The sequence below is a fragment of the Larus michahellis genome, chromosome Z, assembly GCF_964199755.1.
Source record: "Larus michahellis chromosome Z, bLarMic1.1, whole genome shotgun sequence".
NCBI lineage: Eukaryota > Metazoa > Chordata > Aves > Charadriiformes > Laridae > Larus > Larus michahellis.
The window spans coordinates 65,655,689-65,727,777 of NC_133930.1; the positions used below are offsets into that span (position 1 = coordinate 65,655,689).

The 72,089-nt window shown below is 43.6% G+C and overlaps 1 protein-coding gene and 1 long non-coding RNA gene across 4 annotated transcripts; both read right to left on the minus strand.

Moving 5' to 3' along the window:
* Window positions 1-8,588: 8,588 nt before the first annotated feature.
* Window positions 8,589-9,202, minus strand: LOC141736086 (uncharacterized). Its single transcript, XR_012584893.1, has 2 exons — window positions 8,885-9,202; window positions 8,589-8,756 (listed from the first exon to the last, which is right to left on the minus strand). It is a non-coding gene; the product is annotated as an uncharacterized LOC141736086 (long non-coding RNA).
* Window positions 9,203-31,530: 22,328 nt separating this feature from the next.
* FEM1C (fem-1 homolog C) lies at window positions 31,531-50,606 on the minus strand. Of its 3 annotated transcripts, none has more exons than XM_074569814.1 (3): window positions 50,470-50,606; window positions 49,099-49,832; window positions 31,531-34,082 (listed from the first exon to the last, which is right to left on the minus strand). In XM_074569814.1, the coding sequence occupies exons 2-3, from the start codon at window positions 49,640-49,642 to the stop codon at window positions 32,773-32,775; spliced, it is 1,854 nt and encodes a 617-aa protein (XP_074425915.1). In that variant the 5' UTR covers window positions 49,643-49,832; window positions 50,470-50,606; the 3' UTR covers window positions 31,531-32,772. The 3 variants fall into 3 exon arrangements, with proteins under 3 accessions (XP_074425915.1, XP_074425916.1, XP_074425917.1); XM_074569815.1 differs by having other exon boundaries at window positions 50,511-50,604; XM_074569816.1 differs by lacking the exon at window positions 50,470-50,606 and adding an exon at window positions 50,188-50,309.
* Between the last annotated feature and the right edge of the window lie 21,483 nt (window positions 50,607-72,089).

Sequence of the window (72,089 nt, forward strand, 5' to 3'; positions counted from 1 at the left end):
AAAAACAAGATGCCCCAGAGGGAACAACACAGACACTTGCTGCCTTTATGTTTTTGCTCAGCTGGAGTGCAAAACAAGGAAGAACTGCAGCACCTTCCACAGCATCCCTTGCCACACATGCCAGCCTGAGAGGTTTCCAACACCCTGGGCAGATGCACTGCTCCAGGGGCCCCAGGAGGCACCAACAGTTGGACTGGGGTGGCTCCATGAGCTGACATGGTCATCACGTGCCAAACAGCTGCTCACACACAGCCTTGGGCATCGCAGTCCCATTTACTGAAGCATCTTGAAGGCCATCCTCTATGCTTAGAAACATATCTAGAATTTTTTATATTTGTATTCAACTTTCCAGCTGGATCAGTACCAGCCACTACCATGTCATGTGTCACCTCAGTGACGGCACCACTGATGAGGCCGCCAAGCCTTTTGCATGCATGATCCTCCCACACTGGGGAGGCTTGGCTGGAAGCTCTGGCCATCCTGGATTTAGCTGAACTGGCAGAGAGCATGGCTACCACTCCTGCATGAGTCTTCCTGGGACTTACTCTCAGGTGATCACGCTAGAGGTCCCTTTGGTGACTGCCCGGAGAGGAAGCAACTATCCAGTGTGTACTTCTGCTTTGCAATGTGGATGGGTAGGAGCTTTTGGCTGCGGGGGTCCCCAGCGCCGTGGGCACATTTGCCGTAGATGGCAGCCACCACGGCAGCACTGATTATCAACCTATCTGCAAGATGGGATTCGGCCCTGCTGAGGCGCAGATACTAAAGCTGCGGATGATCTCAGCTAAGGATTCGCAGAAAGAAGGGCAGCCTTAATCTCCCTCAGGAACACAGCCGGAGTCATGCAGTTGGAAATAGCATTGCGGATGCAGTAAACAAGCGCAGCATTAGCTGTCCTCCCTCTACATGCCAGCGCTACTTACACAGCAGAAGGGGCATCTCAGGCCCTTGATATCCACCAGTGTGAGCCCTGGGCACTTGGCTTCCACACTGAGCACTGGTTTACTCCCTGTAAAATAAATTCTGTACAAGTTCACAAAGGCTGACCCAAGGGGAGAAGAGTGAGGAAGTCCTGGATCGCTGCTGCAAACAAGGGCGCTGTGAGCTGCTGTCGTGTCTTTGCTGCGTGTTTGCTGCATTTCCATGCAGAACATGACCTCTGCTATCACAGGTAGTGAAAAGCATTGTAGCAGCATGTGCTCCAAACTGGCAGCTAGCATCTTGGGAAAGCTGAAATAATGTTCCAGGGAGAACACACTGTCCTGAATCTGACCAGGAGCTCAGCTGAGGTCTTAATGGTCAACACACTTTCACAGATGCTTCCATTGCTTACTGATTGTGCAATTTGTGCAGGGGACCTCTGTAGTGTCCACGTCAGGGTGCTACATGCATCAGCAGAAGGAAGCTGCTGTGCTAGGCACTGGTGGGAGAAACTAAAAAGTCAATCTATGCAAGTCAAAACCATGCATTGTACACAGCCAAGGAGGCACTAGCACTTAGGGCAGCTTCCATCCTGAATCACAGAATGGTTTGGGTTGGAAGAGACCTTTCAATGTCATCTAGTCTAACTCCCCTGCCATGAGTAGGGACATCTTGCACTAGATCAGGTTGCTCAAAGCCCCATCCAACCTGTCCTTGAACACTTGCAGGGATGGGACATCCATCCACAGCTTCTCTGGGCAACCTGTTGCAGGTTCTCAAGACCTTCATTGTAAAAAGTTTCTTCCTTATGTCCAATTTAAACCTACTCTCGGTTTAAAACCGTTGCCCCTTGTTCTGTCACTACAGACCCTGGTAAAAAGTCTCTCTCTGTCTTTATAAAGTCCACTTTACATATTGAAAGGCTGCAATAAGGTTTCCCCAGAGCCTTCTCTTCTCCAGGCTGAACAACCCCAACTCTCTCAGCTTTTCTTCATGGCAGATATTTTCATAGCCCTCCTCCGGACCCACTCCAACAGGTCCATGTCTTTCCTGTGCTGAGGCCTCCAGAACTGGAAACAATACTCCAGGTGGAGTCTCACCAGAGCGGAGTGACCTGCTGGCCACCCTTCTTTTGATGCAGCCCAGGATACAATTGGCTTTCTGGGCTACAAGCGCATATAGCTGGCTCATATCCAATTTTTCGTCCACCAGTATGCCCAAGTCTTTCTCCTTCTCTGCTTTCAATCCCTTCTTCCCCTCCCTCCCCTTCTTCCTCTTCCTCCTCTTCCTCCTGTATTGGTACCACAGTTGCCCTGAGCCAGGTGCAGGACCTTGCAGTTGGGCCTTGTTGAACCTCATGAGGTTCACATGGGCCCACTCCTCAGGCCTGTCAAGGTCCCTCTGGATGATACTTTCTTGTTAACATGGGTGTGAATAGAGAGCTCGTTCTGCATTTGTTTCTGCACTGGTGAGGTTTTAAACCCCAGCAGCTCACGTGAGAGAAGAGCTGGTCAGAGCCAGCTCTGCAAGCCTGGCCCTCCACGCCATCCTGGGACAAGTCGTCCCCTCTCCAGCTTCACCAGCACTCTCTGGCACCCAGCTGCTGGTGACAGCTCTGCGCAGAGCATGGCAGCCTCCCAGGTGGGGAATGGAGCCAGCTTTGTCTCCGCGCCCATCGCTGATGGGTTTGGTGGATGCCAGCCCTGCGGGACCAGCAGCTGCTGCCCTGCCACATCCATACCTGGAGGAGCCGGGCTGCCCGGCTGGGTGACTGCTCAGAAGTGGCTTGGAGAAGCAATGACAGAAACTCAACAGAGGGGACTGCGACCTCCTGCTCCATTACAGGAGGGGCAGACAGGAGCAACGATGCAGGAGGGTCAACCCCTGCTCCTCCTCTCTCTGTGCGAGTAGCATTAATGGAGACCGGCTTCGAGCCTGGGTTGGCTCGCCTCTGCTCAGTGAGCAGCATTTCTCCTGAGGCCACCAGCCACTGGTGGCAGTTTGTGACATGAAATGCAAGTGCTCCGTTGGGGCTTAAATTGACCCATCATTAAATTACCCCTCATTAGCAACTAAGTGATTTCTCTGAAGTCCCTTTGAAAGGCACAAAGCACTGAGTAACATTAATCGTAGCAGGAGTCAGATAGTGACACAGAGGTGGAACTTGTGGGCTGGCACTGGCACTGCCCCCACATCCCCTCCCCAGGCGACAGAGACATTTTGCGTTCATGCTCCTTACCGCTGCTCTTTAATATCTGTTTGCCAAGATACATTAAATAGTCCTAAAACAGCCACAGTGCAAGTTATACTGATTCAGATATGGAGCCTATTACTGAAATTGTTTTCGGGTTTGATTATTTAGGTTTTTGACACTGGCTCAGCCAAGTAAAGAGAACAGAAAAGAAGCACGTTTGATGTTAGCTTAACAATGCCAGTCCCTTTCCTTCATCCTTCTATTATTCCATTACTTTTTCCTCTAATGCCTGCACAGTTCTCTTATTTGGGAGGCATTAATTTGTGAGCAGAAATGCTACATTTCATCAGTCATGCTGTGAAGTTTTTTTATTGAAGTCTTTTACTGTTTCTTGCCATGAAAAACCTTTTGCCGTGGTATTATGTGAAACTACAGAATAAAATATGCTGCTTTTTTTTTTTTTTTTTGTCCCATTGCCTACAAACCCCTTTGTAGGAAATAAGTCTTTTCATTGAGATAAAATGCTCTGTGTGACAGTTTCACAGCAGTGTAAACAACCTTTCTGAGCTGCAGTTCCTAGCACAACTGATGTTACACACAAATTAAGTTCACTTTTTGTACATTCTGTGACTCCCCTAAAGGTAAAGGTTTTTCTTTCATATAGATAATGTGCTGAGGTACCACAGCAAATACACAAAAGTACAGCACTTTTAAGGAGAGGGGCATGACATTTCTCCAGCTGTTTTATTTTTTATCTCTGATTAGTTTAAAGCCGTTGTTTTATGAGTTTCAACAGGCTCCTGAGAGAGGGAGCAGTGGATTGGGGAGAGCTAAGTTAGTCAACAGTGCATGGCAAGGCCCCACAGTACCTGATAGAATAGCCCTACCACGCTGGTGTATTAAGTATACTTGACCACCCCTCTGCGAGAATACTCATGCTAGTCATGAAATGGTACAGGAGGCTCAACAGCAGATGCAAATCTATGCTCAGGAGTATTTTGCACACTAGATGGATTAATCTTAGCATGCTTCATTATACATGCAGGCAAAGAAAGGGTTTTTTTTTTCAATTAAGATATAATTGAGTTCTAGGTAGGAAGGGGGCATATTTTTTCCCCTTTCATTAAGAAAAGCATTTTGGACTTAGATCTGATGACGATGTTGACCTGCCATTTTGAGAAAGTTTCACTTTTGGTGAGAACTAGCCTGCTTTATGCACCATCTCCATTAAATTCCACCCCAAACTTAATCAAACGTAGATGTGCTGTTTACAAAGTAATAGTACAGTCATACCATTTAAAGTGCAGCAGTGTATCGGCATGAAGTAAATCTAAGGCAGGAAAATGCTAGTCATAAAAGGAAGCAATTAGGGAGTTCAGTGGAGCTGAGGAGGGTAGTGCAGACAGCATGCGGGGAGGCTCAGAAAAAGGCTAGGATGATTTTTACAGTTTGTCATGCGGATAGCTTCATCAGGGGCCATGTTAGAGGAGGTCTTACACAGACCACAGCTCTCTGAAAACTGCTGAAATAAAACTATGGTATGTTCCATGAGAGAGACAGGGAAAATGGAAGATTTTAGTATTCAGAAGGGTCAATGTGAATTTATTTACTTACTTATATATTTAGAGGCAACTCTATTTGTGATGTCAAGTTGAGCACTCAAGAGGCCTATCCTGGGAGCTCGCAATATGTTTACTTCGGTTATAGCTGTGAGATATTTTTAAACAGAGCAGAAGGAACTGTGCAGTGACCTTGCCTTGCACAAACACTGCGTTTGCAGAGGCTTAGGAAAGTATTTTTGCCCTTGGAAAGGTGCATGCATATTTTAGCTGTTATTTCCAATATTAGAAATCGTCTTTTCCTGTAAAAGTGCTTTGAAGTAACAGAAAGCAGATACGGTATCTTATAGTCAAGCTTGGTTTCCATAAAGAAGCTGCAGCTGACAGCAAGCTGCCTGAGACCCCAGGAGACCCCAGGCTTCCTTCCTCTCTCTGCTAAAAGTTTCCTGTGTCGTCTTGCCAGTGGACTATTTCTGTGTTCTCTGTTTCTTTGTAAAATGACAGTGCATCTCTCAGGGATGTTTTGTGATTTAAATCATTTGCTTTAAGGCCCGAGGATGAAAGGCTCCATAAAAGTCCAGTAATAAATATGGCCAAGATTGCAATTTAATTAAAGCGCTCCAATTATTTAGGGAAAGAGGAAATGTAAACCAGAAGCTGCCAGATGTTTTTTGCACTCCTTTTGAAATTTCCCTGTCAGTTACTTAGCAGGATTTCGTGCCCCTGGGAAGTTTTCTTCAGCTTTCAGTCTCTTCTCGCATTGCCCATTGGAAAGAAATCCAGACCAGCCGTACTTAACTTACCAGCTGTGTGAGTCATTTTCTTCAGACCCACGGCCTTATAAAATAGATATTGACACAAACAAACAAAAACCCCACCCTACCGATGGTTACTCTGGGGTAGACATCACCATTAACTTGTTATTCAGCACAAATCACATGGAGGAAGTATTTACATCCCCTCCTTTAAAATGCAATCCAGTCATGGAGAAGAGTGTGCACCAGAGGGACGGGAGGGAGGATTTATCTCATCCAAGTTGAAAGCATTAAAATAAATGTCCTGAATAGCTCTGCACTCAGTGTCGTATATATGCTCCTAAATGCATTGTTCTGTGTGAGTGGCTGTAGAATTATGACTCGGAAGACCGTGGTAGGGTGCAGTGCTGGTCACAGTGCAGGGCAAAGCTGTGCCCCCGTGTCCAGTGACAGACACTATTCACACCGCTCTGCCTGGCACTAACGTGGGGGCAAGGAGCTGCTTTTGGCTCATGGTGAACCCTGACTCATCTGACATTTATAAGGTTCGCCATTGTACTCGTTGAGGAACAGCTGAAAAATAAACAAAAGAGGGTCGACATCAGAAGTCAGCACTCCCAGCGCCCGACAAACAGGTGACACAGCCTGTGGGCTAACAACAGCTGCTGCTGCTCGCCCTCCGTCACCCCTCTAGAGACCCTGACGTCTGAGATCAGGGAGGAATGACCAAAAGTCCCCGTAGTGACCTCCCTTCAAAGACAGCCCTACCGAGTGCTGGCTTACATAAAACGGATGGTTGGTTATTTTCTCTGCAAAAAATGTCTTTGAAGAGAAGCAAAGGCAAGTAGCCAGGAGACAGCCGTGTTTCACTTCGAGAGGTCTTGCTAGTTCGCTTAGATGTTACAGATAATAACCAGGAGGCTGGAAGAAGACTCCTAGGGCACATGCAAACCTTTGGTTATAAATCAATCCCTGACTATTAATGACAGTTTAATTTATTTTGATGAGGGTCTTGGCTCTCTTTGGGAAGCCCTAAATATTTACAGCAAGCCACGGACTCCACAGTGCCCTGTGCAGCATGTACTGCTGGTCCGAGGCCGCGAGGATGTGTACAGAGCCAAAAGCAGGCTCTCTCCCCCCCAGAAGCTGTTGATTTCAAGCTTTGAAACAAAGATCTTAATAGTAGGAGGTTTTCCTCTTTAAATTAATTAACCTGGATCAAGGATCAGTTGATCAGACCTGCAGCTTAAAAACCCTTCATGATCATCCATGTCACCATGTTACCGTCCAGTTTTCATACTTCCATCTTGTAGTAAGGACGTTTTTACAGCAGCCAACCTTCTAGCAGCTCCAGGACCCTGCATGTTCCAGGTTTCACATGGGTAGACCCTCCCATCACTATAAATCACCTCTGGTCTGCAGGCTCCCATCACCTACATATTCACATCATCAAATGAATCAAAATCCCCATCTGCAAAGCTCTCCAGGGCTTAAGACACAGTTTACTACTTGAGGCCCAGCTCATCCCTTCACAGCAGCCCTTGCCAGCCACAGTTCAGGTACCGAACACCCACAGACAGCCAAATTTCTATTCCCAAAGGGCTGGAGGAGAAACTCTCCCCAGAACAGAATCCAAACTTTGGATTTCCTTCCAAGGAAGACCTGCTTGTGTCCCAGTGTGACTGCCATCATGTCAAAGTGAATGATCACATGCCCCTTCTGTAAGGCCAAATGATACCTGGAAAAATCCACAGAGCGGTCCATGTATGTCTTACTAAAGGGGGACACATTAAAAACCCCTCCAGTTCCTCATGAAGTCCTCCCTCAGAATTCCCAGTGGTGCTTCAGTTGGCAGAGATGGATACCTTGAAACGGGCATGGGGAGAGCTCTTTTATTGAACCAGGTGAGGATTGTTTTCCCCTGCCCTTCATCCAGCACTTTTACTGTCAGGTTTTTAAAGGCAGGCATAATCCTCGCAAGTATTGATTTGAAATTTCACACAGAAGGTTTATTTACTGTTTCAGTTATGTCAATTTCACAACCTTTCCCCATTAACAGGCTTGCTCTAGAAGGAGACAGTTGAAGGTGACCCCCCGCCAGTCACTGCAGTTTGCTTTCCTTGCTGCCTCGTAGCTCTTTACAATGAATTTCATTAGTACCTACTAACTCAATATGCACGGCCTAAGTAGGTCGTTCTGAATTTAGTTGCTGCCCTCCTTTTGTATAAACCCAACCTCGTTACGCGCCTGCAGCTACGCTGAGCTGCCCTTGCCAGGGGAGGACCGCTGTAGGACCTACGCCTTCCACCCGAGATCACCGTCAGCATGAGGACGGTGAGGTCAATCTCATTGATCTCACAGCCAGCTACAACCACTGTCACAAGGCGCTTAAAGCTGACACAAACAGCAAGTAAGAGGACGATGATCTTCATGGCCAGGACCATGAAAATGAGGCACTGAGAGAGGATGCACCCGTCCCGAGCCTGTGGCAGAGGGCGGACAGTACACTAGGTCTGCTCTGACACCACGTTAGTTTTACTACTGAGTTGTCAGTATCATTTTCTGACACAGATTTTGATCTCCCAGCCAAACCTCCAGCCGGCAGATTGGTGCTGGAAACTTGTTTGCTCTTTCTGGGCAGAACGATTACATATCTTTGCATTCAGGCTTTTGCAGGCCCCCACAGAAATTTGACAGATTAATTGGTTTAACTTCCTGCTCTGCCTGCGACGTACAACCAATTCGCCCCAGCAAAACTGGCAATTACGCCACCATTTGTACAGACCTCAGGCGGGACTGAAAACCACGTAACGGGCAGTCTCAAAGTACCCGTGTAGATGGCAATCAGGCAGACGACAGCCCCAGTGGGGCAGACTCATTCAGACCGGGTCTTCAAGGAACAGAAATTTGCAAAGTCAGCTTTCCAAGACATGTCTTAAGCCAGTCGCCTCCAATTTTTCTTTTTTTTTTTTTGATTTTGCACCCCTACCAGTAAAAAATTTTTGAGCATACACACCCAATATATGTCTATTTATTTATTTATAAATAATATACATATACTACTGTACTAGTATATTAGGTACATTGTAAAACACACACAAAACCACAAAATTAAAAAAAAAAGATGATGTAAAGATGAAATAAACACTATTTTAAAAATATAATTGTATCTTTTTTTATTAATGGTACAAGTACTATTTTTCTTTCTGCACCCCAAGGGGTTCTCTTGCACACTGCCTGGGCTGCATGCCCCCCGACTTCGGAGACCGCTGTCGTAAGCTGCCAGACCAGCGCAGGGGGAGGATCCGCACAGCGAGCTGTTGAAAGCTGGTGAGAAGGGGAAAGCGACAAAAATAGCAGCATGCAATGAACACCGTGCTCATGTACTACATGACTCTGGCTATTCTAGGGATGAGAGGAGCACAATCACTGAAACAAGAACTTCATTAACTTGCCTTCTCGGGGCTTGTTATCCACAGATGTTATCCACACCTTTCAGTGCCAACCCTGGCGGCTGCAAACTATTTTTCCAAGAGCTGCGGCAGGAAGAAATTGTTCAGGCCTGGGGAGGATGAGAAGAGGGATTTTCTTTTTTACAAAAAAAAGGAATGTAGGGGAAAAAAAAAGCCCATTCCCAGGCATTTAAGGAAGGACCATGTAGAGTGCCATGGGTCAGACCCCTGGCAGAGCCCAGCTGTCTGCAGAAGGACCCACAGGTGGTGGGTTCAGGATCCTCAGTGCAAAAGGCAGAGGTGCAGAGACGACAGCGCACTCGGCAGTACAAGGCAAAGTGACGCAAAACAGAGGAACAGCTTGCTAGCACGAGCCCTGTCTAGTCCCATGTTTCAGTCAGACATCAGCCAGCAATAAATGCTTATGGCAAGAGCATACGCACACCACGAGCATGAAGCAATCCTTTCCCCAGCACGCACACTGGAAATCAGCTGTTCAGGGGCTCTAGTGCACGCAGACCATGCAGTGTTGCCTTGAAGTGTGAATTTAACGTGCCTAATCCCTTTCTGGACCTACTGGTACTTTTAGACATCTGAACCCTGTGGCAAAGTTGCAATTAGCAGCGCAAACTGCTGGCAAAATAGCACAGGTAGCACTGACAACCAGTGCCGGTGCTGCTTACGGTGGGGTCTTACCCGCCTGTGACGGTTGCCTGTGAGGGTGCTGCTTCAGCAGGAGCTTTAGCGACCCCTCCCCTAGCCCGTGCAGGGGCTCCACTTCCCTTGATCTGAGTATCGGCAAGGAAATTCTGCTCTTCAACAAGTTATACAGCAGAAGCATGCATTTTCCTGGAGAGTTTCCAACTCTCGCCTCTTCTGAAATAGACGATACTTTCTCATACTGAAATGGTGTATTTATACAAACATCTTTCAATAGTGTAGCCCTCAGACTCGATTTAGTTCATTCATTCTGAAGACCCTGAAACACATATATCGCTTAGTTAGTTTGAGGTAATACTTTCAGTTTACAGCTTGTTGGTGTTAAATAGAAAAAAACACATAAAATCCAACTAATGGTCCTTTGCGGGGGGCTCTTGGTTTGTTTGTTTGTTTATTATTATTTTTTTCTTTTAACCAAGGTGTTAAATCAATTTCTAAAAGATGACAAAGAAGTGCCATACTTGCTAGTAGCGTGTGCTGGGCTGTTCTTGTTTCACACTGCAACGGCTGTATTCAGCAGCTTTGTTGGTAGAAGTGTAACGACACGGCTTGGAGATATTTCAACTCTTTCCAGTTGGTTTCTGTGCCTGGTCTAAAACCAAGATTGCTGCTACCAAGGCCACCTTCCTCTGGGTTAAAACAGGCCCACACCACTCATTTCCACCTGAGGACAGCGTGGAAAATTTCAACCCAAAAAGCAAACGCCTTAGTTTCTATGAGATCTCACCTTGATTAAAGTCTAAGAAATGCTTCAGTAAAGGTTTCACGATGCAATGTTTTATCCAATTAAACAAGAAATTAATCAAGCAATTCCCTAGAATACTTCTTTAGGAAAATGAATTGGACTCTTCAGAAGTGAATCTGCAAGTGGAAAATTGTCTTATTGCAGAGTTCCAGAGAAAACAGAAGGACTGACCCAAAATACGAGTTAGTTTCTTTCTGTTTTACTTTCAGCTTCCCTTCCTGCAACACCCTGGATCACACATTACGCAAGAGCAGTAGCCAGATTTCCTTCACGGTGAGACACCACACTTAAAAGAACTGGTACCTGATAGTCAGAATTATATTAATGTATCTATCTATCTCCTCTGTCTACGGGCGATCACATCTGATGAAGGGACCTCAGCTTGCCGTGGGAAGTGGCCCTGGAGCCCACACCCTGAGTGCCCCATGGCAGAGCACAGCTGCCCCTGCCCTGCCTTGCAGGGGTCTCGTGGTTTGGGCCGGCCTGGCCACTGAAATGAACAACAGATGCTCTTCGCAACCTTTGCTGGTGGCAAAGGCTTTGCAGTGTAGCCCCCAGGTGCTGCCATCCCAAAACTTGCCTCCCTCAGCACAGGCACGTCGTATGGAGGAGACACTGCTGACGTTGAGGAAGCCCAGAGCTGATTCGAGACATCCAACATACCATCAGCAGCAAGCATACCTGGAGGGGCAGAATAGTTAATTGCCTGGCTTCTCGGCTACCCCAGAGGCTGCAGCTGGGTCGTTCAAAGCTAAATCCCCGGTTGCAGCCAAGGCCCCACACTCATCCCACCACGTCCCCCAGCCCACGTGAGCTCCAGCTGCTGCCCATCGCAGAGGATGTGGTGGGGAAGCGAGGAATGGGGGAAAGACACCAAGTTTCTCACACCGGCGCTTGCTTGGCAGAAATTAGAAGAGGGACAGACCTGGGGAAAACAGCTGGGGTCTGCAGTGTCGAAGTGTTTTGTCATATTTTGCCTAGATGTACCTTATCCCTCCCCTTTGGGGAGGGGCTGTTTGCAAGGGCATGTAGTAACAGGACGAGGGGCAATGGTTTTAAACTGGAGCAGGGCAGGTTTAAATTAGACATTAGGAAGAAGTTCTTTACAACGAGGGTGGTGAGACACTGGCACAGGTCGCCCAGAGAGGTGGTGGAGGCCCCATCCTTGGAGACATTCAAGGCCAGGCTGGATGAGGCTCTGAGCAACCTGATCTAGTTGAAGGTGTCCCTGCTTGCTGCAGGGGAGTTGGACTAGACGACCTTTAGAGGTCCCTTCCAACCCAACACATTCTATGACTCTAAGATTCTGTGATTACCCCATATAGTCCAGCACCTACTACAAATAGGTGACAGCACCTCTACGTAGGCTCTTAAAGCCACACAGATACAGATGTGCTCCTGAGCCTTTGTAATATTTCACACACCGATCTTTGCTCCATCTCTACACTGAGAAGAACACCATATGCACATTAATGGCAGGATCTTTCCTTTAAGCAAAAGCCTTTAGAAGCTGAAGAAATCACATGTTTCTCATCTGGTTCTCAGCATTATTCCCTGCAAGACCATCTAACACATGCAACAGATTTGCAAGGAATTGTCAAGAAAAGATCGCGTCAAATTTAAAAGATACAAGTCCAGCACTATTTTGATTCCTTCTGCAACGAACATGGACTATATTTATTTTAAAAGTCTGCTATTTTATTTCTGTTTATGAAGAATGGCGATCTCAAGGATTATTAAGCCTTCAACACTATTAATTAAATAAAGCATAACATCAAGACTAAGCAAAATGAACCCTAGAATTCTTTTAACTGCTAATATCTTCAAGTTTTTGCAAGGCATCAACTCAGTTCATCACTCTTAGGGATCTCCTTTTTTCCTCTGCCCAGCTCGCAATGCCTGAAGCTCTATTTGCACAGCTGTTGAACAACCTGAGTTCCCACTGCCACCTCCTGCGTGCTTCGCTTTTCCAAACCGGGGACACATGAACTGAGACACTCATTTGAAATTAATGGACTTCAGTAACTTATTAGAAGTTGCTAGATCCTGGCGCTAGCAAGATAACCCACTCTGCCTTTTGGGTATTTCAGTAAAGATAATTGTAAACGTAAATGGTATTTTTAGGAGGTGGGTGGTTCCCTCCCATGGCCTCAGCACTTTGTGTTGCACTAAATCAGCAGTTCTCAGATCGCAGCCCTGTAAGAGATGGCCAGGAGGGCAGCTGGCGCCACTGGTTCCCACCTTTGCTTCTAGAGGCAGGAGACGGTGTGCTGCACAGATGCTGCAGTACCTGTACACACATTGCTCGGCCGAACCGTCCCAGCTGAGCTGCCACCACCAGGAAGGTGCCATTTCTGTTTGCATTTCTTTCTTCTCCATCACCTGGCAGTGAAGGAGCCCCAACACCTCACCAACTACTTCAGCAGGCACCGGTAGGTACTCGTGGGTGGTGGTCCTGCTGCCGCTTGGCATCTCCCACTGAAGGTCAGCTGCCAGAGGAGCACAACAGCACTTGCTTCCACCCCCATCTCCCCAAAACAAACAACTCCCCCCCAAAATATCTGGTCCACCAGACCTGTCTGCTGAGTGGGTGGCAGGCAGGAGGCAGCCAGACCGTCCACCAAGTCATTTCAGTCACTGCTGCTGCTCAGCCATAAATTCCCTTTACAGACCATCCCCCCCCACACCCCCACCCCATTACAGAGCAGGGCTGCTGAGGGTCTCCCTGGACAACACTGACTATGCACAGACACACACGGCAGCTCTGGGGCTTGTCACGCTGTCAGCAGCATGTGTCTGTCCTAGAGCAAAGGGGACACTTGTGCTTTCCCTAGCCGTGGTGTGCCCTTGCTCCTAAAGGCTTGTAAAACTCGTGAAATTTGAAAAGGAGACAGAGAAGGAAAAAGGAAGGGGACAGAGAGAAAACCTCTACGTGTTCTGTGTTTGTTGCAGCTGATTGCATTACTTTCCTCCTGAGGATTTTGTGCATCAATTCAGTTGTGACCAGACAAATGAACTGCGAGACGACCTGGAGAGATTAGAGCTGAGTGGGCTGCTGGCAGAGTGAAGATATTTGGTATTAGCAAATGTATAGACCCATAAACCAGAGAGCTGGTATAGACATCATCATGGTAGATGGGAGAGGCAAGCAGCTGCGCTGTCGGAGAAGTTTAAACTAGTTGTTGATCCCTCATACTGTCCCACAGACGTTAGTCTCTCTCACCAAGTAGTGACTGTGCTGGTGGGAAATGGGGTGAGCTGTAAGAAATACATTTTAGCAACTGGTATTAAAACAATATGGAAATGTAGTCAATGCAAGACAAACAGTTGTCTGTCTAATAAACTCACCCTTCTGGAGTTTTCTTGTGAAACTGCTGTGTCAGTTCCAATTAATATCTGATTTCAACCTCCTTTGAAACCAGTGTTCCCTGGAAATGAAACAGGCATTGCTTCCTCATAAGCTTTTGGCCAAGATTAGCATCACACTCGTTTCGCATCAGTCACACGCTTCACCGGGGGCACATGTCCTGCCGTTGCTCAGGGGGAGCCAGAGGCATCAAGTAAATCTTTCCCATTCAAATGTCTCCACACTCAAGTAACTTATATTTTAGCAAATGCAGACACGCTAAAACATGCTATGGCAACACTGAGCTTGTGACATAGAGGAAGTGAAGCAGAAAATTCAGTGTGAAGGATTACACACTGGCTGCTCTTCCTGTTACAAAAGAAAACCGCGGGGCCATGACTGGGCACACCGTCAGTCCCGACGCCCAGCCTTCCCGCTCGTGACAATTCATTTTACTACATAAGTGCTATTTTGTGGCTCCGTAATGCTTTTTCACATGGTTTCCTAGGATAATTTTCGGTGTTATGGTTTACTCCCTCCTGTTACGCATAGCTTGGGGCCGGACCATACCCGGAGGTAGCTCACTCTTATCAGCAAAGGAGAGCTAGAAATCTGTATTGTGCAGACCTCACGCTTCTCAGCTAGTTTGCTAGAAGCATTAACAAGTCTTGTATCAACAAAAGTAAGGGCATGCCCTGGTCTGGGCTATGGCATGCCAGGGCATCGTGAGGAGCTGGTTTCCCAAGGAGGTGGCTCCTTCATGGACAGCAAAGGGCAGGAGAGCACTCCTGTGTCTCCTCCCATGCTCTGCTGATTAGCTAGCTATGAGTTTTACTGATCATTAAGGTATTTGTAGCATACCGGCAAAACCATAACTACATCCTCTGTGTCCTGCCCTCATCTACAGACAGACCTTTCTAACGCCTTGGGCAGAGGTCGTGGAGATATTTATTTTCGGGGAGATGTCCCATAATGCAATACGAGACATTGAAAAAAAGCTTTATATTCTTAACGACAAATGACCCACTTGTTTGCTTCACTAAACTAAATTTCATGTGACTGATGACAACGGTTAGTTGTGACAGATGCTGAGGTTGAGCTCACTGAGGAACCACTGGGTGAGGCCACCCAGTTTGTTTGGGTTTCAGTCATAGAGGTGTGCACTGTTGTATTTCACATACACCCAGCCACTAAAAGATATTGTCCCTTTTTTCTTCTCCAACACTTTTTCAGCCTGTTTGGTTGCCTCCAATTTTTGCAACAAAAACACGCTTTCAAGCAGTGTTCAGATAAGGGTCATTTTTATGCTCAAATTACCACATTTGAATATGGACTTTTGTAACTATGAATCCATTTTGGTGCTAACTAGCAAAACCGACAATAATGTGTATGATTTAAAAACAATAACTTTACTCTAAGCCTGCGTACCTCCTTTTTAATTGATACTTGAAACCACTGACATAGCAGGGTACCTGTCTCCAGCATTTTGCTCCCATCAGTGCTAATTCACGGTACGGTGATTCAACACCAAAGACGCCGACTGTACCGAGAAGCACTGCTGAGACTGTATTTTCTCCGTGCAGTGCAGGTTGCTTAGTGACCTGTCACCAAAACAAATGTGGTCACTTGGGTATTTAAAGAGCCGTTTCTCCCAAAGGATCCAGCGTTTTGTAGGGACACCTGTTACTCGCATGCTTGAAATTTCTGTCCTGAAATGACAGGCTCGATGTCGTACTCTAGCTGGTTAACACTTTTTTATAAGGAAGTCGTGCAACATGTGTGCAATCCTCTCTGACTCATCTTGCACCAGCGTTGCTTAAATCACACTTTAATGTGCACGTTGTCACACCGATCACAGGAGCAAGAGTCAATAAAGCACTCCCCTTTCCCAGACACATGGCAGTTTATACATTTGTTTCCTACTTCTCCATCCTCGGTGGAAACAAGGTAAATGGCACGCTTCCTATCAAAATATACCATTCAGCCGTATGTGAACAAGACACAGGGCAGTGTCTGAGTGAAAGGGCTTCCGAGCAGCTTGGGCACAAGTTGTCCTGCTTGTCAGATCACCCCATGCACCCACGACAGGGCTCAGAGCTGAAGTCCCTCTCAAGCGCTGGAAGGGCTCCCCTCTGTAAAGGTCACACCTCATATTTCATGGCTGGAGGTTCAGCGACGGACTCAAGGGTTGTGTTGGGAGGCTGGAGGTGTGTGGCAGCCAGTGCAAGCTGTGGTAGAAGAAGGGTCCAGGTGTATGGGCTTGTTTCTCCTTACACTCAACTCTAAAATTAGCTGAAGTCTCAGTTAAGTACTGAGTAATAGATTTATGCAATAAGGCTTTAAGTATCCGTAACACCAGAGCGAATGACACCAAAAGGATGGCAACCTAAGAGTCACTGATATACGCGCCTGCGTCTCGTCCTTCTCAGCCCGTCACCCACAAAACCAAAAAATCCCCAAGCCTAACAAAATACATTGTATTTGTGAAGGCAGACACTTTAGAAAATTACGAACCCAAAGGTTCCACAGGGAGCTTTTCTTCAGCCCTCCTCTTTGCACGCTTGACGCTGGCACAGCTGATGACTGCCTTTGCTGCAGGACTGGGGGTGCTACAAAACCAATTAATTTCTGGTCCAGCTGTTGAAGGTGGGAGGGCAGAAAGGAGGTCCATCCCTGGGAGAGGAGTGCCTGGGGTTGCATGGCATTACCAGCTCCGGCACAAACAGCAGTCGTCTCTCCTCCTCATGGTAAAGGCACGTCTTTTGTCTGGCTCATTTCAGAGTAGTGCGTGGGGTGGTTATGCGTGCAGGATGTACAGGCTGTCAAGGACCAGTCTCATTAACAACATGCAGCATTTGCTTTCTCCAGAGGTTTGGTGCTGGCTGGGGCTGGAAGAGGCTGGAGCACCAGCACCAGCACCTCCTGCCCCGCGTGCACACCCCATCCTCCTGTAGTTAGCACAGGTAATTCCCAGACTCCCTACTTTAAACAAAGATCTTATTAATCACAATTTCCTTTTGTTCCCTTCATTCAAAGCATGGCCTTTAACGGACACCTCTAAGTCTGGATTCAGCTGTCGGAGGTGTTTCCTCCTCAGCATGTTCATGGAGCTCCCACCGTGAATGCTTCACAGGCACAAATGAATCGAGTCCTCTCAGCACACCCATCTCTCTGATTGTGGCCTTCTTTTCATTTTAGAGCTTGAGAAACATTCCTAATGCTGTCTTAAACAAGCTGTGCCTCCTTTCCTTTTAAGTTTTTGATGTCCTATTTGAAACACGAAGGAGGCAGTGTTTTAAGAATACAGAAACAGCCAGCTTTTTCATATTTCTTTATAAATTTAAACCAAATCTTTCCTATTGACTTCAGTCATGCCTGTGAAGACACAGAGTTGCCAACGTCAGGTATCAAGTGTTAAGCACCCATGAAGTGTGAAATGCCTGGTGCAACCACCTGTGAGAATTCAGGTGGAAGCCACTCGCTGTCCACCACCAAAACCCCGCGCCAGAGTTGAGTGGGATCCGACTGGCCAGGACAGCAGCGGTCAGTCCCCTTAAGCACGAGGCCACACTTTTGCTTTTCCTGCAGGTCCTTTTGCTACAGACCCTTCAGCTCCTGCAACAGCAAACAGCTTCCTTCAACACACAGCCCTGACTCACACCCAGAATCACATCCTGTCCAAGGAACGAGGAAGGATTTTGTGAATAAAATAACTTGATCATGTAATTATCAGCAGCTTGATCAGCCATGTGCGTGTGGGAATGCAAAATGAGACTGCTGGCAATCCCTACTGAATTTTTAATTGTTTGACTTTGTCATCGTATTTTCCCTCTAACTTTGCTCTTCTGCATAATTATATACACACATGTCTATCCACATGAAGAAGCTGTTCAGAGAAACTAGATGATGCCGGAAGAAGTATGGGATCAGAGAGATGAGAGCAATGGGAACCTGGAGTGCATCTGGTGGCTGAAGAGTAATCTGAGACAAAGAAGCATGAAGGGGAAAGAAGATGACTATGGACAAACAGAAAATGCTGAGGAAAGACATCTGCAGTTTGCTGATCTATTAAATTAATATTAGGGGAAGAAAAGCACAAATCCAAGTGGACAAATACATCTCAAGCAATGCATCCAACATACGGATGATATGTTTGTGGAGTGTACTCTCCAAAGGCTGGTGGATTGAGCCGCCCAGGACAAAAAGCAGAAATGTCCCACACCTTGGTCTGGCTTTGGTAAAACACGCATATAGTTCTACACTGGAGAGCATAAATGATAAATCTTTCACTCCAAAAGCAAAGAGGCTATAAGATTTTCAAGATTTTCAAGACCCAACTGGGTAAAGCCCTGAGGCAACCTGGCCTGGCTTCATAGCTGGCCAGGCTTTCAGCTGGAGGTTGGAGAAGAGACAGCCTGAGCTCCCATCAAGATTAGATCATTCTGCAAAAGACTAACTAATGGCACCAACAGCCAGAAAACATGCAGTGTCTCATGTGCACTTCGCATTTGGCTGAGAGTCATACATAAAGTATATTTCCAGTTTCCTTGACAGCAGCGGAGCTACTCACAGGAAGAAGTGGAGCAGAAGCATGTTCTTAGTTATCAGCCTGGTTTGATGGGCTGCGATACCACAAAACACACTGTTCCAGAACCACTCTGATCTGTAAGTTTCCAACAGCATAACAAGAATGAAAGTTGGCTGAAAAGCATGAGACCAATCAAAACCAGGAATTTGCCAAGGCCTGTTGCAAATACATTTTTTAAAGGTTTTTATATGTTTGAAAACACAACTACAGTTAGCTTAATCAGAAGTTCCCTGTACTCTGTGACAACCTAGATTTTATATTATTAAATGGCTTAATGTGCCTGGCAGAATTCCACTTCGCGTAGCAGGGTACACAGCGTATTCCTATCTCTGTATGAACAATTCAAGCCTATTTTAACGTATTGTGGGTTGGTGAGAAGTGAGCACACCAATAATTCAGAACCGTGCAGCTGCAAAATTCCCCCAGGAGCAGGAGGGGAGCAGGTAATCACACGGCCTCACCCCTGCACGCCTCACAAGAATGCTCTTTGGGGCTGAAGATCATGTGAGCTGCGATGGGAAGCAGCCCTCCTCAGAAGCATTTCCCCCGTTTCCCATGTCCACAGTGATGCTATTACTGGCTGTCCCCATTTTGCATGCATCCGCTTCCTCATACACAAGGTGCAGGAGTGTAATCAGGAAAAAAAAAAAAAAAAAGCGATTCAGCTGTTTCCACCCCTCTTGACTGGAGCAATTTCTTAACTTTCCAGGGCACCTTGTGTCACATTGCTGGCACAAGGGTCCCACCGTGATTTATAAAGCCTTAATCCCACTGATGGCAGGCAGGAGGATGCCCTGCTGCTGAGCTACTGCTCAGCATCTCTTTCCTCCTTCTGGCCTTCACCAGTTTGGCTGCGTCGTTACAGTCTTGGTTGCTCTCCCTACTCTAGCGGGCAAAATCTAGTGAATTCGACTCGAGTGCTCTGAAATGTTAAGAAATACCTTGAATTACTGGAAGACAGGGACAGCCCCAGCAGCCTGCCATTACTGTGCTGTATCTGCACGAGTGTTTTGGTAGCACAGACTTCCCCATGTTGGCAAGCCCTTATGCAACATAGACTTCTCTCCCAGAGTGGAGTCTTGACCTCAGAGGACAGCAAAACGGGTATTTCAGCATCTGCATCTGGACATGCCCACAGCAGCAGGTGGGAGACAGCGGGGATCAGGAAAAAAAAGGAATGTGATGGCACCCTCCTGGGCCTCACTGATTCTTGGAAGCCAGTGCAACACTATTAATAATCCTGACATTTCTCTGCCTTTCCTACAAGATTTACCTGGCATTTACATAGTTAATATTGCTGCCGTATCATTGTGAGCCTTCACGTCGTCATTCTGGAGAAATGGCTGGGAAACAGCTTGCTTCTGCATGCCAAAGCTTCGGGCTGATGGCAAACATGAGATGTCTACCACTGGTTCACTCCTGAATACTAACGTCGCAGACAGAAACACTAATGTCTTCATTTTGTTTTAAAAAAACACAAGTCTGAAACTAGGAAGCAGGCAAAGGGGATAGATGTTAGTTCTGCAACCTGCTGTCTCCATTCTTTCCTCTTGTTGATATTCGCACTTGCAGTTTGGCCCATTTCACAGGTATCTCTTACCAGTACATGTTCTGTAGCACAAACCATAGCTAGGGACATGTTTTAGTAGTAGTAATTACAAACTGAGGTGCACGCCAACTAAACCACACTCTCTCTATTGCAGCGTTTCACTGGGCATGCTGGAGAATTACTGTGCTTTGAACGCTCTCAGATAGTGGCGACATGCCAAAGAGATTTCTAGTCTTCATTTCTGTGAAGAATTAGACAAGTTCCCAGTTGAGTAGTTTTGCAAGTGAGCTATTTAAGCAAACTGCACTTCCACTTTGCAGACAGTGTGATCATTTGGAGGTTAAACCCAGTCATTTTGTTGCAGTTCTCTTTTACATATGGTTATTCCATTTGGGGGAAAAAAACCCAACCCACAAAAGCTTGTAAGAAAGAAAAACAATCCTACAGAACTTGAATCTGTAGGCGTTCCTCTTAAAAACATCTTATCTTTATCAATCTTGGAAACACTCTTCTTCCTCTTTCCATTCAATGAGCAGCCTGAACGGAGATGTTCTGTGCATACCTGCCAGATTTCACCCAAGAGATACTTGCAGGGGCAGCTGGGCAAAAGTGCATGTGGTGGCTTGTAATCGATTATAAAATGCTCGCAGCAGGAAAGGAAACAAATTCACTTTTGGGTTTGTTTTCCCTTCTACACTAGGTCTTCACACATTTTTGTAACCGTGCCAAACCAGGAAAACAGCGTGTACTTATCCATATATGCAGTCGCATCATATGCCTTTAAATACACAAAATTCAGTAATCCCTATGAAAACAAGTTTTCTGTTTGGTGAGTATCTTTGTCCAAGTGCACATTTTTCCCCATGGCCAGTATCAAGCAGCCGTGCAAGCCGTAAAACAATGATGGTTAACGCTTCTGCTTCACTTAGTGCCTCAGTTTAGCTATCTCTGCGGTTGCCTCAATGACTTTAAGTCACTCTGCTTTGCCTTTGCTACTTCAGGCAACTGAGAAGAGACATGTTAAAAGCACAGCTAATTCCTAAGGAAGGCTCACAGCTCCTGAAACAAAAGAGCTCGCTTGCCTATTTTTAAGTATATACATGCCTGTGCACACAGCATTCTGCTACACGTGCACATGCATATTTATGCCATGAGCTATAGGCACATATTTTGATGTAACACAGGCGTGTTTGCCGGGCCCTGCCTGTTTAACGGTGATGGAATATCTCGAGCCTCTTTCAAGCTGTTCAGCACCCGCACGTGCTCAACCCCAGGCGCTAAGTCCAGGAGCTTCAGGACACCTTTCAGCAGTCCGCACGGTTTAAACGCTCAGGCTGGAGACAGAGACTACAAATTCTAGGAAGGTTTTTGATTTGTAAGGATATCTTTCTGATATCCATGACTAATTAAAAATCCCACCTCTGTATGAAAGCAGATGATTTCCCTGATTTGAATAACAGCAACAGTCTCAGAACTCAGCTGTCTGACTGAACAATTACTGAATAGTCTCCCACTGTGAGCTAAGAAGTGCTTTCTTGGAAGAAGCATCATCAGCCGTCTTCCAGAGAACATATAATAAAAGATCTAGACAACACCACTTAACCTTTTTCTTGTAGATGTCTTTAGCCAATTTCTACAGATAAAGAAAATGGGTTGTTCCATCTGTCAATAGACAGATTTCCTGAATTAAGGAAAAGATGTATGTTCCTCCCCACCTTCTGAAATGTCTCCTTTGAAGAAGAACTGGGTTTCTTCAGCAACAGGACTGAGTTGCTTTTTAGTTTTCTGATACTTTTGCACAATGCCTATAACTTTTTTCTCTCTGTCCCTGAAGGAGTATTTCCTCATTTCAAGGGTGCTCTTTTATCTGAGTAGATTGCCAAAGAGTTGACTACGTAGATGAACTCTGCCTAGAAGGTACAAAGTTTGTGCTCAGAGGCCCTTTACAGAAGACACTTCGCATCAATCATGGTGGAGATTTCAGGAATTTTTAGCATCATGTCAGGGAATGATTTGATGACTACGCATAAAGTCTTAGCCGCTTAGAAAACACACAAAGCTACACTTCTACTTATGTTTCTTTTTCTGGGATCACAGCTTGCTAAAATTACTGAGGTGATATTTCAGACTTATTTTCCAGCCTGGCAGTTCACAATATGTGAGCACAGTCTGATCTATCTATAGTGTCTGCCTTGCACTGCTTTTTGCCGTTGGTACAGTAACGATACTTCGTTTTCCCACTGAGTGTTCTTCCAGCATCTTCTCACCCCACAATAAAATTTACTATTGCCTGCTAAATCAGCTTGGCTTTGCAGTTGCTGCGTGCCCTTCTTTCACTTTTCCTCTTGGCTGTTTTCTGCTGGTGTAAGACCAGTATCACACAGTTGAAGACTAAACGAAGCAGAGTTTGAGGTTTATTAGGAAAGAGTGGTTTCTCCCCGCCCCCCCTCCCCGGTTTGTCTCCATGCTGCTTGCAGTCAGAGCAGTATGTTCAGATACCTGAACTGGTATTTCATCCTAGCTCCAGATCACGGTGCAACCCAAAGTAAAGTAGGGGGCTGCCTAGATCAACCCACTGCTCTGCTGTCCCTGTTCTGGAGAACAGTGATGGCTGTTGTGTACAGGGGACAAAAGAAGGGGACTCCTAGCAGCAGCCATTGCTACCCCTGTCGCTGCTGGCCACAACAGAAAGCGCAGAAGGTTCCCTCTTCAGCCTCATCCCTTGCGCTGGCTGCCGCGGGAATGAGCTTGGACCTTTGCCCAACAGCACGAAAGATGCCAGATGGTCAGGAGTGACTGCTGTGAGGAGCTGGTGAATGCAGGGGTTGACAACAGACATCCACCTATGGCACCCCTAAGTTACTTATAGCCTATTAAAGTCCAGCTGACCATCACATTTTCCTCCTTCCATAAGCCCCTTTCTGGCCTTTCTTCCCTCTTCTGTTCCAAAAAAGCAATCCCCTGCCAGTGCAAGATTACGTTTTCTTTTGCCTACTTTGCCAAGAAGCCTTGGGCCAGCTCTGTGCAGTTAGTGTTATTTGCTCTAAGTCCACAGAGGTCTAATTATCCAGCCAGGGTAAAGTACCCATAAGTGAATTTACTTGCTTCTCCAGTCCCACAAGTAGGTGCCCGTACCTCATCCCAAGGTGCAACCACAGCATGCTCGGTGTTTCTTTTGCTAGAAGTATGACCAGCTTCCTTTTATTTTCTCCTCTTTGGATTGAAGAAAATAGCCCCACATTCAATTCAGGTTATTAAATTATGCTTCTACAGTAGTCATTTAAAATTTTTCATTATCAGCTATTTTAAAATAGAATTTTTAGCCTAGCAGAATTTATAATTTCAGGTAGGTGACCCTTGCCTTGTTAATGGCAAGACAGTCAGGCAGAACATAACAGTAAGAGACAATTTTAATGCACTTCCCACCCTTGTGGTGTCAACAAACGTCTTGAGAGGAAACACATGAAATGTCACATTCCTGATATTAGCATAAATTTCCACAGCACAGAAGGGCAAAACGGGGTCATGAAGCAGCAATCTGGTGGACAAACTAGTGGGGCTTGGAAAGACACCGTGACAATGACAGACTTTTAAGGCAGATTTTCAGAAGCCACAAACTGCAAAATCAGCAAGTTTGAAAACGTAGGACCAGGTGTTTAAACCAGGGCAAAACTTTTTAAGTATCTTGTGCATAGGATGAAATCCAGTATTACTGATTCCAGGGCGAGATTTGCTTATGGAATCGTAACAGCCCTACACCAGCAATACTTGCGCAGTGCACGTGCAACCTCACGTGAGATAAAACTACATTGTGCAGAGTGATTAATGGAGCCTGTATTTCACATTAATGAGGAGACTAAGCAGCAGTGTAGCATCGTTACCTTGATTAAGAACCAGGCAGATGAAGACAGGACAAGCAAGCTGAATCCTGTATTTCTTCCAGTCCTCGCAATCCCCAACTGACATGGTTTAGAAACAGCAGAAGGTGCTTAAGGCATGGCAAGGGCTGAATCTCCCAAGCACTTCCCATTTCAACACAGGCTTGAGTCAGCCACAACGGCAGCAGGGGAAGAGTGAGGAATGGGAAGCTCCCTGGAACAAATGGGAATGGCAAATAAAGGAGACAGAGAACACAATGAGAAACAATGAAGGCACGGCTAGAAAAGGGTCATGAAGGATGGCAGGAAATCTGAGCTTTTAGGTGTTTATTTATAATGGCCACTATTGCTCATGGTCTGCACCAGACTTCCCCAGACATCACTGACTGGTTTGGCAGCTGGCTGCCAGTAGCAAAGGGCAGCTGGGGCCAGGCACAGTGCACGGTTGCGTTCGGTGGGGTGTGGGGGCAAAGTATCGCAGCTGGAGAAATGTTGCTCCACAAAGAGAACCTGAGAGAGTTGGAAAATCAACCCTAGGCATGGACAGAGGTGGTGATCTCAGGAAAACTCGTGCTGGAGACTCAGGAGGGAGCAGACCTCACAGGGCAGATTTTCAGAAGTGCCAGATCCCTTTTCCCACGGAATTGTTTTCCACCAGATGCACATTTCCTTTTCCAGAATTCATTTCATGTCATTTTAAGCTTTTTAATACAACAGTTACCATCTGGGAGAACTGAAATGCAGGATTTTGCAAGAGGGTGATTATGGAGTCCGGTCTTGCTCATAACTTGCATGGAGGTCAACAGAAACCAGGATGCAAACAAGGTCAGAACCCTTATAGCCGCAATGAGAGTCACTGTTTCCCCCAACCCTCTTAGCAGGCACTCGTAACTTCTCAACAAAATTAACTGCAAACAATTTTGGCACGTATGCTGAAGAGGTTTAACTTAGTGCAATAGTCAGTACACAGCCATAGACGGTTCTAGAGTTTTTAATTTTGTGCAGTTTAGTCAATTGTCATTTACATTCTGTGTCATTACAGCTAACTACCACTCAGGACATCGAGTAACTAATGAGTGCGATCAGACTGTACAAACCAGGATAATCCATTGGTCAGATGCTACCACCTTGATGAGCAGGTGCAGGGACTCTATGATACACAATGTAATGAATGTAAGACGTGTCCTGACCTCTCATCAGGTGACTGGATCTGCTGCTCTCTAGTAAGGCCTGGGCTGTGATCAAAGCCTTTTCCATTGTCCTGAACGTTTTAATCCCCATGTGGATTCTCTCATGCCTAGTAAAAGTCAAGTTCATGCTGAAGCCTCTTCTTTGGGGGGAACTGTTAGCAGGGACTCTGCCTTCTGCCCCATCTGCTATTCTCAAGGAAGCTACAGACATGCATATCTTTAAGGGTGCTCTATTTCTGTTGAATTTATTAAAGTGGCCCAACGTGTTCAAAAATTAGTGAGGGAGATGAGGGAGGCATAAACACTGGTGCAATGACATCAGCCTAACTTTCCTAAAAAATTCTTGGTGACATATTTTTTTTTTTTTAGAGCGGACTCTTGTATGAAATTACTAATGTCAAACCATAGCTGGAGCAAAGAGTCTGAAAATTAAAGTCCCTGGAGCCAGATGACGTGAACCTTGTTCCTTGCTACAGCACAAGCTTCAAAAGGTCATTTTAAGAGGTCACTGAGTGTGTGCTTTAATTTCTGCATTTGTATAATGGAGCAATATTTCCTTATGCCACTTCAACAACATTTTGTAGTAAGGTCAGTCATGCTGTCAGGAGGAAGTATCAGCGACACGTACAGCATGGCTGATTCATTCTCCAACAGCTAATGATGTGGTAGATCCACCTTAGCAATCAACTACATTATCTCATTTTAATTTTCCAGCTCAAAGCATAACATGGATTATGGGATGTTACGTTGGATAGGCAGTAACCATTTACAGGCAAGAGAAAAAAAAAAAACAAAACACCCGTGTATGTGTCAGCTTATGTTTGACATCAGAAGAGAAAGAGAGAACTATGGCTACACCTATATTAGCAAGTAGAAGAACTGTAGCACAGTGGAGCTGGTGCCAAGGATCAAAAGTCTGTGATGCTTTGGGGGGATGGAGGGAAAAGGAGAGGAAAACAGGATTATTTCAGAACAACTTGCAGTCTGCTCCCATGAACTGAACACCCATTAGTGGTCAGAGCCTGTTAGGTGAGCTTTTGGAGCACATCCTTCACCCACTTTCATCCAGAAGGAATTCAGATCAGGGGCTGAGAAAACTCTGTGGTATGAACCCAAATACACAAAGTGAGGACCATCAAAAGCACGTTCCTGATCCACACTAGAACACTGGGGCGGGTACAGAGCCTTGTCACAGGACTGTCTGCTGTTTGGCTCTAAGGTCAACACAAAGTGGGATTGAAAGTAAAAAGTAAGCCACATGCACTCCTCATTTAACAACTCACTGGGCATCTCCCTCACAGAGCATATATTATTTTACAGTAGGCCCTGGTTTTTGGTTTGGTGTTGGGGCTTTTTATGGGGTTGAACTATTTATTTTTTGCAGCTCCCTTGAGTTCCCACTTCATGCGTGAGGGTAAAAAAAAAAAAAAAAAGCACAATAAAGGTGGTGACATATTTCCCAGCAAAGCCAGACAAACAGATAAAGAGCACAGACAGCTTAGAAGGACTCTGTCTTAGAGGCTAGCAAATAAAAATATAGTGCAAGCCTGGTAGCCACACATGTAAAAAGAAAGAAAAGGAGAAAAAGCAAGTTCACTATTCCAAAACTACGGGATGGAAATTAAAAAAAAAAATAAAAATCCAAGTCTGGCTCATCCACCAAGCACATTGCCTCACGTTCCATTTAGGTTAATGTTGTTCATAATTAGAATAAAATGGCATCTAATAAAAATTGGAATAGGACAGTACAAGCTAATGTATCTGAAAATAATTGACTGACTACTGTAAAAAAAACCCTCCAATTGTAACAAAGAAAGACTTGGCAAGTTAAATTGCAGGTTCAGCAGCAAAAAACATTTAGTGAATGAGTAATTCCCTTTTTTTTTTTTTGTAACATACAAGCAAGGGAGGGTAAAAAGGAAAACTGAACGATTCATCTTACTTGACTCTGGATTATTCTCTGTTTTTGCTCATCCTTACAGCTTGGTTTTTATTTGTTGAGTTGGTTTAGCCTAACCACACGAAGGTTGACAGAGGGTAACTGTTTGAAGGATGGACAAATGCTGAAACTATGAAAAGATCAAACATACAAAACCGTGAAAAAATAAATTTCTAATTATTGAAGGACTGGAGTTCCAAATAGCCTTCTAAAGAGAAATTTGGCAAGGAACTCATGACTTGATAAATCTTCAGGAGATATGACAGAAGCAACCCTTTGAACTTCAGATAGGAACCCCCATGTCTTACGATCTGCTGGGAGATGTGGTTGCCACTTACATCATAGTCTCTTTGGCTTCTGACAGGCACTTGTAGGGATGAGAAAGCCGTTCTTTTTCCCCCTTTGTGCATAATTCAACATCATTGTCCGTGAGTGTAGAAACTCTCTCCTCAGTTTTTCTGAATGCTGTAGAACAACTGCAAGGTAAGGCTTTGATTTGGCCGGAGGGGGAAGGGCTTTCTGCTTTTCACTGTGGATGGTATACAGCCCTTTGAATATTATGTGGGAAACAAACAAATGTATTGCCTTTGCCAGAGTAACCGACCATACACTCAGCCTCTTTTGCCATCTTTCTGCTGTATTTTGTACTGTGAGTTTTAGTCTTCAACTGACGGGCAGCAACTGCTACTGCCAAGAAGCACTTTTGCATGGGGATAGAGCTTAGGTAACCAGCAGACACTTCCAGACGAAAACAGCTTTCATCATCTGCAACTGCAGAGGGATGAATAATGATACAAATGATCCTTTCCGGTTCTTCCCTTTCCTAATTAACAGAATCTATATTCAATTCAGTAAAGCCACCTGTGTGACAATAATCTTACTGTGAAAGCTCTGTATCAGTTTTCCTCATCCAGTACCTCATCTTTTTTGATGCTGTTTGTTACTGATTAGGCCTAAATCTAGAATTTCAGTTCTTTGAAGTGCATGCTGCCTTTTAATAAAGGATTTTGACTATTATGCCTTACTATAAAGATCTTTTGAAATTACAATGGCAACGTTCTTCAGAGTCTTCCATTCTCTAGCTGCCTTTAATAAGGATCTCCTCATACTTCTCTCACCCTTGGAGTATTCTATGCCTCTATTTTTCAAAACTGTCCCTGCAATAGGGAAGAGACTTCAAAAGTTTTAATGAGAAAATCAATTTGTGCAACTTTTTGAAAAAGTGTCTGTTGCTTACTTCTTACAGTGTCTTAATAACTACTTTTATGCTATAAACTAAAACTACTATGTTTTCACAGAGTTAATAGCATGACTAACTGCATTTTCTAGAAAGTGGAAAAATAATGTCTCCCGTTATCCAGTTTAAACCTTTTCTGTACTATTACCTACTACTGGAATTTAAAGGCTTGGCTGGACGACCATTTCACAGGAAGAGAATGAAATATGACATTTTGGTTAAGGTACAATTCTTAATGACATGAAGATTGAAGTCTAAAGCTGCAGCATTCACATTTAACTATTTATACTCAACAGAAAAAAGCAGCTTAACAACCCATATTGCAGTAACCGTGAAGGAAACAGATATATAGACTCAGACAGGTGTTCTCCAAAACATATTTTTAATGTAATCTGCATTTGGAGGCTAAAGAGAGTAAGAGCAGAGAAATATGCTTGTTATTCCTTTTTTACATTACCGTTAAAGCTAAATTACCTCACGTAAAAAAGAAACTGCAATATTTCCATACACGGAGCTAGCCCCGCATAGAAATCTTTGTGATAGAATGGAACACAAATACAACATTAGCCAAAACCAAGCCAACAACAGCTTTTCATTCTGCCCTCACTGAGGGGTCCACAGTTACTTTCACACTCAAAGCCAAGACATATCCCCATCAATATCCCCAAAATTTCCTTGAAGCATTAAATAACAGTTGACTTCACTGTAGTCACAGAAGATAGAAATTAGTGTTTAGTGTACTTACTCACGTTTGTCAACATGTTAGAGTATAACAGGCATTCCACTCTATATTTCAAAGCATGAGGAAGCTATTTCAAGTGCGGTCATATCCTGCCACTGTCACCTAGCAGTTGATATAAAACTGAGGAGAGGCACATTTTTTCCTCATGAGGTTATTATCTTTTTAGAAATCCTCCTAAAAGGATTTTACTATAGCACTCTATTCTTTTTAAAGTAGCGTTTTGTAAAAATGGAAAGAGGTTAATTTTAACCAGTTGCAAAACAGTCGTTAAAAGAGAGCTCTTTGGGGACTTAGGAAATAACACAAAATTATTTCCTGTCCAGGGACTGTTGCAAAGTATATATGGAAAACTAACCACGCTGTTGCCTTGCATTTCAGAAAGTGTCTTTAAACTGCACTTAAACAGAACAAAGACACCACAGACAGCTGGAATCTTGTTACCAGCATAAGTGATATAAAAATAGGAATATAATTTTAGAATTTGGTAGGAAAAACATTTTTTTTTTTTTTTTTTTTTTTAATGAGAATACTCTTCATCTTCCCGGTTGAAGGATTTCAGTTGAAACCCAAGATGATTAGAAGAAAAACTGCTTTGAACATTTATCCCCTACCCCAAAAAGTACAACTTCAGGGGTGTCAACAAGCAAGGAGGTATCAGTGTCTTTGTCTCTAGGGAGCCATACCTGTAAATTGTGTAATCAATTTTAAAACCTGTTTCACCCCTGCAGGGCATACAGTTTTTTCCACAGTGTTCTCAACATTTTTCTGTGTCGGTAGCTCAGAAGCAGTACATTTCACCAGAAAAAAAGCCCAAACAGGAAGAAAAGAGAAGAACAGGAAAAGAGGGAGTAAAAATATGACAAAAATAAAGCAATTCTTTGTGTTCTGAATGCTCTTTAGTTCCTTGTCCTTACCACAGTTTGAGTCCAGTTAGGAACACTGCTGCATCAACACGTTTCACTAAAACTTATTCCCACCTCTAAATAGTAACAATAAAAAAAAAATCTGGTCCAGAAACTTGCTATATATACAGAAGTGGAGACAAAACTGGTTTGAGTCAGGGGTCAAGGGGGCAAAACTGCTACTACTCATTAGCACAGGCCTTAGTGGCACATCCATCTCAGACAGTGTCGGCTGTCTCAACCCTCGTTCCCAATCACCAAATCCTGAACTAAACCCTAACCACCCAGCACAGGCTCTGTACTAGTTTGTTTTAAAATTAAGAAAAATTAAACAGGGTAGGGTAAACATACAGGGCTAAGTGGAAAGTGGTATTAAATGCGTGAACTCAATCTGCCTGGACACCTAAGTCCAAGTATCTGGCAAGGTAAGAGTTCAACAGATGGCCTCATCACCACGAGAAATTAAATTCTGCATGAAGGTGACAGTCTTTAGGACTGATGCACATCGGTAGATATTTAGACAGAATAAGTACAATAAATCAGTACACCTTTTAAACTGGTTCGTTTTTAAAGAGTAGCTAACAGAATAAGCCTTCCTTGTAGCAACTTCTACTGGATTTATGTATACTAAATAGTGATGTGCCTTCTCTTTTGGGAATGGTTTCCATTCAAAGATTTGCTAACATTTAACAATTTTTAGATTATATTTCCTGACTAATAACATCCAACTAATTTTAAACGGGATATTTGACAGTTATAAAGACAGAAATATAAATTCAAACCACTAAAGAGCATACAGATTCCAGAGTATAAAACTTTAAAAATCCCCTACTCTGTGACCTATAGAAAAAGAATTATTTTTATAACTTGAAGTATTACGTGGGTCATTTCTAGCATGGTGTGATTTGTTGATTAGCCCTACTTAGAGAGCAGTAGAAAAGCATAAAAATAAAAATAAAATCAAAAATCAAACTACATTTTCTCACAAATAATTTGAGTAGCATGTCTTTTAATCATTACAAATCAGAGAGATTCAGCCAATTGAATAGAGTTTTACTCCCATGTATTTGCAAGAGAAACTAACAGGACTTCCTCATTCTCATAATTTCATACAATGTAGACATGGCATGGGACAAACAGGTGAAAGTTGCTTCAAAATACAGAGTCTGAAAGCGGCAATACACAAACAGCACTGCTTTCAACATACTATTGTTGAAAAAAATCCCCATATTTTTTGTAAGAATGGCTAAGCTAGTAGGCACCACGCTGTACACCAACAGGAACCCCAAAGCAGCCCAAAAGCAAGGAAGAACTATTCTTATATGCTCCCAAGACACATTCTTCCTCAACTTAATTCACAAACAAAAAAAATAAGTGTTTCAACACCATCTTGAAAATGAAACTAAACCCAGAACATTAAAGACCCTCGCAAAACCAACTTTACCTTTATCTAATTAATTTGGCTTCTAAATATCTCTATCCTGACAAAGGCCTAAATCAACTTGTTGAATTTCTGGAGCAAGAACCCCATAGGTACACTTACTGCCCACCACCGAAATGAAACACCAAGCCGAAAATATCCAATATGCTAGACCACTACACTTGCAAGTAAACTATATTCTATCCAAAAGAAATGAATTTTTAAGACATTTGCAGGGCTAATGTGCCATAATAAATTCTAATATTAATCACCAGTAAAGTGCTGAATTATATTAATTACCTGAATCGCACTCACATTTATGATCTTCATTTATAGATTTCTTATCAAGTCAAAAGAGCCCTTTCTGTTGCAAAAGCTAAGCTGTTGTGCAAGTATTATAAAAATAGGTACTTTAATTAGGAGCTATATACACAATAGAACTTCCGCTTTTTGTTAAGTACAGCTGACATAGTAGAGATGAAAAAATCCATGCAAGTACTTATAAAGATACTTAAAATGAAGAAAAAAAGGACACTGCTACAGAACTTCCAATAGCCTGGCACACAGCCACGTACTATATTAGATGATGTCTAGATCTGGACTGATAAGCATCATGCCACCAACATGCTTTAGTTTCTTTTGTAGCTAAAGTTGATTTGTAAGTTTTAAACTACAGCATACATTTGATCTATTTCTCATTAAAGTGTATCATTAAGTTTGAGGTTAAACTTTGAGCAAACTTCACATCTAGTCACATAACCAGCACAAGCAAGACATTAGTGCAAAGGGGAAGGTGTCAGTTGTACATAATGAGGACTCTTCCCCAACTGCACAATGCAATAAAACGATTTTCAGATTTAAAGTTCAAGTGGACTACGATGAGAAAAAGCGAGATTTTCTTCTCCCAAATTTAGGACAAATTTCCAGAGGATCAATAGGAAAGCAACCTCAGATACAGCAGTCAAAAAAATCAAATCCAAATTTGGAGAGCTGATAAGTAACTCCAAAATTCATCATGCTATGAAGACAGCATTCTCAAAAGAGCTCCAAACAAACTGCAAAACAAAACTGGCATTTAAGTTGAAATTGGCCAAGTGCTGCATAGAAATATGCTCACACACAACAGTCATGTTTAAGCCAGTGCATAGAGAAGATAAAAGCACTTATGGTAGTTGCAAATGTTAACAAGTCCATACAACTTGTACATTTTAGCAATGAGTCCATAGAAAAAGAACAGAGTAAGAGTAGAAATGCTCAAGCAAAATCAAAGAAAGATGACCTTCCAACTGTATAAAATCCACAGAACAGTTATAGTAAAAAGACATCGGTGGAAATACTCAACTCAGTCCCAAACACCCAACAGGCAAATAAGACCAGAATAGACAAGCCTTTGGCAGACAATTTTTAGAGTCTAAATATGGCATTACATTTCTAAATAATCCACAAAATATATTATATGGCATATTCATATTAAATACTGGGTAACCAACTCTGCAGATCTGATGCTAACAACACTTTAGCCAATGAGAGCAAGATGGAGCAAGCTAAGGGAACGCTGGTGTATCACAACAGTGCTCAAGGAATACATCATCACCAAGTCGTGCTTCAAAAACAGTACTCTGGGACTCCATACTATCATCTATGGAGCAAAACAAAGTTCTCTAGTTTTTCAGGGATGTGCCCTGTATAGGATATGTTATGATTCACTATTACACGAGCAGCAAGACACTGCAACGTAGTATGATTTATGGGCTGGATTAAATTTTTTGCTATTTCCTTCTCATCCAGCAAATCACTAGCAGTTTGTTTATGTGAGTTTGTAGCATCAAAGTGTGAACCTGACTTGATAAGAAGATTCATGATGTCTGGATGGTTGTTCAGTGCAGCAATGTGTAATGGACTGTTGTTATCAGAGTCTCTGACATTTACATCAGCACCACATTCCACCAGGATAGCAGTAACTTGTAGAGAGGGGAATTTACAAACTGGGTAGCGACCCACACATGTGGTATTATTGTCAACAGCAAGATGAAGCGGACTGAAGTTATTCTTCCCTCTTGGCTGAAGCTTAAGAAACTTGTAAATGGTCTGCTTCTTAAAATGCTCCTGTTCTGAGCTGCAAGGTACTTTCTCCAACAAGCAAATTAAATGCAAAATGATGGTAAGGGCTTTGTTCAGCTGTATTGGATCAGGAGAACACTGGGTTTGTTTCATGGCCCTTTCTATTTCAAGAACGCTTTTGCACAGTATACCCATGAGATCATCAAATGTGACAGTAGTGCCTAGCAGGCCTTTTGCCCTATCTTGCAGCATGAAAGAGAAAAGTTCAGCAAATGATAGTAAGCTGCTGGCTGTCATAGGGCTCAGTGGATCAAGATTGCTCTGCTGCATGTCCAAAGCATATTTCCATAAGTTGATGCAACGCTTGAAGTTTCCAGAGTCTGCATAGACAGCACCTCTGTATCTAATATAGTAGGATGTGTCTGGGTGAGAAGGGCCAAGAATACGCTCTCTAATTAATAGTGCTTGCATTCTCATTTCATCAGGGTCTGCAATAAGATTTTCTAGCTCTTCTGAGCTGTTTACCTCTTTAGCATAATCATACGCCATAATTAGTGTTTGTGGCACAGGTTTGCTCAGGATATTAGTCCTATCGCTGTATCTCATTTCCATAGCTCGCTTCCAGTATTTCAAAGCACCAAGCAGATCTCTCTTTTTGTCCACGAATGTTGCTCCTAGGAGTTCCAGAGCATTTATGCGCTCAGCCTTACTGGTTTGTACATGCTGGGTCAGAAAGTCAACAATATTTGTGTGGCCTGTCACACTAGCTGACAGAAGGGGAGTCATTCCATAACCATCCTTTTCCATTTTAGCACAATACTTCAGAAGCATCTTCATGATCTCCAGACTTCCAGATTCCGCACAGTCATGTAACGCGGTGTTTCCTGCAAGAGAAGAAACACAATTACACAAGTCGTAATTAAAAAAAGAGAATAATAAAAAAATAGGTAAACACACCCAAACATTACCAGCTCAAAAAACAACTGTTTTGATGCCTATGAACTATGAAAGGCTTCAATAACAAGTCAAAATATTCAAGATATGATTAAATATCAAGACTGCCAGGCGGCTATACAAATCAAAATGCTTGATATTATTGCCTGAAAGAATTAAACAGGTTTTAAGGACATTTTTGTCTCGTTATTAAAAAAAAAAAAGGCAACAGCATTAAAAGAGAATTGTCCACCACATATAAGCACAGGATGAGGCAATTCCATTGTGTCAGAAGTCAAAACAGTGGGCCAGAAGACCAGCTTGGCCGAAAAGGGAGCTCCTCATGGAGGTCAAGAGGAAAAAGAAATTGTACCATCTCTGGAAGCAAGGCCAGGCTTCTCAGGAAAATTACAGAGCTGTGGTTCATATATGCAGTGAGAAGACAAAAAAAGCCAAAGCTCAGAGTTGAAACTGGCCAGTGTTCCTAAGGTCAGTTCTGTTCAATATCAATGATGTGGATGCAGGAATTGAATGCATCATTAGCAAGTTTGCTGATGATACCAAACTGGGAGGTGCTGTTGACTCTCTCATTGGGAAATCATCAATGGCATAAAATCTAACAAGAACAAATGCCAGATTCTGCACCTGGGATTGAGTTACACTGGGCACAAGTATAAATTGTGAGAGGAGTGGCTGTGGAGCAGCCCTGCAGAAAGGGATCTGGGGGTGCAGGTCAACAGCAGACTCAGTAGGAGTCAGCAGTGTGCCCTGGCAGCCAAGAGGGCAAGCCGCATTCTGGGGTGCATCAAACACAGCATGGCCAGCTGATCAAGAAAGGCAACTACCCTGCTGTACTTAGCATTGGTGCAACCTCATCTTGAGTATTGTGTGCAGTTCTGGGCCCCACAATTTAAGAAGGATGTGAAGGTCCTTGAATTCATCCAGACGAGGGCAACAAAGCTGGTGGAAGGTCTGGAAGACATGCCCTCTGAGGACTCTGGGTGTATCTAGTTTGGAGAAAATGAGGCTGAGGGGTGACCTCACTGCTCTCTACAGCTTCCTGAGGAGGGCAAGGGGAGAGGGAAGTGCTGACCTCTTCTCACTGAGATCCAGCGACAGGATGCCTGGGAATGGTTCAAAGCTGAGGCAAGAGAGTTTCAGATTGGACATTAGGAAAGATTTCTTTACTGGGAAGGTGGTTAAACACTGGAACTGGCCTCCTACAGAAGCGGTTGGTGCCCCAGGCCTCTCAGTGTTTAAGAGGCATTTGGGCAATACCCTTAATAACATATTTTAACTTTTGGTCAGCCCTGAAGGAGTTGGGCAGTTGGTCTAGATGACAATTGTAGGTCCCTTCCAACTGAAATATCCATTCCATAAGAGATTTTGTATCTGCTTTCAAGTACAAAACAGAAACTTAAGCTTGCTATCTCCACGTTGTTTCACTTTTCCCTTCTTCTCTTGTCAGATTTCCCTTCCTCCCTATCTCCAGCAATGATTAAAAAATAATGATATCTGTATGATAATTAAAGCTGGGCTAACTCAACATCGTCTTTGTTTGCCTCTATGCTATACCTCTTCCTCTCTCCGTCTGCCAACCCTTTTGATTTACAAGTTTTGAAGCAATAATTCTACACAATGGAAAATACGATCCCTCACAACAGGCCCTTCATCTCAGCTGTGGCATTTGAGACTGCCAGTATATTCTGAGGGAGCTGGATATTTTGTCAAGCACATCTATATACCCAGACAAACTATTCTTAATGCTTTCTTAGATATTTATCCTGAAGTCCCACATTAATCCCTCTGCTCCTCTGTTTAGGATTCCCAAAGCCAAGAAGAAAATAATGCCTTCAATACACAACATGCAGCCATCTATCTTATAAGTGTATTATCATTTTCACGCAGATTATTTCTCATTAGCATGACATTGCACAGTCTTTTATTTAAAGGCACTCTGGTTCTAACAGCACGTGGGGAAATTTCTAGTAAGCACTAGTGCTATCTGCTTGAAAACCTTACTCACAGAAAGTGAGAAAGCAAGCATTGGACACCACAGTTAAATATTTAACTATTAGGCGTCAACTAGATTAAAATTTTGCTTAACTTCAAATATGAGCACTTTACTGGAAGAAAAGGAAAAAGATGGAAACAAACTCTTCTGGTTCCCTTCCAACATAACAAACTCTCTAAGTGGTTGACTGCTTTTAAAATTACACAATTTAAATCTATCTTGTTCTTTATAATATATTGCACATACTACAGATTCAGGTTCAGTAACTTTTCAGCCTCCCACTAAATTAATACGTAAATTATAAACAGAACACCCATGTAAAATCACACGCCACCCCCCCACCCCCAATTAAGATTTCTTACATTGCTAGCCCTGCAAATTCCAGTTAACTGCCCATCAGATCATCAGTGTGTGTTACACTGTCAGCAAGTTTCCACATTCACAAATGAGACCTTTTCTAAGGGTTCTCTGTCCATTCATAGTCATCAGATTTGGCTTTTAAAAGTTAAGAGAGAAGTTTCATGAAACTTCCTTATTTTCATTTTGGTAGGCTTTTTTTCTTTTTTAATGCCAACAAGACAGCCATTTACAGTGTACTTTGCTATTGTATTTCTAGTATCCAATAGAACTATGGTGGGTTAGGAAACAAAGCAGTACTCTTGAAATATCCAGCTCATGTTTGGGATAAGTGTGTACTTCTAGATATACAGTCTACTGATCTAAACAGCTTCTACTTATCTATATATATTCGAATTCTCTTTTTTCCAGGCTCTGACCTCCAGAATGTTTATACTAGAGTATAAACACAGAGGTCTCCAATCTTTAACTAGGATATTTAGCTAGTGAAACTCAAATCAAATTAAAAGCTGAACACTGTATAGAAATAAATTAAAGCTAAAATGGAGGTAAAGTCTTTCTGCTAATAACATTGTTTACACTGTCTTAAATAGGACAAATTCAAAAGCAAAACATTTGAAGTCAGTATGTGTCTATGTATATACGGAAACAAGATTCATAGTTATTAAATATGCTTCAGAAATATGAAATTTGTTCAATTTTAATTTCAATTATAAGAACCTGATATATGTCTATACAAATAATTTTGACATCATCTAGCTTTTACATATGTGACTTCATAGCACATTTAACTTCTTTCTAACAAGACATCGTAAGATGATATAAAGTCAAAGAAAAACCACAAAAGCAAAATTCAGAAATATCAGGTCATAGAATCACAGAATGCTTCAAATTAAAGATCTTCCAGTTCCAAGTCCCTGCCATAGGCAGAGACACCTCCCACTAGACCAGGTTGCTCAAAGCCCCATCCAGCCTGGCCTTGAACACTTCCAGGGACGGGACATTCACAACTTTCCTGGGCAACCTGTTCCAGCACCTCGCCACCCTCAGAGTAAAGAATTTCTTCCTAACAGCTAATCTAAATCTCCCCTCTTCCAGCTTAAAACCCTTACCCTTTGTCCTAATGCTATAGTCTCTGATAAAGAGTCCCTCCCCATCTTTTCTTTAGGCCCCTTTAAGTACTGAAAGGCTGCTATAAGGTCTCCCTGGTGCCTTTTCTCCAGGCTGAACAACCCCAACTCTCACAGCCTGTCTTCAGAGGAGAGGTGCTCCCGCCCTCTGATCATTTTCATGGCCCTCCTCTGGACTTGCTCCAATAGGTCCATATCCCTCCTATATTGAGGGCCCCAGAGCTGGATGCAGTACTCCAGGTGGGGCCTCATGAGAGCAGAGCAGAGAGGGAGAATCACCTCCTTTGATCTGCTGGCTATGCTTCTTTCGATGCAGCCCAAGATGCAGTTGGCTTTCTGGGCTGCAAGCACGCATTGATGGTCAAGCCATAACAACTGTTCTCTAAATTCAATACCCACTTGTCACCAGCAGAACCATACACCTTAGAAGTCTACAACGTAGACCTCTATTCTGTGTTTTGAACTAGCAGACTATCATGTAGTAACTTTCTTTTGTCTTCTGTTGACCATCCACGAGGCAAGAAAGGTTCATTCAATGCTTTTGTAAGTTTCGGTATGCACAAAAAGAAGTATGGAGAGACTCATAGTCTGTTTAGATAACAATTTTCTAATAGGCACCAGGCATTTGGCGTTGGCTTCCCCACTAGTACCTCAATCATCTCCTCCTCACTCTTTCTCTTCCAGCCTTTCACTTCTCAAAACTTTACACGTATTATTGGTCTGCTGGTTCTTCCTCAAACTTCTTCGTGGACCATCTGAAGAAGAACCAACAGCACATTTCACGAACTCTTTATTGCTCTCAATCCCAGCATCCAGAAGAAGAGTGGTAAGGAGCAGCAGTTATTCAGGACAAACTATGGCTCAGTCCAGGCTCATCATCAGATACCAAAATTTAGCTGACACACTAATCAAATTCATAGAAAAGATGTGTAAAAAGTTATTTTCAAAAGGATACGACTCAAGTTTAAAGTTTTTTTTGCAATTATAGCAGAGCTATGAACATATTTTGTCCCACAACTGCTATTTTAAGTGCCAGTTACAAACCTTAAAAAAAAAACCCCCAAAATACCACCACAGAAAATATCAGATTCTTTCATTAACAGACAGTGAACTTAAGGCAAAAATATTCCTTTCCTGAAACGCTTCTGAATAGTGGCCAGTGATTTTACTATAATTTGCTAGTAAGCAAGCTGAGAAAGACACCCTGACACAAAGTGTCACCTGAAATTATCTGTTAGATCAAGATTCACAAAGCTAAATCAGTTCATAAAATGGTATGTGATTTTTAATCTTTAATACCTTAAGTACTTTATCACTAATAGAGTGCAGTCAGTCTGGACACACTACAGTCTCTACCAAGACCAACAAAACTTCCAATCACAGGAATAGATTTAACCAAATATATGTGAAGTTTGGCATATTTGACATGCATAGTTTCTCAACTATAATTCCCTCTGTCCTTATCACACATCAGACCAGAAAATTGCCAATACCTCAATACTGATGAACATGAGACCTTTAAATTCCTCAGATGGGAAGGTGTCAAAAGCAGATAAATACACAAGCTTGCCAACATACATACATTGTAAGTCTTCTTGCTATGCTGGACAAAGCCTAGTAAAAATGCAACTACAGCAGTCAGTCCAGAACTAAAGGCTGTCGGGTTCCTCAGACCATCTGCACTTCTGCACTCAGTGATGAAGGCAAAACCAGATGCACAGAATCATAGGGTTGGAAGGGACCTCTGGAGATCATCTAGTCCAACTCCCCTGCCAGAGCAGGCTCACCTAGAGCAGGTTGCACAGGAATGCATCCAGGCAGGTTTTGAATATCTCCAGAGAAGGAGACTCCACCACCTCTGGGCAACCTGTTCCAGTGCTCTGCCACCCTCAAAGTAAAGAAGTTCCTCCTCATGTTTAGGTGGAACTTCCTGTGCTCAAGTTTGTGCCCATTACCTCTTGTCCTGCCGCTGGGCACCACTGAAAAGATCCTGGCCCCATCCTCCTGACACCCACCCTTTAAGTATTTATAAGTGTTGATAAGATCCCCCCCCTCAGTCTTCTTTTTTCCAGACTGAAGAGACCCAAATCCCTCAGCCCTTCCTCCTAAAGAGAGGTGTTCCAATCCCCTAATCATCTTGGTAGCCCTTTACTACACCCTCTCCGGCAGTTCCCTGTCCCTCTTGAACCGGGGAGCCCAGAACTGGACACGGTACTCCAGGTGCATCCTCACCAGGGCAGAGTAGAGGGGGAGGATGACCTCCCTCGACCTGCTGGCCACACTCTTCTTGATGCACCCCAGGGTGCCATTGGCCTTCCTGGCCACAAGGGCACATTGCTGGCTCATGGTCATCCTGTTGTCCACTAGGACTCCCCACCAAGCTGCTCTCCCGCAGGTCAGCCCCCAAACTGTACTGGTGCATGGGGTTGTTCCTCCCCAGGTACAGCACCCTACACTTGCCCTTGTTGAATTTCATAAGGTTCCTCTTTGCCCAAATCTCCAACCTGTCCAGGTCTCTCTGTATGGTGGCACAGCCTTCTGGTGTGCCAGCCACCCCCCCAGCTTTGTGTCATTAGCAAACTTGCTGAGGGTGCACTCTATCCCCTCATCCAGGTCATTGATGAATATATTGAAGAGGACTGGGTCCAGTACTGACCCCTGGGGAGCACCACTCATCACTGACCTCCAACTAGACTCTGTGCCCCTAATCACAACCCTCTGAACTCTGTCTTTCAACCAGTTTTCTATCCACCCCACTGTCCATTCATCTAACCCACACTTCCTAAGCTTCCCTATGAGGATGCTGTGGGAGACCGTGTCAAACGCCTTGCTTAAGTCAGGGTAGACCACATCTACTGCCCTTCCCTCATCTATCCATCCAGTCACGCCATCACAGAAGGCTATCAGATTGGTCAGACATGATTTCCCCTTGGTGAATCCACGTTGAGTACTTCTGATAGCTTTCTTTTCCTCCACATGCCTTGAGATGACACCCAGAATGAGCTGTTCCATCATCTTTCCAGGGATGGAGGTGAGGCTGACCGGCCTGTAGTTCCCCGGCTCCTCCTTCTTGCCTTTTTTGAAGATTGGAGTGACATTGGCTTTCCTCCAGTCCTCAGGCACCTCGCTTGTTCTCCCAGACCTTTCAAAGATGATGGAGAGCGGCCCAGCAATGACTTCTGCCAGCTCCCTCAGCACTCTCGGGGGCATCCCATAGGGGCCCATGGACTTGTGAATATCTAATTGATCCCTCACTCAATCCTCCTCAACCCAGAGGAAGTCTTCTTCTTTCCCCGTTACTTTTCCCGAAGCCTGGGACTCCTGAGGGCTGGGCCGAGCAGCAAAGTCCAAAGCAAAGAAGGCATTCAGTAACTCCACCTTCTCTGCTTCCTCCATCACCATGGCTCCTGTCTCATTCAACAGTGGGCCCACAACTTCTCTGGTCTTCCTTTTGCTTCCAATATACTTGTAGAAGGCCTTCCTGTTGAGCTTGACATCCCTAGCCAGGTTTAATTCCAAGGCAGCCTTGTCTTTCCTTGTTTCATCCCTCTGTTCCATCCCACGCATCTGCGTGTTGGCTGTGCCACCAGTAATTACAGCCACTTCTGGGTGTATTCAAGTCCATATTCTGTCCTCACAGCAGACCTCCAAAACACTGGATTTAGCACTTATTTTCTACCTTCAGGTCATTATTTTAAGATATTTAAAAAGTCGTTACACAAAAGCATATTAAAGATAAATAAACGAAAAGGTATTAGTAACACTAAAGTTATTACTATTGCTTCACAACTATTAAGATACATTTTGCTGGCCTTGACAATACGACCAATGGCAGCTATTCATATTTCACATTGTAGATCCATCACATGGATCCATCACATGAATGCTGCTTTGACGCCCTGTTATCAATTGCCAGGCATATATGCTATGACACATTAATACTGAAAAAAATCCACACAAATTAAGCTTGGCCATTGTCTCGGTAAATTCAGGTCCAATCCAACAGTCTGTATGTCATTAATTTACAATGCAGCTATGCAGAAGATGTGGAAATGCACTAAGACTCCAAGGAATTTCACTACTCCGTCCAAATGGTTATCATCCTTTTTTAAAAAATTATGTTTTTTATTTGTATTACTATTACTGACTTAGGCTTAAACAGCTGTTACTGACAGCATATCAAAAGTAGTGTAATTTTTTAGCTACTTATATTGTGGTAGCCCTTAGAGTTAAAATAACCATGGTTACTTTAAGCCATGTACAAACTAACAAAGGAAGGCCATCACCACTAATTTTTAGTGGCTGCACCTCACTTCAGAGTTTGACTGGATAGTACAGGTACAGCAGTGGGAAGGATACATGGTAAAAAAACAAGTTTCCATAGACTAAAAGTGGGCATGGGGAGACAGATAGTTGAGAGCTGCCAACTTCAAAAACCATAAACCCTAACCTTAAGAATTAACAAAATTAACAGCCACCTACACCTACTAAGAATCAAGTGTTAAATTTCAGGAAAAACTTGTAAGAAAACATGGCAATGGCCTTAATACCTAATTCAAAGTTTATGTTCCACATATTGGCCAGGAATTGAAGAGTTCAAATATGTATAGCAGATAAACTGTTATTCTGTGAACTAACTCATCCATTTCAAAAACACTATATCGTCTACAGTGACAGGAATAAACAATGGCTGAACATAATTCAGCAGTTAATTCAATTTCTATAACATCATTTATTCAGTAACAAACTGTGAGTCAACATTGTATCTACTGCTGTATTAAAAAGGAAAAAGGCTAAAAATAAGCAAAAGTAATTTGAAAATCATTCACTTTGATAGGCAGTTTTCCAAGGGATACATACAAAGATGCTGGTCAAATCAAAGTATTTTTTTTAAAGGCACAAACAATTATTTCAAAATAGGTTTCATTAAACTTTCTTAATCCACTTTTAATTCCAAAATGATCTGCAGGAATTTCATCAAATATAGAAGTTAGCTAATATTACAATTTATTGATGAAATAATATGAAACCAATAATGAAAGGTTTGCTATTCTTGCACAGAAACAAAATTGGACTGGAAGTGTTTTGGTAGTCACAGTACTTCTCTGCTAGAAAGCGAGTGCCACTACACTGTATTGCTAACACCGCTTACAAACCATTTCTATCTGTATAAAACTTTACTAGTGACACTACCTAATAACTTCCTCTACTTTAAAAAAAAAAAAATAACAAAGAAATGGAATAACCCCACCTCCAGTACTTCTAAGTCTTGCAAAAACAAATTAAGGAAAAAGACATGGTCAGTTGACACCATAGCTTCGTGTTTTATTCTTTTGTTACAGTCCTCCGTTAGCAGTAGTATGAATGTTACACAAACACTTCACATACCACAGAACTAATTCTCTAACTATGTAGTGTCACCAAAAGCTTATTGGAGTGGGGGGTGGGCATTCAAATTCATAATCAGGCCATGTCTTTCTATGTCAGAAGCAAATAACTCCCAAAATAGACTGTCAGCTTGTGACATCGCTATGAAAGAAAAAGCAGCAGTGACACAGAAAGTGATCTGACTTGATTTAAAACCAATTAAGTACATCCACTTCCTAATACTTACAAAATACTTGATCAAATTTCTGGGTAGTAAAACTTGCATTAAAATCTAGTATCAATCTGATTTCATATCCAAGATATTCAAAAATAAGAGAAAAAAGATTTAATTTAAATGGCTGACCAGTGTATAAAATTAACTGCATGTATTTATTTTTGCAGCCTTACAGATGAAATCAATCACATTTAAAGTGACATTGTTCACCTAACATTGACTCTAACAGAGCACTTGAAGTAATGAAGTCTTCCAAGAGCTTTACTGATTTAAAAAAAAAAACAAACAGTATTGCTACATACATCCAAACAAGAATAGTGCATAAGAAAAGTGCAGAAAAGCACATCCCTACACTTAGTATGCATGACAAACAAAAACTAAAGGTATGTCTTCCCTTTAAGAAGAGATTAAGTAAAAATTGCAAAGAACTGCTAATCTCAACAAATTATTTTAATCTAGCTTCCATATTCTGTAATGGAACAATTGCTCTCTTGCTCTCCAGAGTACCTCATGAGAGTTTGTATTATCAAGATTACCAATAAAAAGCATGCTGTTAATCATTTAAGTTCAACATAAACTCCTTTGTAGTTGAAATTCAAGAATTTATTCCTTTAAACTGCACCTTCCCTATTTACAGACATTCCTACTGAAGTTCAGTTTCCACACAGCATCACACACAAAGTATCTACAAAATGCAGTGCACTGTGCCATGTAATACCAACCGAAAAAGCAAAAAAAAAAAACCACAAACAAAACAAAAAAGACACAAAACACTTTTAGAGCACGGGTTTATTCACAAAGTGAAAAAAAAAAAAGAGGAAAAAAAGGGAGCTTTGTTTTGGCTTTTTGTTCAGTGTTTTCCCCCCCACCCCAATGAATCTTGGCAAGCAGACAAGACACAAAACCTCAGAAGAGAACAAACCTGTCAGACTCCTTAATGTTTACTGCAAGAGAAAATTAATAATTTTTAGCGCATACTAAACCACACCGATCATAGAGCAAAGAGCATGAATCTCTCTAATCCCCCTATTTTTGGGCCCGACAAGTCTGTAAAAGATTTTTTTTATCCCCTTACCAGCAGATTTGAGTGTTACACTTTGCAGTATCTCACATAAATGACAATACTGAAATAGCTCTAGCTCTGATATAGTACTACTATACCTGTAACCTTGATACAGCACCCATAGAGACTGAGGTCTGTATGCTTCTATACTTTCTAAAATGAGGAAGTAAAGTCAACAGGCCTTATCCTCCGTATTATTTTACAACGCTATTTTAATCAAATACTGTGCCAGTGGAATCTAAGAACAACAAGATTCTGAATCATAGTGTTATTTCACATTTTCAAAGTACATGAGTCCCTCCGACTGCTACAGTAGTATGGAGGACCCTAAACAATAAAGAATCACAGCTCGCAAATAAACATTCCTGCGGAGATCTCAAAAGACACCTAAACACACACCTAACTCCAGTAGTTCTTATGAAATCTTCTAATGATACTCAATAGGAAGAAAATTAGGCTTTTGGCTAGCAGATGAGTCTGCTAACAACAGAAGAGGGACAGAGTTAGTGAAGACCACTAGTAAAAACCAGAAGTGAAGAGAAAGAGACCACATACCAAGTAGCTGAGCAATGGAAACACCAAGAAGCTGAGCAATGGAAACACTTACAAGCCATGTTCTGGAAAAATATCTGCCTTTCAAGTAGGTGTTTTGGAAGAGAGTCCTTACTCCCTGCACCATTACATTCAGACCATCCTGGCTATTAGCACCTGTGTACTTCATCTATAATTTAACTCGTTAATTGCAGAAAGGAAAGGAAATCTCCATTATTGCAGCAAGTCTGGTGGAGGAAGATAAAGCATGACACAAGTTATCAAAACGCGCGTTGCTAATTTTCAGAACACAAGATCTAAGTATCTGTCTTGAGTTAGAACAGAAGTATAAGTTCCCTTTAAAATTGTTTGCATGCAAAATAATTTTATTGGGCCAATGATGTGAAATATTTTATTTTAAATACAAAATCCAACAAACACAGCCCCAGGAATATCCCCAAGAGAGACCAAATCTATAATCTGAAGGCCCAAAGACTGCTACCACCTGAACTACAAGAGTAATTATTTCCCTCCCCACACACAGCAGCCAAATGAAGACTGTGCATAGAAGGCCACCAGTGAAACACTGTTCAAGATTCCAGAGGTCTATTCTGAACATGGTAAGGGAGCACCACTCTAATGACAGATCATTGGCAGACTTTGCAATGCAGCAGAACAGAAAACTGCCTGCAGCCGACACACAGAACATCCTCCTCATCCAGCACAACGGTAGGTCTGTGCTTCACTTCAGGTTTAGTTCCAGGGTTCTACCTCCTCCTGAAAACTCAGGTTTCTGCTACTCTAGCATTATCCACACTGTTCCTCCTTTAAGAGCAGCATAAAAGCTTTAAGATCTTTAAGTCTTAAGAGGGTTTTTTTGTTTTGTTTTTGGAAATAACATTTGAGATAGTATTTTATACCAGTGAAAACTTTGTCATTTTTAATATGCAGCTTCTTAAACCAGGAGGAACAGACTGGAGAAGATTCTGAATTAGGAATACAGTGGTGAATTAACTCACTTTGGCTGCTTTTTGCTTTTCTACCAAAAAAAAAAAAAAAAGAAAAAGAGATATCTACAGATACATTCGCTGTTTTCCACAATTCTCAGAGAAAAAATTCCACCCTTCTTAGCCCAGGTATCAATTTTTCCCCCTCACTAACACCGTTCATGTAACATAAAATGTTTTTTAAAAAAATCCTTTGTTTACATCTGTGTTGCCTATGTGCTTCATAAAAGTCTCAGGAAATTGTGAAAGTTTGGATCTGTAAAACAGGCTTGTACTTTAAATTCAGAACCTTTAGCCATCTTTCACAGTATAGCCCTCACCTACCCAAAACTTCTTGTTACCTCTTCCTTCACCACCATCTCCTGTGAGACAGTGTCAGACCTACACTTTACCTGGGTGTAGCATCTTATCTGACTCAGACTCTGAAGTCTTTATGAACGTCTTAATCATCTCCTAGCTGTACTTTTGCCCTTACACAGCTGTCTTTCAAGAACCTCTGCATTCTGAATTTCTGTAATCCAAATCGGAGTGTGGGATTCTGTCTGTATTTTAGAAGCAGAATTTTAGCACGTTTTCACCTGCTCTTTCATACTCTGCCTCAGTTGCCACCCTGACTTTTAGATGCCTGTGAACTTAGCTATTTTCTCATCTCAAAGTATTTGTATTTTTCCCTGAAACTTTTAACACTTCCAAACTCTTTTGTATTATTCCCAGCTTTAGATTTTCCTGGTTTTTAAAATATGAATAAAGTTCTACTTTGCAATAGGAAAATCCAGTGGAAAACCACAAGGAATAGTTCAAGTAATTCTGCCCCCATGGTTTTAAGAATAATATCTGGAAAAGAATCTATGGTAATCTCCCACAATAGCACCACTACTGAAGTTAGGTACTTTTGTTCTTACAAGGACCACTGTAATTCTAAATGCAGCAAAATTTACAGTAACTAAAGCTTTTACATCTTACACAGAACAATAGGCTTCTCCATACACGGCCCAGGAAGGGGCCTATCTAAAAAGAGTTCAGATACAAGGACAGCAACAACTTTTACTACTCAAGAGCAAAGCACTCAGGTTCTCTGTATCTTCCTAGTACAAGCGTAGATACATTCTATCAGCCATTCAGTACACAGCAGGGAGGAGTAGAAACTGAAAATAAAAGGCTTTGAGGTGGAATGTGACAATGTAGAATGAATGCTGTTGGAAATACTAATTTTGAAGTTAATAGCTACTGAGTATTCTTGCAAAACAAAGCTCAAAAGGTTAGTCGTTGAGCCTCAGCCACTGCAATACCCATGCTACTGCAATACTTAGGGCTACCAGTTTTGCTCGGGTCTTCTGCCCTTCCACAACTGACTTTCACTTTCAGGGTTTATAGTACTTTCTCTTCTTGTACCTCACCACTGCTTATTAAATAACTTCAGAGGTCAAACTGTTTTAAGATGTCAAAAAGAAAAAGTATGCTTGTGTCATATCAGAGCAGACTTCCACATACAAAAAGGCACGCCGTACTTGACCGATAACTGAGAAATATTATGTACACACATCCACCTGTACACATGGCAGTTCAAAGAAAAAAATGAATTTTTATGAGCTAAAATGTATCCAATCTGACTTTTTTTTAATTTTAATAAGGATCAGTTATGCTCATGTGCCTAGTTGCGAGTTACACAGAAACTAAAGGAAGCAGAGAGAAGAAGGAATTAAGATAATAGAGAAACTGAGAGCACTGAGAAAATCCTCAGGAGCATGTGGCTGCCACCTAGTCATTTAAACGAAGGCAAATAACACTAATGCACAAGTGAATTATAGGGACCAATAAAGTAAAGCCTACTCCACTAACAGAAAATGAGGGGAAAGAGAGCTGCAGAGATATATCTTCTCCTCTGTTACATCAGACATTTAACAGCACTGCTCTGTTCATACCCATCATATCAAGTGATTGGTTTAAAACTAAAAAACAATACACACTTTATATTTAGCTTGTTATTCCAAGAACCCTCTCTAGAAAAATGACATTTTTATCCTATCACAAGTCCATGATGATTCATAAGCAACCTTAAATCCTTACAAAGGAAGATTTATTTTGGTCTACCCACCTCTATGACAAATCTGTAGTTTAGCTTTCTTTACATTAAACCCACATATCTGCATGATTTGCTGAAAAATGGCATATTTAACTGAACAGCTTTTCCAAAAATTACTCTCATATTTGTCATTTACCAGTATCGTACAATAATCTAGATACAAAATATACTTTAAGAAGAAATAACTGTAAAGTACAGTATCCTGTTACAAATGTAATTAGCTAGAAGCAGGCAGTGGAAGTATTACACTACAAAAGGCTTATTAGCAGATTAGTAATATATATACATATTTAAAAATAAGCCGCTGAAACACAATCCTGGTTCAGTGTGATAAACATTAACTGTAACGTGAAATAATTGGTATGCTTTTCAGGCAAATATCAGACTCCGCATACAAATTTGAGATGTAATAAAAACACCCCAATGGTTAAACCAAGAGGTCCACATAATTACAATCACAACAAAACTGACAGAAATCTTCACTTCGAATGGTAACACCAGGTTAACTGCAAACCGGGGTGAAGAGATGCCCTTTGCTATCTGTGCATCACTGAAGTCCTTCTGTTGGGATCACTGTCACCCGCAGCTTCATTTCTTTAATCCTAATACATGTTTTTTGTTTACTAACACTGAAAAAAGGTCCAAAATTATTCAAGAATTTGGGAGGAGAGGAGGGTGAAATGCAAAGTGGTTATTAATTTCTAATGTAGAAAAGCATTTTTCACCTTTATGCATCTTTCCTTGGACTAGCCTTATTGTCATAGGTCAGTTTTATGTGCAGCATATTGGGTTCGTTAAGAAACAGTATGAAAAACAAGAATATATGCTCGTATATTTGAATATGTTGCTACACCAACCTACTATAAAGAGTTCTCAGCAAGTTCATTACCTTTTCACGCATGCATGAATGTGATGTTTCATATGATCATGCTTTTTTAAGAATTAGGGCTTTATGATTAAAATATATCCATTTGGGATGAAATTACACAGCCCATATTAACAAAGGAGTATGTTGGAAAAAAAAAAAAACAACACAGTAAAAACAACTAAATTCACTTCATGTCCTACTTATCCACTTTATGAGACCAGAAGAATATTTTTTGACATCAGCCTCCTTAAGACCAGCAAATGATCAATTTTACCCCTACTTACCCCAAGAAAAGTGAAAAAATTCACCTACCTTTAACACTTTTTCTGTTAACATCAGCTCCTTTTTCAAGTAAATACTGAGCAATTTCTTTGTGGCCTTTGTAACATGAGATCATCAAGCACGTATGCCCATGACGGTTTGATACTTCCAGGTCTGCTTTGTGCTCCACAAGATATTTTACTATTTCCAAGTGACCATCAAAACAGGCAGCTCTAAGTGGTGTTGAATTTGTCAGAGTTGTATTGTTGACAGACGCACCATGATCTAACAGACACTGAACCACCTTCAAGTGGCCAGCAGCTGATGCTGCCCATAACGGCGGAGCCCCCTCAATGGTCTCGCCATCAAAATTCACCGAACCACCAACTTCTATTGACGCAGAGCAATGGTCCAACAAGTATTCCACCATGTCAAGGTGGCCATAACGGGCTGCCATCAGAAGTGGTGTGGCACCATTGGTTTTCTCTGACATCAGTAGGGCTACCTCTTCTCTTGTTTTGCTTGCCAGTAACTTGGAAAGGAGCCGCAGCTTGCCATCACGAGCTGCGTTGAACACTGCTGTCTTTAGATCCATTTAGTCTGTACCTCTCTGCTTCTTGAAGGATACACGCCTGCCTTTTTCCAGAGTCGAAAGCTTACTGGAAACGCACAGCCCAAACACAATGTCCCCAGCTTCTTCTCAGATCACTTTTTTTGTCTAGACGGGACAACATGGAGATTCTGAACAGTGTCCTGACAAAGCACAGGCTGTGCTTGCTATAAATCTGCAAGAGAAAGAATTCTGGATGTTTTCACCTCCTACTTGGCAAACGAGTAGCTGCAACTGTGTTTTTCTACAGCTATACCCAAACAACTCGCTGCTGCGGTGCACTGACGCCCAGCTGCCTTCCTTGGGACTCCCCGGGCTGCGCGGTACCCCCTGAGGAAAGCTGTTGCGGGGGGGGGAAGGGGGGGCAGAGGGGCCTCATCCTACCAGCGTGTTATCCATACCAGCCGCAGAAAATTCCTCTCCTCCCTTAAAACGTTACGAGCGGTACCCCCGGTTGCCTTTGAGGCGCAGTCTAAGGAAAGAACTCCCCTCCAATCCCCCCCGCCCCGCTCCCCCAAGGAGACACGCACCCCACGGGGCAAAGCCAGGCGGGGAAGGCGACGCAGGACCCGGCCGCCGCGCTTCGTCCGAGTCTCAGGCTTTCAGGAGAGCCTGAGCCTGCCCGCTACCTCACGGCCACCCTCAGTCCGCCCTGAGGCCTGCCGCCCCTCCTCAGAGCCAGCCCCTTCCCCTCCGCCCTCCCACCTCCAGGGCCCCAAACCCGCTCCCGGCTCCCTCGCGGCCCGCCCCGGCCTCCCCGCCCGCCCGCCCGCCCGCAGCCGGCCAGAAAGGGCCACCGGGCTACGGGTTACCTTCCCGGGGCGCTATCGGCCCCCTTCCCGCCGCAGCTGACCTCACAGGGAAGAGCCTACCGCCGCCGCCTCCCGCGCCCGGTTCAGCTCCTCCATGACAGCCAGCCCCCGCCACCCAGAACCGGCCCGGGGCGCGGCGTGACGTAGCCTCCTGGGCGCGGCCGGGACCAATCAGAGAAGGGCGCGGGCGCCCTCCAGCCACTCGCAGAGGGGGTTGGGGGCGGGACTACGCCGCCGCTCAAAGGCGAAGTTTAAGGCGGCAGGCGGCCGCTAGGGGGCGGCCCAGGGCTCTCCCGCCCGCCCCGCGCCGCACCCCGCTATAGCGCGGGGCGGGGGGAGGAGGGGAGGGATCGGGGCTTATTCCGAGTCTTCGGAGCTGGTTGTGCTGGCCCCCCCCGACTCGAGGAACCCATGAGACAACACATACCTAATATATATGCCTCGTTAGTTCATAAATTTTGGGTAAAATGCCCGATTTTTTGCAAGGGAATGAAGCTTCTCTCACAATCAGGTGTGTTACCAGCAAACCTGGGAAAGGAGGGGCGCCATATGCAGAAACAAACTTGGGAGAAGATCCGCGGGCAGTAATTTGGACATCAGTTTGCAACGCAATCGAGTAGCCTCCCACCCGCCCCCACAAAAAAAAAAAAAAAACAAACAACCAAAAAAATAATAGAGAAAACAGTTAAATTCGCAGTTTTATGCACAGAAGCAATATATCATAGCCTGGGTTGCTGTTTGTCCCCTTGCAAGACGGTCCATAGGCAGATGATTGTTTTGCCTGCAAACCTCAGAATGAGAAAGATGAAAACAAACTCATGGGGATTTAGAGAAAAGCAGTCAAAATTATTGACTGGTGGTATTATTTATGGAGACATATTAAAAGATGCAAATGTGTGTAAATGCTAAATTAGAAGTAAGGTGGAGGTAAGAAGAACAGGCAACTTTTTCTAGAGATGTGAGTGGAACAGAGGAATTATTTGAAGAGTTTTACAAGCTTTAGTCAACAGCAGTTGGGAAGAAAATGAAAGGAGGAAAGCACATACTTAGCATCAAAAATAATATCCTGGTAGGGAGGCTCCTTCAAGCCAGAAAAATCATTTAGAAGTTGTGGGAGCTCATTGATTGGGTCATTTGCGACAAAGCTGTGCAAATCATATCTCATGTAAATAAGGCACTGCGGGGAAGAGCTCTGTGCTGGAGGGGACAGGGAGATGATAACCTGAGAGAGCTTTCTCCCCAGAGCTTTCGGGGCAGGCGGTATGCAGCGCAGTCGGTGTTGATGGACCTGCAAAATACCGGGCTTTACAGCTGGTTGTAAAGTAGGGGATGTGGCGGTGCTTCTGCAGATGTCAAACACCGGCACGTCCCTGCTCCCTCCCAGCCCTGAGTTAGGCCGAGGTCCCAGGAGAGGGTCCATGGGAGGAAAATTGGGCAGGCAGGCCACAGGGGAACATGAACGGCTTCTGCAGAGACCTCCCACCTGGACCACAGCAGGAGACGGACCCCGGCAGGCAGCTGCGAGACACAACAACGGGGAGTTTAGACACAGCCTGTTGGACCACCAGGCTTCCTCGTCAAATAAAAATCTCTGTCTGATGTGGCAAATAATAAATCTGCCTTGACATTTCAAAAATCTACCTTAGAGTCACTAGGTGTAGGCATCTATTAATTACGCAGAGAAATAAATTATTGAACAAAATTTTACAGGAGCTATACTCCACTTGCTTGGCAGTGCTTGGCTCCACAGGGACACGGAGGGAGGGACACCAAGAGCCTGACTCTGCAGGGACACCAAGAGCCATGGGTCCAGGTACAGCCCCAGCCAGTGCTTCCCTGCCACAGTTATTTTCTGACCCCCAGAGCAGACCTAAGCCCTGCTTCGCAGAGGCAAAAAGCAAGTATTTTTACCCATCGTACCTGAAGCATTGTGGAAAAAAAAAAAGAGATACCTATTCTTTCTTTAAGGTTTCAACTTTAATCATTGGCAGCCAGTCAATCTGGCATGGGGATGCAGTGCCAGGGACAATCTGATCTGGTTTTCCTCCCCCTCTCTTGTGGCTCTGGATGCACGAATAAAGGCACCATGCCCATGGGGAAGAGGAGTGTTGTCAGACTGGGATTTTTGGTGCTGCCCCAAACACAGCCCATGCCATTGAAAAGACCAGTTAGCCTCGGTGCGTGATCAGTTTTGCAGTTTCCTTCCCCAAAATATACTCTGATTTTGAAAGCTGTGAATGGTGTTAAAAGGCACGTGTTACGATGGCTTAGTTTTCACCTCAGGGTATTCTTGTCCTCACGGCTATTCACAGGAGACAGCTGAAGGGATCTGTCACATACACAAGGGACTGATGTGCTCCCCACTTTGCAGTTACCTATGGTTTGGTGTGGAGCAGACCTCTTCTCCGTGCCTGGGTCACCCGCTGTGGCACTGCCTCTCACAGACCAGTGTTCTACTGTTCCATCCACGGCCTTAGCTCCAGATTGAGGGGGAGATGTTCATTTTGTGTACAAGTAGTAATACCATAACGAAAAAACTCACAGGTCACCAGACGATGCTTTATGGTATGCTTGGTCTGAACCAGTGGGAGGGTTTTCAGAACTGCCATTGATAACATTTTGGGAGCCAAATTCTGTTTTCAGCAAGAGATCTGGTTGTAAAGTGCTGTATTATTAAGTTTCAACTCTTCACTTCTTTATTCCTATGTCCCAAAGGACAAAAGAGGATAGTGCAGAGCTTGTTTTCATCTCGAGGCAGGCTATGCATAGCAATACAGCAAAGAGAAACCTCAGCCGCATCTCAGTTGTTAGCTTTGGCACGAGAAGCAATGTGTCTACATTAACAATGGTGATTTCCTCAAATTTTTTATCCTGCTTTTCAGCATGCATCAGGCGGTATCCCCAGCATGGCTATACTTCTGCTGGGCCCTGAGCTAACTCACCAAACTCTGTGTTGGGGTTTGCAAGGGGGATGTGCCCTCCAGCTGCTCTGTGTAGTGCGTGTAGCACGTGTCTATCCTGAACTGGCACCTAATCCCCTACACAGGACTGGCTCAGAGGTAGGTCAGGAAGGGAATACAGGGTATAAGGTCAGGAAGGCTCCCAGGAAGGGGAGCTGGATGAGAGGGCGAGCTGAGCAGAGAGGCGCCTAAGGCATCTGGAGTGAATGCCAGTATGTGTGCTGAGGCCAAATTATTCAATAAACTGAAATACCCTGTTGAAGCACAGCCTGAATCCTAGGTCTTCCTTGAGACGCACTGACGACCGTGTGAAGAGGTGGTGGTGGCATCTGCTGCCAAACTTACCTTAGTGAAACCCCTTGCTGGCTGCCCACACCTCTGGCAGACCCAGTGGTGGCACAGATGCTGGTAGTGATGCTGCATGCTGTTGCTGTCACTCGCTCTTTCTTGCACATGAATATTTATGCATTTTCACATGAAGCAGAAGAGCTTCACAAGGACTGACAGAGACACCCACCCTGGAAACATCTGTGCCCAGGGGCTGCGACACCTTCTGAGGCAGTGGGAGACCCCTGCACCACCTGAGCTGTCCAGGGGATGCAAAGATGGCCACCTGTGCCCCAGGGCTGGGGCGAGAACTCAAGGCATTGGCAGCACCTCCTCACCCTGCCTGAACCTCAGCATCACTAAACATCCCTCTCTCCCTCAGTACAGCAAAAACCACCTGTTGGACACACATTTGGCTTGGGGAGGTTGCACACATGAGGTAGTGGCATATTTAGGCTGTCTCCTAAAATGTGATTGCTCACTTTAGGTGACCTCAGCGATCCAGGTGTTCACCCTTTGGTCTAAAACCCCAGCCCTTTGCATGCAAGTCCACTGTGGGCAAGCCAGATTATGAGGTTTCTTCTTCTGTAACTGTCAACTCTTGCTTGCACCGTCCTGTCAACAAAGCTCTGGGAGCTGAATTCATTAGTTGTTGCTTAAGTGGACAAATTTGGTGCAGATTGGTGTTAAAATCATAAGAGAGGTCACGAGGTGGCTGGACATGTGAGTCTGCAGGAACTGAAAAGTTCTGGCAGGTTTGCTCGGCCCCGGCAGTCTGTGAGCCTTCCTTGTCCTTGAGCACTTAACTCACCACCGACAGCAGAAACTGTCTGCAGCCCACGTGTGGACACAGACCAAGACAGAGAAGTCTGGTCCTCAGAAGAGGAAATAAGCATCTCTGCCTATTCACCCTGGAGCGTAAGGATGACATTTTTTTTCCAGTGAAGTCAGCTGAGCCGGGGTTTTACCCCCAGTATCCATAACAATACTTGGCTCATTAGTTTTCTCTAGTTGTACTATGAAAATGGGGAAATAAAAAGAAAACGATAACCAGCTTGTTTACGATTTGTAAAAAAAACCTGTGCAAATCATACTAATTTTATAGGCTATTAAATTATACATGTGCACATGTGTGTGTATGTATGTACGTATGTATTTATATATCATGGAAACAGTTTATAGGTTAACTTCCCTAAAATACACACAGCGGTTTAGTAATGGAAATATACTACAGCAGACAGGTGCTATTCCGCATGATGTGGGTATTTCTAAAAGGTACAAATAAGGAAAGTTTACAAATAAATACCCTCATTAAAGGAATCAGGGTTTTTAAACAGTCTAATTAACCTACATCTTTCCTAACTATTCTGGTATTTAATGTACAACCTGCAAAATTTCCTTTCCTCTCTCTCTGCTGCCCCTGGTGCTAATTTAAGAGGTTGAAAGCACATTGACAGAGGTTGCAATTTTCAGAAATTCAAACATTTCTATCATTAAAATCAGTGGCAGTTGTGCACCCAGCTTTTAGGTCAATATTTGCCAAGCTTGCGAAAGCTGAATTTCCCTTCAAGAAGACAAACACAATTTTCTTCCTCTCCTGGCAATCCCTAGCATGCTCGTAAAAGACCTGCACATCTGAATTCATACATCCAAAGACGTTCCAGCTAGCCAGTGCACGACCATACATTGCCTCTTCAGTAACAATAGCCAGGCATTTTGGGAGAGGCTTCCCTAGGCTGTATGACAGATCTTGAGCAGTAAAGCCTGTAAATCTGACACGGCAGAATTTAAATGTAATGAAAACAACCGCCAGAGTAAAATTCTCTGCCAAAACAACATTTTCAACTTACAAAATAATCTCAGGTTCATCAGTACAGTTGTTTTAAGTCAACAGCTGGTTAAACTGTAGATAAAAAAATGCATGAAAAATTAGCTTACCATTAAATATAAATTAACCATGCCATTATTAGGTAGAGCCAGTTGTGTCCATGTTGCTAGCCACGCTGCGTTCAAACAGTGCTCTGCCATGGTGTGATCCTCTACCAGAGATATGTTGAGCATGCACTGTGACTTTGCTTACCATCGATTGGTTTGGCTAATCCTTTGCCATGTTAAACTTTGGGCTGTGCCCTTGTAACACCAGAAGCCTCTCCTGTACCACAGGCTGTACCCATTCTGGTATATTGCAGACGCGAAACTTTCAGAATGTGCTGCTCACAGTCTCTTTCCTGCCTTTTTTTTACCCCATGCATATTATCCCTCTGTTGTTTTCTTTGCCTCCAGGCCAAGGAAAAGACGGACCCGGCAATGTTGATAAAGGTATACAGAATTCTGGCTATTGAATTCACAAGATTTCCACAGTGGGTGGAATAAAAAAAACGTAACATCCTCTGCTTTCCAAATATAGAACAGACATTTCACCTACAATGAAACCTACTAGGCTAGTCATGATACTTGGAAATATGCATATTTAACTCCCAGGCATTTGTAGAGACCACTCCACTAATACACTGCAGAGAAAATCTAAGGAGCTGATCAGCCAGGGAGAACTCTGGGCTGACAGAAAGCTCAAAAGGCTCCAGGGGTTCCAAAATGCTTGGAAGCAAAAGAAAAGGAAATGAAAAGGAAAATAAGGTGGCTCTGGGAAGACCTTATATCTGCCTTATAGTATCTAAAGGGGGCCTACAGGAAAGATGGGAAGGGACTCTTTATCAGGGAGTGTAGCAATAGGATGAGGGGTAGCGGTTTCAAACTGAAAGAAGGGAGATTTAGATTAGATATGAGGAAGAAATTCTTTACTGTGAGGGCGGTGAGACACTGGAATGCTTTGCCCAGAGAAGTTGTGGATGCCCCTATGGAGGTGTTCAAGGCCAGGCTGGATGGGGCTTTGAGCAGCCTGGTCTAGTGGGAGGTGTACCTGCCCATGGCAGGGGGATTGGAACTACATGATCTTTAAGGTCCCTTCTAAAGTAAACCATTCTATGATCTATGTGGTAAAGCTACTTTTCCTCAAATAGATGTCAGTAGAAGTGGGGTGGGTGTGTGTGTAATTACAGAAATACTCCATTTACCGTAAGCAGCAGCCAGCACGAGCAGAGAGAGCAAACAAAACAGAGTACAAGTGCTAGGCAACGGGCTGGATTGCAACACGCCACGCACTGCAGCTCCCGCAGAAGCTGTTGAGAGGCTGGGAGCACGCCGGTAGTATTTCAGTCCTTGGCTTCAGATGCAAGTGCTATAAGCGTCCTCTCATTTTAGTCGTCTGCAGCTGTAACTGTCATTGGAAGTCTGCAGAGGCACCGAGCGGTTCAGACAAGCCATGACCTTTTACATTGCCATATATATCCAGAAAACATTCTGTCTGTAGCATAGAATTCCTGTTCCCAGCGGTTTCTGGCCACATGGGTTTGTGTGCACGTACGCACGCACACAGTCACACACGTATGTGCTTTGGAGAGTTGTGCTCTCCTTTTCTGCCTTCTAACCATTTCCATAAGCAGCTAGCCAGAGACAAGCGTGTGGCCTCTTAGCAAAACGATCTCTGGGAGTAGCTTCCTATTAAATCATGACTGGGGAATCTCTCATTAATCTGCCTCTAATTGCTGGCTCCAGCATGACCCTGAAGAATCACAGGGCATGGACTAACAGGAAAACTATTTCCAAGCCTGGCTTAATTCTATGTTAGGAGACAGAGGTTTGCGTTGTTGTTTTTTTAAAATGACATAAGGCTCAGCTACTGAGTTTTTCAGTTCCCTTGTGCAGGGATGTCTCTGCCTGTCTGTCTGGTGGCTTTCTGATAAGACTGGTGTCATTTCAGTAGTAGCTCTTTTCCTTGTGGAGCTGCCATCAGCCACAGCCATCCCCTGGGAATTGCCGTGCATCCTCCCGCCCAGACACCCGACCTGCGTGAGGAAACCCCACAAGCTCTGCAGCACTTGCCTTTAACAGCAGGGTTTCGCATTTCTAAGCAATTCTGCAACAGACACCCATGTAACCAACTCCCTCCTTATCTAGACTGCCTGTTCCACTGCCGCAGCATATGAGCATCGACTCCATTTTCTCCTGCAGGCTGGATTACTAAAATACACTTTACTGGGGCTTCTCGCAAGCACACCTCAGAAGATTCAGTCAGAGCAGACTGGAGCTGTTTGCTTGGCTTTTGATGCTAACCACACTGAGCTTATTAAAACTGTACTTCACAGATTGCCTTAGCTTATTTAAGGTTTGTAAATCTCTTGGATTTATGCCACTAGTACCTCGGGTACTCAGGAACCGTCCTTTCCGTGTGTACCCCTCAACTCTGGCTGTCAGCCAGAGAGTGCAGACAAACCGTCCCCAGCACTGAAATCTGAGGAAAAGTTGCCTTATCTCAGTTTTGGGATTTTTTTGCCTTTTTTTTCCCCTTGTAGTGGTTACACCAAATGAGATTGGTGGTTTTTATGAGAAGGAAGGGCTGCTGCTTTTACCCTGCCCTTTCTCTAAGGGATGAATGCAGTGCAGGGCAAGGTGGCAGCCACACGACTTCACGCTTTCCCCAGGCCAAGTTGCTTGGGAAACATCTGAGACAAGTGCCAGAAATTTTGCAATAGAATTGTACTTTTAAGAGGAAAAAAAAACAAAAAACAAACAAACAAAACAAACCAGAAAATGGTTTATTCCAGTTAATAAGTCTCAGCATATTTTTGCATAAGTCTTCATAGGCCTTCAGGCAGAGCAAAGGAAAATTTAAAATGAACAAATAACCTATTGCAGAGAAAGCCAGATACACCATCAGGCATATGTTAGGAAGTGTGTTAGCTCTGCATCCCGTTGTGCAATGCCTTCTATCACAAGACTTGTAAATAAAATGTATGTAGCCTGCTGTAACATATGGATGGCTGCCATTGTTTAAAAGTTGAATGAGCAAAGCATGGAGAGATCTCTGAGCATCGAACCCACTATGGGGAGAGGGGACTGAGACTGATGCCAGAGAGGATTTTTCCAGTGTACTGCCTTGCTGTCCTAACCCTCAGCCTCGCCACCATCCTTCCTCATCTGTTCAGGCACGTCCAATTTCCAACCATTAACAAGACACTGGCTTCAACCACTGCTGTTGAACCAGGGGACCACTGTGCCCTCCCCTCCCTGTCCCCCCAGCCAGGGACAGGACCCTTTCACTCAAGTCCAGCATGATGCTCAGCATCCCTGAGATCTCTCCTCATCTCTGATTCTTTGGTCACTTCTGCCAGGACAGAGCGTAGTGAGGGGACAGGTGGTATCAAGGTGACGTTTGGGACCTCCAGAAGGAGGAGACAGCTCAGAGGCTGCCAGCTGCAGAGTGCTCTGAGATGCAGACAAGAGTCTCCCTTGCAAATGCGATAGTCATGGCAACAGTGCTGTGGCTTCTCTGAGAGCAGTAATTCAGCTTTAGACGTAATTCCATATATTTGTTTTGTAGTGCGGCATTGTACCCAGTAGCATGCTTAAAATTCCTGTTTTTCTCTAACTGCACCAAGGGCTGGGGAGGGTCACCCACCTTGCTTTTCCAGCACTGACATCTACGAGTGTGCGAGCAGGAGTAGGTCACAGCTGGATGACATGCACATTTCTTAGGCTTTACTTATCACAGGATACAAATTTCCTCCCTTTGCCAGAGTATCCCCACGCAGGCTTTTAAGTACTGCATTCTGCTGCAGTGCTCGGGGAATGCCGCACGTAGCATGAAGGCAGCTGCCCGGGAGGGGTAAGGCAGAGCTGCAGTCAGCTGCGAATGCAACCCAAGACAACTAACAGGAGCTTCATTTGGCTGGAGCCTGCAACTCCCAGGCAGACCCTTGCTTAACAGCCAGATGGTTGTCAGCCGTCAGGGCAGCACACTAAGCACCCCAGTAAGACCAGCAGGAGAATGGTCCGTAGTGGCAAGGCACACATTTCTGCATGAAAATGAGACAGCAATTCTTATTTGTAGGCACCTAGCGTACAAGACAGCTGTCTGTGTGGTTCTTGCAGGCAGTATGCAGCAGTATAAGCAGGCAGTAACGCTTGTGGGAACACTTTTTTTCTGAACTAGCTACTGAAAGGGAACAACATTAAAGCGTAAATGACCTGGGGACTTTAGCGCTCAAACATTGCCTGAGAGCTGCACAGTAGAGTATTACCTGCAAATCTGGGCTTCTCACCATCAAAGAAACTGGTATCTCCTGGGATCAGCCAGAAGGAATGGTTTTATAGAGGTGAACGAAATAAGTAGCAACAACAATGCAGCAGCTCGGTAGGTCAAGAACAGGAGTCTCTGGGTTGCTGGGGTTTGGTCCAACCCTGAAAACTGGTTTCCCTTTTTGGAAACATTTTGATGCGTAACAGACCACATCTCCTCCTGTTTCTCTTAGACTTCTTCCCGTTCTCTTTTCCTTCTGTCTTCTTTGCGTAATCTTCTCATTGGTATGGTTTATAGACTGTACGCTATGGACAGGTTGTCTTATGTTTACCATTTTAAACATCACAGGAAAAAGTACATTTACACTGAGGGGAAAAATGAAAAAGGTAAAAAATACTGTAGACATCACTTAAATGAATCAGCACCGGCAGAGGAACTCTGAAAGCCTCCCACAGCCGAAACCCTCCACCCATGCTCACGGTGCTTGTGACTTTCCTTCAGGAGCTTGGGCAGTTCTGGCCACCTCACCGTGCAAGGGGGGCAGAGGGGAGCAGAATTCTGTTCCCCTCCCTGCTTTCGGTGACCAAGCAGTCCCCAGCACTGGAGTCAGAAGCCCTGTCTGGCTGTCAATAGCCAGCACTGGGGACACCAGGGGTGATTAACTGAGGAACCCTCTACCCTGCTCAGGACTTTCTGCCATCCCAGGCACTGTGACTGGCTGCACTGAGGGTGCTTTGCAAGGGCTGCGGACACCCACCAGCCCCTCGGCTCCACAAATTCACTTTCCTGCAGCACAAGGGTGCAGCCAGCACGTGGATGAAGCATGTGGTGTGTCCATAACTCATTCTTGCCCCACATTTTTTTGAGACAGAGATTCATAGCTGTTATTCTTCTCATTCACAAAACAGGGAACAGAGGCAGAACACAAAGCATCGTGTCCAAAATCACGCTGCATGCAAGCAATGGCACAGCTATCACGTCAGCTACCTCCCACAAGAACAGCATCAATGCTGATCCAGACACTTAAGCCCCTCTTGCTGCCTTTTCTCTTCAGCAAGGAAAAAAGTGTTTTGTTCACAGCTGACTGTCCTTACATTTGGAATAGCCAGTTTTTGGTCATTCAGAAAATAATAAATTGTCATGTTTTAATTTAATTTCCAACAGAAGAAGCAAAGATTTCCAATGCTATTTTAGTAATTATGTTCCACATCAGCAGTACAAAACCATAGTGGAACCTCATGCAAGCTGGCTTACTGAATCACAGCTAGCAGTCCTATCAAGTACGGGAGGAAAAAAGAACATTGGAGACCTGTTTTAAATCTGTTCAAATATGCTTAAGAACTGGGATATGTGAAGCGCATGAAATACAAGTAATTCAAACTGATGCCATTTCTCTGTTTCTCCTTTTCCGGCCTCAGCTCAGAACACTTGCCTTGAAGACAAACACAGTCTCCCATACTATTCTCTCCAATATAATTGACTAATGTTTTCCCTTAAAGAATGTGCCAAACAAAGTTTAGTCTCAGAATGGGACAAGAAAATGTGTCTTGAAATAAAAAAGCCCACATCTGAAAAAGTTTTCTTTATAGAAAAAAAAACCCAAATGTAACAAAAATAAAGTATTCTTGAAATGTCCGTTTCTCAAAGTGACAGTGTTTTTCACAGAATGCCTTTCATAATGCATTGATTTCATGGTGATGACAAATATTCCTCTTTTATTAATACTTTTCAGTATCAGCTACAAGATGTGAAAAGCTGTACATTGTTAATGGAAAAGAATACATGTCTGGCAGAGCTCACAAGATAAAACCAAACATAGCTAGGGTTTCGGTTTGGCAGCATCTTGTACCTTTAAGCCCACACAGTGACAGGCATGCCTTCAAATACGGCATGCATTCAGCAGTACTTAGTTAACACACTTGGCAGAGAACTTTACCATTAGTATTGTCAAAAGAAGAGTTTCCCTTCCTTTATAAAACAAGAGCAAGGAATATCACTTCTGCTTTACTCTAAACATGGTCTGCCTTCACAGTTTTTCACCATGACAAGTGCTCTAGTTTCTCTTTCATCCTTTCCTCCCTCCCTATCTCTCACTGTTGCCTGTATGTAGTCTTGTGGAAATTTTTCTCTGCTTGTTTTGCAAAGCCAGGACTATTCTCTTGCAGTGCATTAACAGTCTGAAAAACAAAAAAAAAAAGTCTTCTCCTGGGTAAGTGGGTTATTTAGTAGCCTCACAGGTATCACAGAGCTGTGATTTATGCTGTTAAGAGCATTGACATACTGAGATCCATTCAGAAAATTTTGTCAATAGCATAATAGTCCACGCTGAGCCACAGCATCACTTAAGTTTTCCAAGATATGTTCACTACAAGGCATCTCTGCAAAGATTATTCCAGATTTAACACAAAATTTATTCTGCAGCAGGTTCTGGATCTGGATGGCTTCATCTTCATCATTGTCAGCACGCAGAATCACAAACTTTGAGAAAGCAGCCTCAGTAGTCTCATTACTGTTGCAAACTCCTGGAGCCCTGCTTGTGATTGTGATCTCTGATTTCACCAGAGAGGCCGCAGAGTTCATTAATTGGCTTGGAGTCTCCTAGACCTTTACTCAAGCTGTTAGCCTTTTGCTGCCGTCTGCTGAGAGTGGCTTGCCTGGAGTTAGTACTGCCCATTACAAAAAACACACACACCAAAAAATGATTTGTTGGTGTGACTAATGTCTTCTTTCTCCATTATTTAAAAAAAAAAAAAAGTCAGAGAAAGAAAAAAGCAAAAGAGCTACTGGGTGTTAGGATAATGTAAAAAAAATTATTCCCTGCCTTTTCAAAATAACAAACGCATTTGACTGGAGGATGTTATTACTCGTGCTAATGAAAGAAGGCAGAAATGCTGAGAGAAAAGCTGACGTTCACGCTCAATAGTTTCTAGCCCCTTTTTGCTGGTGAACTCGATAATGAGCACTCTCCATCCCACAAGCAGGCCAGGCACCTCCCATGGAGACCCACCAATAGGAAAGTCCACCCAGGGGGTGTCCAGCTCTTGCTGTGGTTTCTTTGCTTGCAAAAGGAGGTGCTGAAGATGTTGGCATAGGGATGGCAGGGTGGAAGCTCATCTGTCCCCTGTGATCTGCGCTCCCACCCCAGCCGAAATCCGTGCCAGCAGCACTGCGAAGCCAATGCCTCAGCGCTGGGACAGTGACACAAGGCGCAGCGCCGTCAGAAAACTAAGCAGCCACCCTTTCGCTGTCTCATTCCTGTTCATTTCTTTAATTGTCCTTTCCGCAGCTTGAGCTGAACTTGCAGGACCATCTTCCCTTTGTGCAAAGAAGCTGGAAGAGCTGGTGTTTTTAATTCTGCTAACCTGAGCAAAGCCCCGAGGGCAGAGCTGGGCAGGAGGGGTCCTGCCCCTTCCAGCAGCTGCCAAAGCGATTTAGCTGTAGCCTGAAAGTGCAGCCAAGGCTCACACCCTCCAGGGAATTTAGGCAACTGAATTGGCCTTTAAATTAATCTGGGCTCCTGTGCCCTCACCCAGGTTAGGGAGGACATCTGGGGCAGAATGTGGCCTGGTCGGTAAGGGCAGGTGTCTGCCTGGCCTGACCACACCAGCCCTATTCCTCGGCTTCCCCTCCTCTCGTTTAACCTCCTTTCCCCTAAAACGGAGGTTGCTGTGCAGCCCTCCGGCTGAGGAGAAACGAGCAGGGTCACCGGTGGGACGGCAGGTGTTTCCCCTTGGCCAGAGACAGAGAAGTTTTAGACGTGAGGCTGTCTGGGCCCGGACACCTTCCCTGTGGACTCAGTGCTCTCTCAGCTCCTCCTGCCTGGAGAAGCCCGTCAAGGTCTCCCGCAGCTGGCTCTTGCTCTGATCCACGGCTTTTCCTTTTTTACACACAAGGTCAAGCCAGCATTAGTCTGTTCAAATCTAAGTATAGCACAGGTGGCAGGAGTCATCCACCACTCCATGTTTTCCCACTGTTACAGCCCCATCCGTCTCCCCACAGTGTGCTTCTGTCCTTAAATATTAGTTTCATTTTATCAGTAGAGCTTCGGGTGTTTTCCAATGACTGGATAAAGAGCCAGCACCCGTGTTTGGGAAGATCAGAGCCACAGACAGCAACAGCACTTTTGTTCCACAGTAACACAAACCCACACAGAGCCTCACTCCCTCTATCTCCATTTTCCATCAGGCCATGACATTTTCCTCATTAAGTGAAAGTCCACCATGAATGTTGTGTTTTAATGTTGTAATCTCAAAAATATGGGCAGGAGAACCAAGTGCCTCCAGAGGCAGGGGCCAAAACACTGCAACTCCTTTTGAGGTAAAAATAACTAACTGTATTAAAACCAACTAGGTTACTTTTTTTTTTTTTCCTAAAGCAGGTTCATCCTGGGTCAAGTCAATAAATACTGGAATAAGCATGTCTTTAAGGACATGTGGTGATATGATCATGCAGCTTTGCACATGAAGGTGGTGGCTCTGGATCTTACAGGAATGGTGGATTTGAGACAAAATGCTGCCCATTAGAGAGCAGAGCAGTGTATTATGGGCAATGCAGCCTGCAGTAGGAAGCTGACATCATGAACAACGAAAATGTCTTACACATGGGCATAAAGATACAGTATAGCTGTACACTCGTTCGTTCCATGCATTTAGTCCCCTGTAAAGCTGTGTAAATGCAGGTGTGGGATCTATGCCTTCTACGCAGCATCTCCAGAGCAGAGTCTGGTGTTTGTCTGTTTGTCTTGTTTGCAAGAAAACACACAGGAAAGAGAAAAAAACCCAAAGGTCTGCTTTTGCAGTGAGAACAAATTGGCAGTGGGCTAAGTGCACTGAGCAGTAATTATAGTAAGACACAGAGTTTCTATGCTAATGATCCCTTAAATTAAATTCCCATGTGACTTAATATAGGTCCAGGCATGCAGTTTCTGTTCTTGGTTGCTGCCCTCTCTTGGCTGCATGACCAAACTCCAGGAGAGAAAACACAAAATGAAGGTTGTGGAGAAAAGCATCAAACCACAGTCAGAGAAGATGGAAGAAAGAGTCTCGTACCAAAGGAAAAAAAGCAACATTTTGCATCTTTTTCCACATTGGAAAAATAATGAATTGCTTGTAAGAAGTCAGATCTCCTGTCTTCTCTAAGGCATTCACTGACCTGGTATGTGTGAGAAAGAACAGATTTGGGTGATGAGACTGTCACAGAAAAACATCATCCTTTCCTATACAGTACTTTATACACCTACCACCTGCCTTGTCCTTCCTTCCCCATAAAAGCAATTTTCTAAAAAAGAGTGATTGCTGCTTTTCAACCCCTAGAAGAATATTTGAGCAGACTTACAAGGCATTGCCCCAATTGCCTTCTATAAAGATTTCCATCTCTAATATACATGTACTTATCTTTTATTATCGCTGTTAGAAAGTCAGAAAAAAAAAAAGTGGATCCTGTGAATAATGGTAGTCCTTTGTGGCAAATGTTAAAGGAGAAGCCACTGCCTGAGCACTCCCACCCCACTCAAGGAGGGGCACACACACCACCCTAGTCTTCCCCTGCTCGCACCAGGGTCCCTTTGCAGCAGGCGACCCCCCGGAGCCAACAGGTGCCCCTTCCCACTCCTCACACACACATACGCTCACTCTCGGGCAAGATCCCTCCTTCTTCAGGCTCCACTCTAGCTTTTCCACAGTGTCAGGTTTTATAAAATAAGTAATTTAATTGAGAGGTCCAGCAGCAGGGTCAGCCTGGGCTGGGTGCCTCCAGAGAGGGACCTCAAACAAAGAAATCCCTGGGCAATGACACCCTTGTGGTCTCTACATCTGCCCCTCACATGCTTTTCACGCATCTTTTAGTCCAATGGTGATTTTTGGTCTGGTATCTTCTAACACTGTCTGGGATTCTTTTTCTGTATCCAGACAGGCCATTTACTGCTCTTATCCTGTTGATGTGCAGTCTCTGCTTAGGGTGTTGATGTCTCTGCTCAAGGTTGTCGCCTCCTTATCTCCTGGTTTATGCTTCTTGTACACCTGAGCTCCCTGGCAGAACGTGGGGAATGGAAAAGTCCCAGACATACGGAAAACATTACCAAAACATCAGTGTGTTATCGACATTTTTCTTATACTAAAAGACTAAGCGCAGCCCTGTACCATCTGTGAGGAAAATTACTAAGAAAATTAACTGTATTGTGGCCCAAAGGCTTCAGCAAATCTAGCTAAGTAAAGCTACGCACACAGCATAAATCACACCATGTTATAACCCTAAGTAATTTATTCTAATTAAAATTACTTGTTTAAGCTAAACAACTAATATCTCTCAACAACAGGGATGACACCAAATTCCAAAATCAAAATCACAAAAAAGGCAAAGCTTTTGATATGATACAGTGTGCTATACAATGCATTAATCCTCTTTCAATGGATGTGGCAGAAATATATCAAATACAGTAAAGTCATGAGTATCTGGGTAATAAATACAAAGCCTCAGATAAAAAAAAAAAATAAAAACATAATCTGTTCCCCAGCTGAGCTGAAGAGACATTTGTGGGAAGTGGAAATCAGACCAGAAGCAGTGAAAAGATTCCCTTTGGGTTAAGTAGTGACTGGAGTATTCCTACCTGCCTCCAAGTAGTATTATCCATGTGGTCTGTGATGAGAAAAGTCCCTTAAGGAACTTAAAGAACTTGTCTCAGATCAAGACTTGTATTTAATTCATCAACACGAACAACAGCAGATATGCAATGGCTCATGAGTACAATGAGAAATATAAAACCAAACAGAAGTGAAATTGTGTAGGGTAGCACACTTGCATTAAAGATTTTGTCATCAAGTCACCAGAATTCATGCAGTGCTTAAGAAACCATAGCCATTAACTACAGACTTACCTTTTTAAACAGTTATTTATTGGTAAAGCAATATAAAAATGAAAAGGTTTGCGACAGCCAGTACATTTTTCGGCAATGGCCATTTACAATACATGAATGTGTCTAAGAGCCTTTGATGCTGTTTTGCCAATCTTTAGTTGAATTGATTCAGCCCTGAGTGGTCCATTGGTTGGCAGGTCCACTGGAAGTCAGGGCTCCTTCTTTGCGCTTATAAACCAATACCAACTCTAACAAAGCAGGAAGTGGTTTGCTGGTAGACATTATCAGACAAACTGATATAATTGGAAAAATCAGAGAAAATTTTGGGTCCTCAAACCTGAAAATCTGAAGAAGGGCTTGAGTGACTTAAAATTTGTCCATTTCTTCCTGTTTTACCAGTTATTTAATAAAGTATATTACTTCTTCCAGCAACCCCTGTGCCTTCTTTGTCCTTATACCATCATGGTTAGAATGAAATACCATGCTGACAATGGCACAAGGCAACAACAGGATTTAATAATAATGGCATAGTTCATTTCACTAATGAGGTTGGCTGTTAGTTGTTATATCTTTGCTTATGAACATAGCACGAAGAAAAGGGTGAGTTCACTGAGAACAAAGCTGTGACTCTAATCCTGTCTGAAGCTGAAATCAAAAAGCTGTTTTCTACATCATTTAATTGCTTCCTGTTTATGAACCTACTCGTGAAGCTTAAAACTTTCTCTCCTTGGCAATTTGCTGCTCTTCCACAGCATGCCCAGGGCCTGCTCGTTATTTGTTTGGTACTAACTTGAAACACCTGCTGTGAAGAGGAATGCATACGAGCTACGCAGATAGAGCACAAGAAAAACCCAGTATCTGACTTATCAGCCATGACACAAGCAGAAGACGGATGAGCCGTTCCTGCCCCACCTGAAAGCCAGTGTTTAGACACACATACCACGCAGGCACACAAGGCAATACATTTGCACAGTGGTAGGTGTCGCTTTTCCCCTTGCCATTACTGGGAGAGGTTTCCCATTTGCTGAGCAGCAGCACCACCGTGTGACGCACGTTATGTCATGCCCTATAGGGTTACACACGTATGTATTAACGCGGGGGCACAACTGGTCACACGAGCCACAGACACCCCCCCTCCCAAATCATTCTGTTGGCAGTTCCTTCAACTTTACCCTGTTTTATTCGCTTTCACACTGGCAACACGGACAGATGATCTGGTGATCAATCAGTTCCCAGAGCACCAGCCCTGGAAGGTGCTGAGCCCTGGGCTCCAGATCTGGTTTTCTGCTTGGTTTTGGAAGGGCTGCTTCTGTCATTGCCGGCACCCTGTGGGTGCACTAACTCTTAGCATGGTTAAAGATGCACCAGGGGTTAGACTAATCTGTCTTCCCTGCTGGGGCTGAGAAGAAATACGGAAAAAATTCAACCCATACGTGTCCTTGGTGAGACAATGACATGGGATTTTTGAAGTTTAGAAATGATGCCTGCATAGGCTTCTAGCAATAGATAGGGAAACTATACAAAGGCTCATAACTGAAAAGAAAGTACAGGAATAAAAATCAGTAAAGCCATGTCAATATTACTTGGGGACACAATGATTTTGTCCAAGATGAAAATTAAGTTCTATATGATTAAAATCCACTCCTTTGGAGCTGCGCTTTTGCAGGCACAGCACAATAATGCAGCATGCTTCCATGAAGGATTGAGATAATTTCCTCTTTTCTCAGAGGCCAGATTTTATAACATTACAGCCTTCTAAACAAGCAAATCAGGGTCAAGCCAACATTATGTCATTCCTTCAATACTGGCCAGTACTATACTCAATGTTTTTAAATGCAAAAAAGAGAACTGTTTTGTAGAGGACAAAAAGGCAATATTACATTTTTTAATGGTATAAGTGTGCCCAATATGTGGGTGATTAGACTTTTGGCATGATGCTGATGCTTTTCATCATGCTTAAGCATGATGCTTTTTGCCTCGTTGAAGCAAAAAGTAGAAAAGAGCTCAAGTGGTTATGAACTAGACAGGAAGAATCTGGTTGACCTTCTGTCACTGATAACCAACATTGGGTGTTCAAGCATAAATGTAAAATATATATTTTCAAAAAGCCTTTTCTGATTTTTAATGCTTTTGCAAGTAAACAACAATTTTACATAAAAGAATGGACTCTTGCAGGTAAAAGAAACGGCAGAAGAAAAATACTTATTTTAGTATTTCTGTTCTTCTTCTCACTGCCTGTCCATAGGTATGATAGCGGTCAGCTTACAAATGCAAATCTATGTCAGAAACACTGTCACATGTTATTTTTTCCAGATAAAAGAGAAAAACAGGTCTTTTGAACATTGGCTTCCCCAGAGAATGGATTCCCAAACCAGTCTACTGTGAATTTACTTGAGACAAGAGCCAGCAAATACACTCATGGAAGAGGCCACCTACACGTGGATGTGACACAGAAGAGCACAGTCCTCAAAAAGCACATGTGAAAAAACTCTTAGAGCTCTTTAACAGTTGCCCAGTACAACTGGGAAGGTCATAACAAGGGATGCAGTCTTTCTACTGCAATCCTACATCTTTCATAAAGAGGTGAGAGCTGAATCAACAAATCTGCATGAGCCAAAGGCTCTGGGGCTTCTATGAAATCTTCTTTCATACACTTGTTTACAGGCTGTAAACTGGAATGGGATGCTAGACCAAGCTTGAGGACTCAGTGTGCTAAGCTCTGTGCAAGACGTGCAATAACAAGGCAGTTTCTGTCTCTGAAGACTCAACAGTGCGAGCTGTGACAAAACACACCAGCTGGATGACACAAGCCAGCTGTCAGGACAACATGCTCCTCTTGCACTGCTGCCAGCACAACCGGCCCTCTGCTATCCGGGCAGTGGAGACGCTTGGCTCCAGAGAGCTCACGTGAGTCAAGAAGCAGAACAGCCACATGCACAAGTCGTGCACCAGCTCTTTTCAGTGACCTCTCAGGAGCCCCTGACCATCAAAATGCAAGTGTTACTGGCCTTCCTTTTCATCAGTAGTCTCTCACTGCATGCTCGTAGAGCATCAATTAAATATAATTTCCATTATTGGTAGCTTTGTTTTACCCATTTTGCTCCATCACTAGTCACTGCAAATAGTTGAGAACTGACTGTACTTAATGTTGAAGATGTGGCGATATGACAGGCCCTTTCTCACTTATCAGGGGTCACAGGCAATTTAGAGTGATACACCTTAATGATAATCAACAGCTTATGATAAACTTTAAGTAGCTCTTCTGGTTTTAAAAGTCAGGATACACACACCAGTCTCATAAAATTAATTCCTTAGTCCCTGTAGAGCATTGTTAAGGCCAGAAGCATATACGTCAGGAAACAAACCAGGTGGTTTACATTGCTGCAGAAGGCTGTCCTCCACAGGACAGCCCATCTCCTAGCAGATCAGCTCCTGAATCAGTAGCACTTAGGAAAACATATATTAGACCATTTTCAGTTTACTGTGTTATTATACGAAGCTGAAGACTGCAGTGACTGAAGATGGGAGTGTGAGTTGAACCCCCTTCCTGCAGGAGAGCCAGGTCCCATCAGAGGGGCAGGGAGGGTGACAGCTGGGGTGGCAGCAGCACCCTGTGCCTGATTTCCACATGCCACCATATATCTGTTAGAGCCCTAAGCGGACCCAGGTAAAACTCAGAACAGCACGGCATTTGTCAATTCGTAGCAGGTATCTACCCTACTCATTAAGCCAGTAGTGCCTACACCCTGTTAGACCTGGTCCACAAGTCAAAAGCTCCACACAGGCCAATATTTGACTTTGCTTCAAGGACTGATTTGAATGCAGAAAATCCATCAGCACCCTCCGAACAGCCCCACTGCTCAGGGTTTCATCGGCATCTCCTTGCATGACTCAGTTTCAGCCTTCCTGCTTCATTCATTCACTTGGGTCAGCACATTCTCACATACGCCATCTAGTACCAGAGACTCCAGGTACTTGAGTAACTATTTTAATAAACCGTAAAACTCATGGGAGGCTGCCATGCACAGTCTACATTGCATTTAAGCACAAATGTTTTTGCTCTATGAGTTCTGCTGCTCCTGTACTCTCACTGTGCCATCTCAACCATCCAGCCTTCTAGCATGCCTACAGACAGACCTGCAGGTTCCTGGTCCCATAATAAAGTATGAATGACACACAGAGATATCATTCACTATGTGCATTCTTCAGACAATATTTTTGCATTTTACATTATTTTTAAGTCCTTAAACTCATAGGGATTTTTCAAGCAGCAAGTTTGCTCTCCTCTTTTCCTACTTAAAGATACACAGGCCATCTTTCTTGTTAGCAATATGTATATATGTATGTGTGTGCATATGTATATACACTTATATGTATATATATAGCCTCCAGGCTGATTCTGTTCTGGTTCTGTTTATAAAGAAAAGCAAAAGCAAAAGATCTGAAAAAAACCTTTGTCCCTGAGATTACCATTCACTTTTTCTTCAGTTTTAATGTCTGTCCTTACCAAGGGCATTATCACTAGACTCTCCCAGGCATTACCTTTTGACCCAACCAAAGCTGTCACACAATTAAAATCACATTTTACTGTGATAGTTCTACAGCAGTAATTGCACTTGCACATGATTTATGTTGCTACCAGTCATCTTTCACTGCCAAATACCAAAACCTTGTAAGGAATGGGAAACAGCCTGGGTTCTGCTGTGCAGTGAACTGCTGCTATTTGGATCCCTTGGCAGAAAAATATGGTAGTAAAATCAATAACCATGCATTGGTTATCCATGCTGACTTGCTCTGTTTGCCTGGCAGTTTAGTTTGAGTGTAATGACTTGATTTGACTTTTTCTTCCTTTAAAGGACAGAACTAACTGTTCTCACATTATTCATATGTAAATGCTGGACTATGCTGGCAGTGTGTGTCAGAGAATACCTTGCTAATCCTAAACTTACCGAACAACATCAAGACAGTCATCGTCTCTTTCTTTTCTAGAACATGACGATACCAGATGAGGAGCCTGCATGGATACCAGCTTGTTGCCAAAAGCTAGCACAGGTGAGCTGCACTGGCTGTGGAGGACTCCAGCTAATGCTTATGGTTCAAGGCAATTTACCAGTCCAGAACATGGCGTACAAACCTTCGCTGAAAGGAGATCAGATGATCTTTAAGGTCCCTTCCAACCCTAACCATTATATGCTTCTATGATTTTATGACAAGAGTGCTCATCAAGAGTGACCTGGGTATCCCGCAAATATATCACAGTCAGCTTCTCCCTAGGAAGTCCAGGTTTCTCAGTTCTCATATAATTTAAGCACCAACCCATTAGTACCACCTCCTGACTTCCTCAGAA

Bases quoted from the DNA above. Each gene is read 5' to 3' on its own strand.
- FEM1C (XM_074569814.1), bottom strand. From the start codon at position 49,642: ATGGATCTAAAGACAGCAGTGTTCAACGCAGCTCGTGATGGCAAGCTG. The intron at 34,083-49,098 runs GTAGGTGAATTT...CTTCTCTTGCAG, and splicing joins TAACAGAAAAAGTGTTAAAG to GAAACACCGCGTTACATGAC.